Source organism: Oryx dammah, unplaced genomic scaffold (assembly GCF_014754425.2).
Source record: "Oryx dammah isolate SB20612 unplaced genomic scaffold, SCBI_Odam_1.1 HiC_scaffold_8, whole genome shotgun sequence".
Lineage (NCBI taxonomy): Eukaryota > Metazoa > Chordata > Mammalia > Artiodactyla > Bovidae > Oryx > Oryx dammah.
This window is the reverse complement of record NW_024070192.1, coordinates 7,519,481-7,587,379: the sequence shown is the minus strand read 5'-3', so window position 1 is coordinate 7,587,379 and position 67,899 is coordinate 7,519,481. Positions and strand designations below refer to the sequence as shown.

The window sequence follows — 67,899 nt, the reverse complement described above, 5'->3', positions numbered from 1 at the left end:
TCTGCAGTGCCTCTTGCTTCAAGAGGGAAGATAGTGATGGTGGGGGGTGGGGTGGAGAGTGGGGGCCGGGGGAAGGGGGCTGTGCTGGGGTGCACGAGAGGACTGTGGGGACCTCTGACTCCAGCTTGAGCTAGTGGACAGTGCAATGGGTGTAAGGAGGAAGGAGCAATCTGGAGTGACATGGTAGGACATTCAGGAACCCGGAGACAGAAAAAAAAAAAAGGGAACAGGAGGGACTTGCTGGTGGTCCAGAGGGTAAGACTCCACGCTCCCAATGCAGGGGGTCGGGGTTCTATCCCTGGTCAGGGAACTAGATCCCACATCCATCCTGGCGACTAAGAATTCGCATGCCGCAAGCAACAAAGATCCCAGCAACTAAGACCCAGCGCCGCCAAAATAACTAAGTAAATAAACAGAGAGGGACAGGTACATGGGGGAGCCAGCCTTGTCCTCCTTGAGACTCTGCAACCAGCGTATCAGGCCCACAACGTCTCCTGCCTCCAGCTGGCAGGACTCTGGGTAGATTCCCCACTTGCAGGGAGGACGCCCCGGTCCCAGGTGCTAGAAACCCCGGTCAGACATCACCTGGTTGCCTGGTCAACGTTTCCTTACACCTGTGGACCAGAGTCTGGATGGACACAAATATGGGCAAGACCTGGTCTTAGAGAGGTTTCCTGACTCACTGAGTTGGGCAGCAGAGTGGTCTTGCCAGGGTAACTCTCCAGGTTCACTCCCAGGATCAGGCAGAGTGGTCTTCTCAGGGCTGGGAGGCCACTGGGAGAGGCCACTTGGTGTCCTCAAGACTGGTGGGTTGTGGTGTCACTGCTGCCTGAGTGGGGAATGCAGTGTGAAAGGGAAGGGAAGGGGGAGTCAGGCTGGGGGTACAGAGAGTTTGAGGCACTCAGTTGAGGGATGGCTGAGAGGCTTCTGGGTAGCAAAGGATGGTTCTAGGAGACTCAGCTTTGGAAAGGCACCCCAGTGTGTGAGCACACCCTAGGCAAGCCCTCCTGCCCCTCTCCCCACTCCCCAAGCAACAACCACTCATTCAATTTCTACCACGGCAAGTCAGTTTGATATAGATGGTATCAAACACTTTGTACTCTGTGTTTGGCTTCTTTCCCTCAACATATCAATTGTGAAATTTAACTACCTTGTCACATGCAGCGGCAGTTTGTTCCTTTTCACGGCTGAGTAGTATTCTACCAGACAACTATAGCAGTTTGTTTATCCATTCTCTACTTGATAGATATTTGGGCTGCTTCCAGTTTGGGGCTATTGTGACTAAAGCTGCTATGAACATTCTTGTAGAAAGCTTTATTTTTTTTTTTGTCTGAACCATGCAGCATGAGGCATCTTAGTTCCCCAACCAGGGATCGACCCCAAGCTCCCTGCAGTGGAAGCCTAGAGGCTTAGCCACTGGACCACTAGGTGAGTCCTAGGGTGTTTTTTGTTTTTTTAAATCCTTTACAGGACTTCCCTGTGATCCTGAAATTAAGAATCCAGCCTGCCAATGCAGGCGGCATGGGTTCAATCCCTGACCTGGGAGGACTCCACATGCCACAGGGCAACTGAGCCTGTGTGCCACAACTATCGAGAGCCACACGCCCAGAGCCTGTGCTCCGCAGCAAGAGAAGCCACCGCAACGAGAAACCCACACACTACCACTTAGCGGGTAGCCCCTGCTTGCCGAAACTAGAGAAAACCCACGTGTAGCAACAAAGACCCAGTGTAGCCAAAACAAAATAAATAAAATTTAAAAAAAAAATCTTTTTCATGTGAATGGGGCTTGGGAAGAGAAGACAAACCCTTCACTGGACTATACTGAGTTGATTCTAGAAGAGTTAGCGTGGGTTTTCAGCCAGACACAGAGAGGACAGGAGAGGACAGGACAGACAGGCAGAAGGAGAGGAGGTGGGCACGGGCGTGCAGGGGGACACCCGGCTGGCTGGCTCAGTGCAGGGGAGGATAAGGGGCCGGTGGGACTCTTGACTCTTCTGGCCATGTCACTCGTCGGTTGAGAAACCTGCAATGATTTCCCTCGCCTACAGAAGGCTCTAAACACCATCAAGTTCTTCCCCTGCTCGCCACTCACTTCCCACCTACCCCTCCTCTGTGATCAGTCACACAGATGTATTACCCAGAATTGCTATTTTCACCCCTGCCCTCCGTCCTGAGCAAACACCTTCCCTCTCTCCCCCTTCACCTGGGTAACTCTTTTCTGAGTCCTCACCTGTGGCCCCCGAGCTGGAAGAAGTCTACCATGCTGGTAGGACTCACCCCAACCCTTTCCACACTTCTGCTTGAGAAGGCAGTTCGTTACACACATTGAGGTTCCCATACGGGTACCCCAACCGAAGACAGCAGGGCCGGGTCATCAAGGAAGGGCAGGGAAGGTTGGGGTAGTATCCCTGGACACTCGCTCTGCCTGCAGCCAGCCAGAGTTCTGGAAAGCCCACCCCCTAAGGCCTACTCATGACCCTGAGGCATTTCATTTTGTGAATCTAGAACCCAGTTTGGGAGAAGACCTCCATCACAACCTCTCTTCCTGCTTCATCCCAGCAGTCTGTTGCATGACTCAAGCTCAGAGGACAGGGGCTAGGGGTTCTGTCCTCTTCCTGCCTGATGCTCATGCCCTTCCCCTGTTGCCAGCACAGACTGCCCACCTAGGGGCTCCTGACTGCTGCCTGGAGTTCACATTTGTGGGGGAAGGTTGTGAGCTGAGCTCCAGGAACCCACATCAGCTGGCTGGGCCCCTGGCAGACCCCAGAATCTGCAAGCCTAGGCTCGGGGTGGGGGGCACTGCCAATGCTGGTCTGTTTGCCCCCTTTGCAGGAGGGAGGGGGCACCTGGAATGGTTCTCAGTAATAGAGGCATAGATGTTTAGTCTGCAGGAAACGTTGAGAAACTTCCAGTGTCACTTGCTGAAGAGGAAACTGAGGCACAGAGAGAAGACAGGGCTCTGAGGATGTCAGTGCAGATGAGGTTGGCTTCTCCTGGGCACTTCTGGCTGGGGGACCCACCTGGACCTTTGCCACCTCTACACTCACTGCCATCCTCCAGTGCCCTTGATTTCACCATACTGGCATTGCGGGCCTCTCCTGCTGGATGGGGGAGCTCCAGGAAGGCAGAGGCAGTGCCTGGTTCTCCATGGCACCTGCCAGGAGCTGGGAGTGGCGCATGGTGTGTGCTCAACAGAGCATGGTGGAACGGATGGAGGGGGTGGGAGTGCATGCCCCATTTCTCAGTGACTTAGAGCCAGAAGCCAGTGCTCTGAGCGGGGCAGACTGTGGAGAGCCAGGGGAAAGACGGCTGGGTCTGCCCTCCCTACCCTCAGGGACCCCAGGCCTTGCCTCTCAGCTCACCCCTCCTCCTTGGCGTTATTTAAAAAGCCGCCATTGAAGACGTTATTGTGTGTGCTGCCCCACGGGTGGTATACAAGGAGAACCGCAGACGCTGATCACTGGTCTCCGTGCTCATTCACTCATTCAATGAATACCTGAGGGGTGGGAGGACCTTCCATGGAAGCGCCGGGCACACACACAGCAGAAGACCAAACCCACAGAGCAAGTGGGTTCCCAGAGTGCACTGGGGAAACTTCCTGGTGGACCAGTGGTTAGGACTCCACACGGCAGTGGGGGCATGGGTTTGATCCCTGGTTGGGGAATTAGGATCCCACATCCTGAGCAATACGTTCAAAAAAAGAAAAGAGAAGACAAAGACACGAATGAGCTCATTTACGTGTGGAATTTAGAAAAACCACCAAATTCATAGAAAAAGAGATCATATTTGTAATTACCAGAAGCACGGGTGGGCTGAGGGGGAATCGGAGAAAGGTGGTTAAAATGGTACAAACTTCCAGTTATCAGATAAACAAGAACTAGAGATGTAATTTACAACATGAGGACTCCAGTTAACACTGCTTTGTGATAGAAAAGTTGTTAACCCAGTAGATCCTGAGTTCTCATCACAAGGAGAACTATTTTTTTCTTTACTTTGGATTCTATTTGAGATGATGGATGACAACTAAACCTATTGTGGTAATCATTTCACGATACAGTTGACCCTTGAACAGCAGGGATTAGAGGCATTGACCCTAGGGCAGTGGAAAATTCCCATATAACTTTACAGCTGGCCCTTTCAATCCACTGTTCTATCGTGTACTGTCCTAGTGTATATTCACTGAAAAAAATCCAGGTGGACTCTCATAGTTCAAACCCATGCTTGCTGTTCAAGGATCAGCTGTATATATAATTCAGCCACCATGCTGTACACCTTATGCACTGATGTATGTCAGTCACTAAGTAAAACATGAGACAGTAAAACTGGAGACAATAAATTAATTTTTAAAAGCCAGCAGAAGGGCACCCTGCCTAGGCTGTGAGCCCTTTAAGGAAGGCTCCCTTCTCTTTCCCTCTCCTTGCCTACAGGAACCCTGGGCTTAATGAACAAACGATTTAACCTGTTCCGGCCCCCCACACACAAAGATCCACCTGCCTGGCAGGAGGGCCTGTGTGTGGGTGATTCCAGGCCCCTGCCCGCAGGCAGGAGGCCGTGGGTCCATCCATCCGGCTGGGGTCTCCGCTCCCCCAAGCCCAAGGCCTGCCGGGATGGGGACGCTCGAAAGCGCAGAGAAAGCGCTGAGTCACGTTCAGGGAGCACTGCCCCCAGAGAGCCGCGCCTTTGGGGCGCGGAGCTGCAGGAGCGCGCGGGCGCGCCAGAGGCTGCAGGGTGCGGGGGCGCGGAGGCGGGGCTGCGGGGGCGCGCGGGGCGCCCGGCTTCCCCCTTTGCTAACCGCCCGGCCGCTGGCGTCCTCGGTTGCTAGGAGTTTCCGGGCCGAAGTGTGGTGGGTGCCAGCGCCTGACGTCACCGCTGCCCGCCGGTTCGCGGAGTAGGGGGAGGGAGCACCCGCAGAAAGGCCCTGAATGCCCCCCAGCCCCCGGTTTGTGCCCGTCTTCCTGCACGTTCTCTCCTCCGTGCCCTCTCGAGTTTTCCTCGTTTATTTGCTGCCCGCGTTCCTCTCCTTTTCAGCGCCCCATTTGCCGCCACCCCCCCCCCACGTCCTTTTCTGTTTCTACCCATCCATCCTCCTGTCTTCCGTCTTTCTCCTTTTCTTGCACCCGCTTGACATTCTCGGAGGTTCCAGGGGGCGCGGTGGAAAGGTACCAGTGGGTATCGGGCGCCCCCTCGTGTCCCACTTGGCCCAGCCTGGCCTCGGGCCTGGGGGAGGGCGGAACACTCGCCCCACCACCTTGATTCAAACCAGTTTACTCAGAGGACATTCAACTTACAGTTGTGAACATAATGTTAAAGCTCACCTGAAAAAAATAAACCACTCATCTTTTCATTCTTTTCCTATCTACTCTTTACTAGATATGGCTGCTATAAATATAATAATGGATTCACATTTCACAATGGATTTTCTTCAAGTCAGATTGACAGCTTTGCATAACAGCACGCAGAACTCCCGAGCTACCTGGCCTGGGGAGGCAGAGCACAGCAGTCTCCTGGCCAGCTGTGTTGACTCAGTGCAGCTGTGACCTCTCTGAGCCTGACCTTCTTCCTCTGCAGAAGGGAGATGAACAGCTGTGCCTGACTTGTAAGTTTATTGTGAAGATTAGACAAGCTAATGCAAGGTGGTGCCTGTGACAGATCCGGGCAAACAGAAGGCTCTCAAATCATGGTAGCTGGCTACCAAACCGCACTTTGTTGTTCAGTCGCTAAGTCGTGTCCGACTCCATGTGACCCCATGGACCAGGCTCCCCCGACTTTCACTATCACCCAGAATTTGCTCAGATTCATGTCCATTCAGTCAGTGATGCTATTTAACCATCTCATCCTCCGCTGTCCCCTTCTTTCGCCTTCAGTCTTTCCCAGTATCAGATCTTTTCCAATGAGTCAGCTCTTCGCATCAGGCAGCCAAAGTTTTGGAGCTTCAGCATCAGTTCTGCCAATGAATAATCAAGATTGATTTCCTTTAAGATTGACTGGTTTGATTTCCTTGCTGTCCAAGGGACTCTCAAGGATCTTCTCCAGCAACACAGTTTGGAAGCATCAATTCTTCCGTGCTCAGCCTTCTTTACGGTCCAACTCTTATATTTTTACATGACTACTGGAAAAATCACATGTTTGACTATATGGACATTTGTCTGCAAAGTGTGTCTGCTTTTTAATACATTGTCTAGGCTTTCCTCACAAGGAGCAAGCAAATTGCCCTTAGAGAAGGATATTTGAGAAAATACAAAACACACATGTATATAGTTTACAAAATTGCAATGAGAATATAGAAAGCTCAAAGTATTTGTTCACAGCCATAAAGGATTTCTTCTTGAGATGATGTTATTCATATTTTCTGGAGTGTCTACTGTGGACTGGGTGCTAGTCAGAGAGGTTACGTGTTGAATGAGGCTCTTAGGGCTGATCCATCTGAGCCCAAAGTCCTTTCCACCAAAGCTCTCTAGTCCACTTTTTCTTTTCTCTGGCTGCTAACAACTTAAACTTTTCCTTTCACTTAGTTCTCAGGACTGCACAAGGATCACCTCAATGCAGTCATCCTAGGTGTCCTTACACAAGGATTCTGCCTTTTTATCTCCCTCATCTGCAATAAGGGTGCGCCTCCCAGATATTTCCTTCATCAGTACTTTCACGGCCATCACCCAGATCTGAAACTGTCCTCTCGCCCCAAAAGAAAGCTGTCCAATCCCTCTCCAGGGGCTCAGTCCCACTTCTTCCTCCTTTTTGTGTAACTGGCTGGCCCCTGGGAGAGCCTTGGGAACCCTATAACTTGATGCCCCCCAAACCTTCTCACCCACCAGCATATGCTTCACTGGTTTGATCTTCCTGTACCTGGATGCCTCAACAAAGCTGTGCAGCCACTTACCACCCCAGGGTGAGACCAGAGGCAGGGTGAGCCTCTGCAATGGAGGAGGGAGTAACACTAGGTTTTGCCAGAGCTCTGTCTGTGGTGAATCTAGAACATTCATCCCTGCAGGAACCCTGACCCAGGGCCACCTCCCCACCCTTGGCTGGCCCCTAATTAGAGGAGACTCCGGGCAAAGGAGCTGAGACATTTTGGCCCCTTGCAGGAGGGTCCCTACCAGCCCTCCAGGCCTTTCTGATGTCCTCAGCAGCCCTATGAGAAACGCTCCCCTTGTGTCTGAGCACCCGCAGATAGGCCTCAGCGTTTCCATCACTGAGAACACCACCTGGGTTCTAACCCCTTGGACAGGTCTGGACTTTTTCAGCCTTCCCCTTGCACTGTTTCCAGACCTGGGAAAATACACCGCTGAAGCCACTCTCCACCCGCGGCCCGGCCCTCACCCCCAGCAAATAAAACCATGTCTCTCTTTCCAAAACAGACACCTTTAGTGTGGCGCTTGGAGCTTCTCTCCGGTCCCATCCCAATCCCCGGGATGAGTGCTCCCAGAACCCCTCCTACCTCAGGAATTTGGCCGAGCCCCTCACAAGTCTGGATTGTAGTTATGGATGCCGCTGGGGCCACGGGTGACCATTCTTTGCCCGGGCCAGGGCTTGCACACAGGGCGTATTCCGTGAGAGCTTTTAGGGCCGAAGGGGGACACGACTACATAGGTCCCTCGGTCATTAAATGAGCACACATTAGGCGCCTGCTGTGTGACAAGCTCTGTGCTGTGCTTTGCGGGGGAACACCTCATCTGTGCCTGGATCCAGACAAACGAATTTGTTATTAATCTTTGTGAAAAGAGTCAGCCAACGAAGACGGCAAGTGAGCTGTAACTGTTGTGCCAGCTGCGGGACAAAACACCGCTAGAGAACCTTCTCTGATGAGTGTGGCAACACGCATCAAGGTGAAACCCGGGTGCACCTCCCCGCCGCACCCAAGATGGCCACCTGCCGGGTTCCCCTGTCCCTGAGTTCCACGCAGGCGCACTTCCGCCTGCCACTCCCAATATGGCGGCAAACGGGCCCCGGGGAAGGGGCCACGGGCGGAAGTGGGTGTGACAGGGACGGGAGCCGAGAGGGCCCTCTGAAGCGAGACGCTGAGCTGTGGGAGCCGCTCGCAGGGAGGGTCGAAGTCATGATCCCCCCGCAGGAGGCGTCCGCCCGGCGGCGGGAGATCGAGGACAAGCTGAAGCAGGTGGGGCTGGGGAGGCGGGGGAGGAGGTGAGGGAAGGGGCCGAGATCCGGGCCGGGCGTCCACTCAGGGAGGTAGCAGGAGTGGGAGGGGGCCGGGTACCAGGCAATAGGGTCCGGGCGAGGCTGTGGAGCCGGGATGCGGTGGTCTCTGGCTTCTGGTGATGTCCTCCCCTCCCCCCCCGCAGGAGGAGGAGACGCTGTCCTTCATCCGAGACAGCCTGGAGAAGAGCGACCAGCTCACCAAGAACATGGTGAGTAACCCCTCGCTGGGAGGGCCTCCAGACGCTGCGACCCAGGGGGTTGGTACCTAAAGCCTGAGGCTTCTGGCCTGGGTGGTGATGGGTGGTAACGTCTGGGTTTCTCTAGCAACAGTGTTACACTTCTTACACTCTCTTCCCCTTGCCCGCCACTTCGCTGAGGATGCGGCAGTCCCCCCGACATTCCTGCTTTCTGCCTAAGTTCTCCATTCTTCTTTCTCTCCTTCCGCAAACATTTAATGAGACTGACTTAAGTGGGCTGGGTACTGGCCATGGGTCACCCTTAGTTTAAGTGCGGGTATCATGGGTGGGGTTTACCACTTCTGAGATTACTGAGGGCAGGAGACTCAGCCGTCACTCCGGAGAGCTGGAGGGGTAAAATGAGTCAGAGATCAGATAGATGCGGGATCTAGCCCTTGCCCCTCCACTTATTTGTGTGTGGCTCCTGACAGGTAATGCTGAGCCTCAGTTACCTCCTCTGCTAAAATAGACGATGCCAATCTCCATTGTAGCTGTGAAGGTCATGGAAGCTAATGCATGGAAGTGCCTCTTGCACAGTATGTGGTATAAATAGGTACTCAATAAACATGAACTTCCTTTCTTATTCCTAAAAGAGCCTGGAAAACCCAAACTGAGTAGTAGATAGAAAGGTGGGTATGTATTCAGTAACACAGTCCTCAGGTGCTAGTCCTTACTTAATGAGATTTAGCCTTAGAGAGAGGGGGTTTGAAGGTACTAGGAATGCATTTGAGGCTACTCTATATGAAACTAGTTCCTGTTCAGTCTAGGAAAGCATCAGAGAGAACATAAGTTGAGATCTGGCTTTAAAGGGTGGAAGGGAAGCCATCCTGACGTGATTTTCTGAGGAGTTAACGTAATGGTTGCCTCACCTTCAAATCAAACTTCAGCCAATTTATTTGGGCCACCTCCGATCTGCCAGGCATGTGGTAGATCCTGGGGATACAGTGGGGAATAAGTAAACCCTGTCCCTCTCCTCTTGGAGCCTACTGTCTAGAAAACCAGAGAAAAGGCAGCAAATGCGAAGACCTGGCGAGGGGCAGAAGCAGTGCTGGGACAACCCTGAGGCCTGAGAGCACGGGGCTTCCCCCCGTAGGTGTCTATCCTGTCATCCTTTGAGAGTCGCCTTATGAAGCTGGAGAACTCCATCATCCCCGTGCACAAGCAGACGGAGAACCTGCAGCGGCTGCAGGAGAATGTCGAGAAGACCCTGTCCTGTCTGGACCATGTCATCAGCTACTACCATGTGGCCAGTGACACTGAGAAGATCATCAGAGAGGGGTGAGCTCGGGCCAGAGGGTCACATTCCTAACGCCTCTTGGACCAGTAGGCTTTGGAAGCGGGGTAGAATATATATGAGCCTAGAGTCCCCTGTGTTAATTCTAGTCCTTCCTCTTCATCTTCCATCTGTCCGGGCTAATATGGCTCTTCTCCCTTCCAGGCCCACAGGTAGGCTAGAGGAGTATCTGGGAAGCATGGCCAAGATTCAGAAGGCTGTGGAGTATTTCCAGGACAATAGCCCAGACAGCCCAGAGCTCAACAAAGTGGTAAGGGGCCAGCAGAGTGATGTGAGAGGTTGGGAGACACCAGTCCCTGTCCGGGTCTCATGAGACACTGAACCAGCTAAAAGATAATATAGTCGAATGAAGAGAAGTATATAGTACCATGCATATACTACAGACATTGAAACCTCTGTTTCAGGAATTACAGGTCTACATTTTGATTGCATTTTAATAATTTAGCTAAATTATAAGTTGTTGTTTAGTTGCTGAGTTGTGTCTGACTCCTTTGTAACCCCATGGACTGTAGTCTGCCAGGCTCCTCTGTCCATGGGATTCCCCAAGCAAGAATACTAAAGTGGGTTGCTATTTCCTTCTCCAGGGGATCTTCTCAACCCAGAGATCTCCTGCATAGGCAGGCAGGTTCTTTACCACTGAGCCACCAGAGAACACATATTACAAGTTACCTATGAAATATAAATTTAACATTTGATTTTTATAAATGCATGGGTATTTTTTTATTTTAGTGAAAAATACATAATATGAAAATTACCATTTCTAACCATCTTTAAGGGAACAGTTCAGTGACATTCACATTTTATAACCATTGCCACCTGGCTACACAGAAGACTGCAGGATCAGTACATTGTCCCACTAGTAACCCAGAGGGGACGCACCAGTATAACCACAATACTGCAACCCATCAGTGGGCAGCCTAGACTCAGAGATTGGAATGGCAGGGGTTGGAGAACTTTGTTCTTGAGGATCTCTACCAAGTTCAGGTCACAGAGTAAAGAGCTCTGTGCTAGAACTTGGGCGTGGGGGTGGGCTAGAGAAGAAGACAAAAAAAAAAAATACAACTCCAGGTTTACCCTAGAGGACTTACTTTTCAAGCAAGCAGAAACACTCCAACTCTTCTCTCTATTTTTAAAGCATCTTTATTGAGATATAATTCACATACCAATAAAATTTTACCCATCTGAAGTATAAAACTTAGTAGTTTAGTAATCAGTAATTTAGTAGTTTTAATAATCACTGAGTCATGCAACATCCCTGGAATAAATTTCATGACATATTCATCCCCTGTAAAAAGAGACACACTGGCAGTCTCTCTTCTTCCCTCGCCTGCCCCATTCACCCCGCCACTAGTACTCACTCATCTGTCTTCTTTGTACATTTACCTATTCTGGACTTCTGTGAGTGGAATCACACAGTATGTAACCTTCTGAACCTAGCTTCTAATTGCCTGTTTACAAGGTTCCCCTGTGTGGTCACGCGTGTCAGTGCTTCATTCCATTATAGGGCTGAATTATATTGCATTCTATGGATCTGCCACAGTTTGTTTGTCCCTCCATCACTTGATCACTCCACTTTTTGGTGGTTATGAGCAGTGTTGCTATGAACACTTGTGTACATACTTTTGTGTGGGCGTATATTTTTGATTCTCTTGTCTGCTCTGAATACCTATCACTTATCAGATACGTGATTTGCAAATATTTCCCTTCATTCTATGGATTGTCTTTTCACTTTTTTTGTGGGGGGCGGGGGGGGGGGGGGGGGCAGGGGATTACTCACAGCATGGCATGCGGGATCTCAATTCCCTGGCCAGGGATTGAGCCCTTGCCGCCGTCAGTGGAAGTATGGAGTCTTAAGCCTTGGACAGTCTGGGAAGTCCCCCTCTTTTTGCTTTTTTGATGGCATCATTTTCAGCACATAAATTTTTGACATCCAATTTATGTTTTTTTTCTTTTGCTTTTCTAACAAGGGTTTCTAACAAACCCTTTTCTAACAAGAACACAAATTAATGGTGGAATGAAAAAATGATCAGCTGATACCTGTAAGCACCTACTTCTTGTAAAACTCTGGGTTTCACCTGCAAGCATACATTTTAAGAGAACACAAGGGAAAGAAAGAATAAAGGAAGGCTTCTGAGCATTTCTTCTCTGGGAAAAAGGAAGTGAAGGCAGAGGAGGGCTGAGACCCAGAAGCAGAAAGGGAAAGGAAGGGTATGGGGAGGCGAGGGCCAGCTGAGTGCTGAAGCAGCTGCGGACCCTCACACACCCCCCACCCCCTCCACCCTCCCTCTGTCCCGTAGAAGCTGCTGTTTGAGCGGGGAAAGGAGTCGCTGGAGTCCGAGTTCCGAAGCCTGATGACCCGGCACAGCAAGGTGGTGTCCCCAGTGCTCATCCTGGATCTGATCGGTGGTGAGGACGATCTGGAGCTCCAGGAGGAGGTGCCCCTGGAGCACCTGCCCGAGAGCGTGCTACACGACGTGGTCCGCATCTCCCGCTGGCTGGTGGAATACGGCCGCAACCAAGGTGAGGCGGCCCGGGCGCTGGCAGCAGGCCGGCGGGCCTCCCCTTCGTTTCTTTAATCCACTTGCATGTCTTTGATAAGGAGTTTAGTAGGAGACACCGTGAGCCATAAATCCCGAGCGTGTGTGTCAAATTGTGAATCTAGCAAATCCACGCATTTCTTTATATACCTTCCTTTCCTGTTTCTTTCCTTTTTTTCCCCCAATTAATTATGAAAATTTCAAATGGCACAGAAAGGTTTAGGTGAAAAACAGAAGTTCACTTCCCCGCTTCCCTGATGCCTACAGCGTAGCCCAAAGATGAGTACTGTTAAGGTTATTTACAGCCTTCCAAAAAAATCTTTATGTGTGAGAGAGAGAGAGAGTGTGTGAATATGTGCATTATCTCCCCCTCATTCCCAGGTGGAAGGACAATTGTCCTCTCTGACAATTGTTTTCTGATTTTTGCTTTTAACTTAGTGACATGCCTTGAGAGCATTCCATATCAGTATGTGTATATCTGCTTCATTCTTTTTGACAGCTGCATAATATTCTGTGGTGTGTTGGTCCCATCATTTCTTTGGCCTGTCCCAGGATTAAAAAAAAAAAAAACTCCTGAGTTAAGCAAAAAATTTTTAAAAACTAATGAATATTCAATTTTAAGCTACTTAGCCCTCCACATTCTTCTTCCCTTTGGTAGTGCGTACACGCACCAAGCTGCCAGTGGGCCTTATCACTGTGCCCCTCCTTCTCGAGGAGTGTGTGGTGCTGGGTCTCAGGGCTGCCTGTACCAACCACACAGGCTTGTCTGTGGCTCATGAACTGCACTCTGGGAGCTGAGGGGTTGGTAGGAGCGATCCAGGGGCTCCCTTGGGATAAGGGAGGCCAGGGGATGCCTCCAGACCCCTCTGCCTCCTTCAGCCAGAACCTCTGTGCTTTGGTCCATTTTGCATGCTAGTGACACATTGGTTTGGAGCTGCTGAAATGTACCGTGGCATCTGTATCTTTTTTCCTTACTCATTTGAACTTTTTTATTTTCTAATTTTCCAGTATTGATAAAGTGCTGGAGTGAACATGCTTGTACTGCTTGCTCTTCTTATTTAGGAAGTTCTTTGGGATATTTTCTCAAAGATGCAGTTATCAGATAGAGCTGTCTGAACAGATCTGTAACCTTCTTGCTATCTTATGTTCCTCTCCGGGCAGATGGGGCCGGTGGACTGACCCGTCGACAATCCTCCAGCTGTTTGTTCTTCCTTAACTTCATTTATCTTAGCTATTTGACCGGGATATCACGATCCTCTAATTTTAAAAAATTTTCACTTCATTCACAGCTAAAGAATGGTCTATTTTTTTCATTTACTGACATTTATTGTCTCTTTGCCGCCTATGCATTGCTCACATCCTTTGCATGCTCAGTCGCTGAAGTCATGTAGGACTCTCTGCAACCCCCTGGACTTTACCTCACCAGGCTCCTCTATCCATGGGATTATCTAGGCAAGAATACTGGAGTAGGTTGCCATTTCCTTCTCCAGGGAGAAGGACTTCCTGACTCAGGGATCGAACCCAGGTCTCCCGCATTGCAGGCAGATTCTTTACTGACCAAGCCACCAGGGAAGCCCAAGAATACTAGAGTGGGTAGCCTGTCCCTTCTCCAGGGGATCTTCCTGACCCAGAAATCACAGCCTTTGACCTCTTACCAAGTTGAAGCTGGGAAACTTAACCAGGAATTCCCCAGCGGTCCAATGGTTAGGACTCTGCTTTCAGTTCCAGGGGCCTGCGTTCAATCCCTGGTCTGGGAACTAAGATCCCACAAGCCTCGGGGTGTGGCCAAAAATAAACAAAATAAAAAATAAAAAAACCTTACTTTCAAAGGGAGCTCTCTGGTGGTCCAGTGGTCAGGATTCTGCTTCCACTGTAGGGAGCACGGATTCGATCCTTGGCGGGGAACCAAGAACCACATGCTGTGTGGCACAGCAAAAAAAACAACAACAAAAAGCTCACAACTAAAAGTTGGTTCTGTTGGGGGGTAGTTTCTCTCATAAGACTTTGCTTAATTTGGGACGAGGCCGTGCTGGGGGCTGCTAGGCAGAGGTTCGCAGGTAGCAATAGCAGGTACCCACTGCTTCCCTGAGGAGCTGTGTCTGGAGGGGAGAGGGAGGCTTCCAGGCCAGGGGCAGGGACCTCAGCTGTCGCCCTTCTCCCCTCAGATTTCATGAACGTCTACTACCAGATCCGCTCCAGCCAGCTGGATCGCTCCATCAAAGGCCTGAAGGAGCATTTCCGGAAGAGCAGCTCTTCCTCCGGGGTCCCCTACTCCCCTGCCATCCCCAACAAGAGGAAAGACACACCCACCAAGAAGCCGGTCAAGCGGCCAGGTGAGCACCCTCCCACCAGCCCACCTTGGAACCATCCCGAGGGCCACCTGGGACCTGGGTTGCCCAGGCCCACCCCAGGGTGAGCAGCATCGGCCCCTTTAGAGCTTTTCCTCACAGTACCGCTGACCATAGTTACATGGGACAGAAAGCAGGTGTCTGCCCACCCAGCAAGGCCTGGTCCAGTGAGCTCCTTTCTTGCGAGTCTGGGGGCTGTATAAGGGTCCTTGGAGCAGAGGGTCACAGGCCTGGAGAGGTGGGCTGACGGGTGCAGGGGCAGCCACTTGCTGGGTGTCCTTGGCCTGTCTCCGTCGTCTTGTGTAAAGGCCAGGCCTGATGCTGCCACCAAAACTGTGGAATGGGACAGGGGCAGGCACAGCGGCCTTCACCTTCCAGGAAGCCCAGGCTGCTTGACCTGATGCGTAGTTAAGAAGTGGAGAGGGGAGAGTTTGCTCTTTCACAGTCCATCCATCCAGAAAGAAAAAAAAAAATCCCAGGCCATCCTTGCCGAAGGACACAGTTGGACTTTTGGGTTCCACTTGAAGCTCGTGTCCGGCCGTGGGGAGTCGGGGGAGGGTCGTTGAGGTGGGAGAGGCCTGGGCTGCGGGTGTCCTGGGTGAACAGCTCACTGTCTGGCCTTCTTCCCGTCATCGTGTGCCCTGTGGTCTGTGCTCCCGGTCAACAGTGTCCCCGTGTGTCATCTTCCGCTTGGCAAGCCTGGCTGTGTCTAGCCGCTGAGAGGTGTTGCCCTCGAGAGGCTGGGGTCTTCTGGGGTGAGGGACCACTGCAGACCCCAGGGAGAGAGATAGCGTGTGAGGCCAGGGGCTGTTCCCGCCTCAGCCCACCCGGTCCAGCTGCTGTTGCCTCACGTGCCCAGAGGCACCGGTGGGACCGTCCTTCGTGACAGCGCTTTCCTTCCCTGCCCCTCAGGGAGCAGGGTTGCCTGTTCACAGTTGCCCTGAAAACCCGCTCCTCCTCAGGCTTTGGTTCAGGGTTTGGAGACACGGCAGAGCAGAGGCTGCCCGCAGGCAGGGCACCAGTGGGCAGGGCGGGAGGGAAGCCGGGGGCCCTTCCCCCCTCAGTGTGGATGTCCTGGCCGCCCCCCCAGGAGAACTGGCCGCAAACGGGGACTCTAGTAAGGCTGCCTGCGTGGCCACAGCCGCCCACTACACGGGCCTTTCCGTCTCTGCACCTCGGCTCAGCGAGGCTGTGGGGCTTCTTGGGCCTCAGCAGGCCTGCGCTCTCCTCCCCTCTCCTCTCCACCAGGAGCACTGCTGGCCCTGCAGGGGAGCCGGGGTCTGATCTCGGTGCTCCCGCTAGACCTAAAGCGGCCTTGACTTTGAGCCTGCCGAAAGGAGGGCTGTACCTGTGAGGGGCCCTTTGGTTTCTGTGGGGTTTCAAGAGTTGTCAGAAGCTGGGGGTTGGGGGGAGGCTCAGAACTGATGTCGGAAACTAGGGAGACAGGACCCCAGGACGTGATTCCCAGCTCTTGAGGAGCGAAGCTGGGTGGCGCGGTGGGTAATGAGACACTGACCCTGGCATCATCCAAGGTAGTTGGGCACCTGATGGGCTTGGTGGCTGCCAGATCAATGTCCCCAGCCCACATCCACATGGACGTGCTGGCGAGGCTCCTGAAGGCCGTGCGGGCCCATCTGCTCCTGCTCGCCTGTGCGGCAGGAAACTGATTCCCTCATTAGCAGGGCTGCTCGCTGAAGAACACGGTGAGACAGATGCTGAACCAGAGCCCCGAACTCAGCTGATAGTAGCTAATTGTGGTTGGTGTGCACAGAGAGAAATGTCCTGCCTCCCCCAGGCTTTTGGGGACCTGCCAGGACCCAAGCAGCCTCCCTGTGTTCAGAGATGCCGGGGGGCACCCAGGAGTCCCCAGGGGAGAGGGACCTGAGTTACCCTCACGGTGCCTGCCCTGCCCCCAGCTTTGTTAACGAGGCAGCTGCACACGTCCGTTTTGAGTGCTGTTTTATTTCCCCCACGTGTTCTGCCCTGAGCTCTCTCGCTCCCGTAGAGGTAGCTGACCCGAGAGGCTGTGGGCACCGTGGCGTTGTTGTCATTGTTCTCACGTGTGATACTAACTGTTGGTTTTTTCCCCCCATGCCAAGAGCATGCCCCCTTTCCTGTGGCCCTCCCGCTCCAGCTCTCTGTGTGGTGGCCTCTGTTAACTTCTCTTCGGCTTTTGAGTCATTCCCAAGAGCTCTGATGGTTCGGGTCCCTGCCCTGGTGTGTGGGCCACTCTGCCTCTGGATCTCCAAGCCTCCCACTGCTGTCCCTGGAAGCCCAGGCCCATTTCGCCACCTCCTGGGTCTCCTGCTTTTGGTGGGCTGCTGCTTGGCCTCTTCTGGCACTGAGCGTGCCCGGAGAGCTTGGCCTGCCCTTGGGAGAGGACCCGAGGGCCTCGAGGTGTCCCCTGGATCTCCCTTTCTGGGCTCTAGAGCTCCGTGACTTGCTCCTCTGTCCCAGGGCCTATAAACTAAGTGCCACTCAGTACTATTGTTTTCTTTTTTAATTTTTGGCTTCTCCTGGTGGATCTTTGCCCATCTCATCTCCTTCACCCGCTGCACTTCCTCAAATGAACTCAGACCCAGAACATGAGGGTCACTGGCAGAACCAGGAGTCCCCTGAAGGAATGAAATGGCTCTGTTCCTCTGTCTGGGCGTGCTCACTGCTGGGGGTGGGCACGGGCCTGGGGGAGAGGGGCTGGTGGAGGGCTGCTGCTGTTTTCTCTCACTCATTTCCTAGGTCTTCTTGTCTCCTCTCTGTGTGGCTCTGGTGACAGGGACGATCCGTAAGGCTCAGAACCTTCTGAAACAATATTCCCAGCATGGTCTAGATGGGAAAAAGGGGGGCTCTAACCTCATTCCTCTGGAAGGTAATCACCCCGTGTTCCTCTCCAGTTCCCTCCTCCTCCACTGTGTGTCCATTCCCGTGGCAGGGCAGAGCCTCCACACCCCAGACGGCCTCTGGCACAAGCCTGAGAGGGGCAGGGGGCGGGGGGGAACTGAGGTCCCTGGGGCCACTGAGCCCCGCTGGCTGGCTCAAGGGCAGCCTTTGTGATCTTGGCCTAGTCCTGTCTGACTGACGGCGGTTCTGCCCCCCGGGAGGCTTCCTGCCCCCTCCCCATCCTGTCTCTGTCCTTCTTGTCTCCCGTTTGAACGTGGAGAAAGTTCTCTGTCACGGGCAGCCCTTTCACGCTCAGACCAGCAGTGGCAGGACCAAGCTGGCTGCCCACCGCCACCCCCCACCTTCAGAAAGGGGAGCGTGTGCCATGGGAGATGGGCAGCCTATGTCCCCCCTGTCTCCCATCAGAGGAGGGACAGCCCTGCCCCAGTGGACCAGATCCGCCTTCAAAAGAATGTCCCTGGGGGACAAAAGGAGCCTGTCCCCATTCATTGGGCAGTGACATTTCTCTAACTGGATCTCTCCCCAATACGGTGAGACTCAGCCCCTGGGGCTGAACATCAGACCTTCTGCAACTGCCGGAAACTCTTCAGAAACCCTTTGTGGTCCTCACAGCTTTCTCAGCCTCCGGGTTTGGGGAAACTGGCTCCCAAGGGTGGTCCAGGCACTGCAAGTCAGGCTTGAAACGGCTGTTCCTGAGGTGGTCTGAGGCAGAGGAGGGGCTCAGAGCCCTCTCCAGTGCCCCCCCCACACCCCATCTCATATCCACCCGGAGACTGAGGGCTTCTTCTCAGCGCCCCCCGACCCAAGAGGCAGCCACCCCGCCCCTGGATAAACGCTGCTTGTGTTTGCGGCCAACGTCTCGCTAGGTCACGAGCATGATTTCCGAGTTAAGCACCTGTCCGAGGCCCTGAACGACAAGGCCGGGCCGCTGGCCGGTGAGTACCGCAGCCCAGCCCGCAGGCCGCCACCGCCGCACTCCCGGCCACCCCCCGGAGGGCCTGCTCCCGCCGCCCAGCCGGCCTCCGCTCCGAGGACGAGCCAGGCCTACTCGCCTCTCTTTCTCCCCGGCCTCCTTCTCTCTCTCTCTCGGGCACTAGGTCTCCCTGCCTCTCTCCAGACAGGCATGCAGGCTGGGCTCTCGGGGCCTGGGCCGAGGGCAGAAGCTGCAGGCGGCCCCTTGGAGGGTAGGGAGCGCCCGCACCTGACTCCAGCAGCAGCTCCAAGGCTCTGACCCCCTCGGAGCCCGTCCCTTGGCACGTAGCATCCGGTTGCCTGCAGACACCACTGCCCCAGCCTCCAGTACCGTGGAGGGACCCCCTGCTCCTCCCGGGGCAGGTGACAACCAAGCAGTCTTCCCTCTCTGGGGCTCATGTGGCCTGCTCTCCAACTTTGATCCCATGTCAGCTAGCCTCATAAACCAGAGCCCACCACCTTTTTATACATTCCAGAAGGCCTGGCCAGGCCGGTGTCTGCCTTCAGAGGCCCAGCATCTTCTGAGATGGCACCAACCTCCTTGGGGTAGACATTGCCTCTTGCCCATCCCTGGGTGTCATCTTCCCAGTACAGTTCAGAATCCCCCGTCTGGGGTCAGACGTGTCTTCTCCGGGAAGTAGACTGAGGGGTCTTCTTGTCCTTGAATCCTCCCCCACACCTCCCACACCTCACGCTCTGGGACAGTAATACTGCCTGCCCACAGCAGAGCTGAAAATGAAGCTCAGACCAAGGCTGGACTCAGCCCCATTTTTCCCCCGTAAACCCTGGCAGCTCTGCTGGAGTCCTCTCAGCTTTCTGCCAGGAGTCTTCCTCCCATCTGCTGCCAATCTGGCTGCAGCCCAGGAGCTGGAGAGATTCACGGCCCCCACCCCAGCAGGGAGAGGGGCTACCCCAGACCAGCAGCTCAGGGGCCCTGCTGTCCCCCCAGGGAGAGATGACATGCTGGACGTGGAAACCGATGCGTACATTCACTGCGCCAGTGCCTTTGTCAAGCTGGCCCAGAGCGAGTACCAGCTGCTGACGGACGTCATCCCTGAGCACCATCAGAAAAAGACCTTCGACTCTTTGATACAGGTCTGGCCCCGCCCCGCCCCGACCAGACGCCCCAAGTGAGAGCTGTCCCTGCAGAAGCTTGAGTCTGGGCCAGGTTCCTAGCCCTTAACTCCAGCCACTGCCTCCACACCGATCCTGGGGCCTCTGAACTGGGTGGTGTGTCCCGATCGGAGGCACACACACCCCCCACACCCTTCCAGGTGCCCTCACCGGCCATGGGAGCCGGCTGGCTGCCCCTCCCCTGAGACCTCCCCCTGCCCCGCTCTCTCAGGACGCCCTGGACGGGCTCATGCTCGAAGGTGAGAACATTGTGGTGGCCGCCCGCAAGGCTATCATCCGCCATGACTTCTCAGCCGTGCTCACTGTCTTCCCCATCTTGCGGCACCTCAAGCAGACCAAGCCTGAGTTTGACCAGGTGCTCCAGGTACGTGGGGGCAGAGTGGGCCCTTGGGGATGCCACCTAGCAGGGCCTCCCAGGAGAACCGCATTCTCTGCCCAGAGTAGGGGGCAGCGGCAGCTTCCTCAGGGCCCTGGGCAGGTGGAGGTGCTCTCGGGGGAGTGAGGAGAAGAGACAGTCCCCGGGGCGGGGGGCTGGGAAGGAGCAGGGCTCTGGAGCCCTGTGCAGCCATGTGGCTACATCCTCAGGGCACAGCCGCCAGCACCAAGAACAAGCTGCCCAGCCTCATCACTTCCATGGAGACCGTGGGAGCCAAAGCGCTGGAGGACTTCGCCGACAACATCAAGGTGCCCTTCCTCTGTCCACGCCACTCAGGCCGGCAGGCAGGGCTGCAGGCAGGGCCACCGGCGACCGGCCTCAGGAACTCCTGAGAGCAGGCCTCCAAGTGGGGCGGGCCTGCCCTGCAGGGAAGCTAGCCAGCCGTGCTGCTGGTCTCCTGTCAGTACCCACGGGCCTCCCTTTCTTCCCCAGAGGCCCCTACTTGAGGCATCAAGCTCCTTTAGGTCCCTCTTGCTCATTTTTTGTTTGTGCCCGATGGGGTGTCCTGACACTTGTCTGCCAGGAGGTGGCGCTGTGGGCCCACAGACGGGTGCGGGGTGGGCTGGGGCCTCCTTAGGAGCTGTTTCAGGGACTCAGGCTGTCTGTCCCACAGAACGACCCGGACAAGGAATACAACATGCCCAAGGATGGCACCGTGCACGAGCTCACGAGCAACGTAGGTGCTGCTGGGGACTCCTGGGGCGGGCGGGGGGCGCAGGTGGCAGGATGGGCTGGAGGCGCTGAGCGCCCTCTGCAAGATGGGGCCTTTCCCTGGAAGCCAGACCCACAGGGTGAAGCGGCAAGTTTGCTCCCACTCGTTTCACCCGTTTCGCCTCAGACACGACTGAGTGACTTCACTTTTCACTTTCTTCACTTTTCACTTTTCATGCATTGGAGAAGGAAGTGGCAACCCACTCCAGTGTTCTTGCCTGGAGAATCCCAGGGATGGGGGAGCCTGGTGGGCTGCCGTCTATGGGGTTGCACAGAGTCGGACACGACTGAAGTGACTTAGAAGCAGCACCTGTCCGGAACAGTCAGAGGGGCTGCACCGTGGGGGCTGATCCAGCCTTTGGGTCCTTCCCTTAACCTTCTTCTTGGCCCCGTTTTCTCCCCACGCAGGCCATCCTCTTCCTACAGCAGCTCCTGGACTTCCAGGAGACAGCAGGCGCCATGCTGGCCTCCCAAGGTACTTGACACCTCCCAGCGGGGACCCCCACCCCATTCCTCCCTCCAGGCTAGAGACATAGGGTTAGCCCCCCCAGGGGGCACCCTCCTCTCTGAGTGAGGAGATTCCCCCCACCCTGGGGGGGTGGAAAGGAATTGTGGCCTGTGACGGGACACCCCTCAAGCCTCTTGGACCATCAGACCCCGGCATCAGGAGAGCGGGGTCTGACCACCTGCCCCGGCCTCCGTCCCCCCGGCTCCCTCCACCATCCTCACCCTGGAGCACGGACCCCACTTGTCTGAAAGTGTCTTTCGTGCCCCGCTCCCGCCTCCTTCTGCATTTCCCCACCTCCTCTTGTGTTGCCTGTCCTCCTACTTGGTCTCACACTGCTGACCCATTGAGCGGGCTCGGCTGGCATCTCAGGGCCAGCCTGGTGTCTTCCCATGACTGGGGTTGGGAAGTCAGCACATGGGGAGGCGTGCGCTGAGACCCAGCCCTGGGCCTCCTCTGTACCCCGCATCCTGGGGGCAGCCTCTGGCCTGTCGTTCTCCTGATGTCCACTTTCCAGTGTGTCCCTGGCCTGCGGGGGTCCAGCCTGGGCTTTCCTGCTGTCTGTGTCCCGGTGTCGAGGGGCGTGGGCTGCTTGGCTCGGGTGTGGCGGCCGTCTCTAACGTGTTTTGCACTTTGCATCTTTCTCCCTCCTTTGTCTCCCCCCTTCCCCTCTGTGCGCACTGCCTCTCACTGCGTAGTTCTTGGGGACACATACAATATTCCTTTAGACCCCCGAGGTAAGCAGCAGGGCTCGGCAGCCCCATCCTCCCCCTCTGAAGCCCCGTGGGTGAGGTTCCCTGGGGACAGAGGCCCCTGGACAGGCTCAGGGTCCCAGTCGGAGCAGGGTCAGAGGGGCACGGGTTCCTTCAGGGTGCTCCTGAACCCCTCAGCTCCCTGACCACCAGTTTCTGTCTCTGGGCTTCTGCAGACAGCATCCTGCTGTGCCCAGCACCCTGACTACACCCTTCGGGCAGGTCCAGCACCTCCCTGTCCCCTTCCTCCCCTGTCCACTCCCCACCCCCCTGGCCTTCTGCTCTGTGTGGGCAGGACACCTCTGGTCTGGTAGAGGAGGTTATGGGTGGTGGGGGAGAAGGTGGAGAGGCCATCAGGGGCCTATTCTAAAACTCTGCTGCTAACAAATGGGATACGTGGGCCTTGTAGGTACCACCCAGCTTGGGTCGGGGGAATGGGCTGTCCCCACGTCCATCCTGCCCATCTTCCTGCCGGTCCTTGGGGGCCAGCTCATTAACCCCACCACCTAAGACCATGGAGGGGCCTCCCTGGATTCCAGAAGAATCCCAGGAAGCGCTCCCCTCAGCTGGAAGGGAGCCCCGTAGCTCAGGACACACCCAGCTCTGTCTGAGGAAGGCCCCTCCCAGGGTTTCCCCAGCTGTTCCCCGGGCCAAGGGGAGGCCAGAGAGGGTCTCGGCTGCTGCCACCGCCGCGGTAACAGGACTTCTCCTCTCGCAGAGACCAGTTCCTCCGCCACCAGCTACAGCTCCGAGTTCAGCCGGCGTCTGCTGAGCACGTACATCTGTGAGTGGCCCCCGCCGGCCAGCAGCCCCGGCGCCCAGCCTCCCTGCCTCTTCCCTTCCTTCCCCTTTTTGTGTGCTCCTGCCAGCCCTGGGCCCGCTCCTGAGGGCCCCCCACCCTGCCCTGACCTTTAGAATTACAACCTGACCTCTAGTTGGGGGGTTGTGGGGGCTGGGCCAAGGGCTCCCGAGTCTGGCGGGGTCTTGGGTCCGGGAGGGACAAGGAGCAACAAGTCGGTTTGCGGATCAGACTGCCGTGGTTGGTAGGTGACCACGTCCTTCCCTGTGCAGGTAAAGTCCTAGGCAACCTGCAGTTGAACCTGCTGAGCAAATCCAAGGTATATGAGGACCCAGCTCTGAGCGCCATCTTCCTGCACAACAACTACAACTACATCCTCAAGGCCCTGGAGAAGTAAGTGGCCGCGGGGGCTGCTCTGGGGCTTACCTGCCTCTGCCTGGCCTCCTGGGGATGGCCGTGCCCCCTGGTATCCTGGTGGAGAGGGCACCCCTTCACCCTTGGTGGGCCCAGGACCCAGGGAGGTGGGAGGCAGGTCCCACTGGGGTTGCTGCGGAGGCCAGCAGCCTGTTGGACCTCCTCTCTCTCCTCTCCCCCGCTGCTCCCACCCCAGGTCCGAGCTGATCCAGCTGGTGGCCGTGACCCAGAAGACTGCCGAGCGCTCCTACCGGGAGCACATCGAACAGCAGATCCAGACCTACCAGCGCAGGTGGGGAGCCCCCGACCTCGACCTGCGTACCCTCCACTCACGCTTCCTTCCCAGAGCCTGGGGATGCTAGGCCCGGTCAGAGTGGGGTCAGTGGTGGGGAACTGCTGCCCAGTGGACCCCAAGCCTCTGCTTTTTAATCACACTTGTTGGGGGTGGGAGGCCCCCTCCCACTCCCTACTCCTTGGCAGGGAAGGAGCACTTTGCCAGTCTGTTCAAGGGTAGTCTGCCAAGGGTGACAGCTAAGAATGGTTGACTGTCAGAGATGTGGGTAACTTTTTGGCCGAGCAAAGAGCAAGGTCGCAAGGGCCCTTGAACTTGACTGAGCCTCGCCCTCCAGACCTGTCTCTGGTCCTCTCCTCCTGTTTCTTAGTTTGTGAGTCTCTCTCCCTTCGGGTGTTTCTTCCCCGTGGCTGTATCTCCCTCTTCCTTCTTGTTTATCTGCTCCTTTCTCATCTGCTTCTCCATCTAAATTGGCCGTGATGGCGACATGAACTGCAGTTGGCAGTGCTTAATCAATCTATTGAGTGCTCTGTTTCCTGTCCTTAATTTTAAAAGCAAGCAGCTTGAACATTTTTATTCCCAAGGGGGAAAAAAAAATCTCAGTTGTGTTTTGCTCAGTTTTGACCCAAACCGATCCCTGCCCTCACCACCTACCCCAGTAGATGAAGAGATTAAAAAAAAAACAAAACCCCAGGAAAGGGAGCAGAGGCCTGAGACTGTCCCTTTTCTGCCCTGTGCTTCCCTCCCTGCCTGGCAGTTGGTTAAAGGTGACTGACTACATTGCCGAGAAGAATCTACCTGTGGTCCAGCCTGGAGTCAAGGTGAGCTGAAGGCCTGGGCTGGGGAGGGGAGGGATGGCTAGTGGATACGGTGCTCTATGTTGTGTCTCTGGGAAAAAAAAAAAAAAAAACAACCAGGATGAGAAAGCAAGGATGCCTGTGGCCCCGAGGGCAGAAGGGAAGGAGCCAGGGGCAGGACGCCTCTGCTCTGAGCTCCACTTTGTCTGCTATCTCCCCCGGCCCCCCAGCTTCGGGACAAGGAGCGGCAGATGATCAAGGAACGTTTTAAGGTAAATCAGGATCTTCTCCCCTCCGTCGATTGCTGCTGCTCCCATAGCAACACAGACCCGAACATTTGTCTCTGGGTCATTGCTATTTCCCCCTGTTTGGTGGCCAGGGCTTCAACGATGGCCTTGAAGAGTTGTGCAAGATCCAGAAGGCCTGGGCTATTCCCGACACAGAGCAGAGGGACAAGATCCGCCAAGCTCAGAAAAGCATCGTTAAGGAGACCTATGGGGCCTTTCTAAACAGGTGAGCCCTCCATCTCTGCCTTCCCAGCCCCATGCTCCCCCTCTGCCCCAACTCAAAGACCTCTGGGCTCTTTGAGAAAACGTGGAGGGAGGGAGTGGGTTCAGGTGGCAGACCCAGCGCCTATGGCTTTGGTGTGGGGCCAGACCAAAACATGACTCGAAGCACCCCATCAGGAGGGCCTCAGGCTGAGGCAGGGCTAGGGGCGGGTTCGGCCTGCACCCCCTGACCTCAGCGCCTGGGCAGGTATGGCAGCGTGCCCTTCACCAAGAACCCAGAGAAGTACATCAAGTACCGCGTGGAGCAGGTGGGGGACATGATCGATCGCCTCTTTGACACCTCGGCCTGAGCTGCCGCTGCCCCTGCCTGGCTCTGCCAGAGCAGCTGTGTTACTGGACAGATAAACAGGTGTGGTCTTGCCTCTGGGCCGGGTCAGTGTGGCATCCTTTGCTACAGGGGCGTTGCTCTGCCACCCAGCCAGGAGCCCTGCCCCCGAGTCCTCGAGTCCTGGTCCGCCCTTCTTCTCACAGCCCCCCTTCCCTACCCAAGCAGCGCTCTCCCAGAACCTTGGGGTTTGTCACCCTGACCACTGCCTGCAGCAGCCACAGGATGGCTTCAAGACGAGAAGGACAGAGAAGGGAGACAGAGCCCACAGCTGCCTCGCGGGACGGGAGGAGGAGGGCTGAGTAGCCCTGCCTCTAGGCCAGCTTGGGACTGGGGTGGAGAATGCCCTTCAGCCCAGGCCTGAGGTTCGGGCTCAGAGGAGCAGGCCACACTGCAGCCCCAGGCCCTGCAGAAAAGCAAGGGGGTTGGACTGCTCTCAGACTCAGTGCAGAGAATGCCTGCCCCATGCCCACAGTCCTGCTGCCTGGGGGGTTCTGTCCCCAAGGTGCGCCCGGTAGCTGGAGTAGAAGTGCCCTCCCTGCCCTCTGAGCACTCGGCCGGAGCTCACAGGAGGGATCCTGACCTTCCCGGGCCTGTCTCAGGGGCTCCAGTGCTCCTGGCCCGGGGCTAAGTGGCAGCGGTTGCCGAAGGAGCAGTTGGGCAGTGTGTGGGGACAGGGGGACCAGCAGACAGTGGTGAGACAGTCTGGAGCAGAGCGGGGCTCAGGGACGTGAGATGGGGCCCCACCTACTCCAACAAAAGTGAACAGCTGAGTGTGACAGAGACAGACCCCAGAGGCGCCCTTGCCCTGGGGTGATGTGTTTATTCCACACTCCTTGCTTACGTGCTGACAAGAAGGAGAGCTTGGGGTGGCCAGGGGTCCTCCAGGCTGAGGGAAGAGAGTCCACCTCCCTCCCCCTCCAGAGGCCCCGTCACAGCCCTCGCCCCCCAGGTCTGCAGCCCTGGGCCTTGCCCGTTACGGCCTGGGCTGCCCGCCGTGGGGTGCGGCCGCTCCAGGGGCGGGTTCCGACTTGCATGTCGCCCACATCCAGAGCACAATGAAGATGATCTGGCTACACGCCACCCCTACCACATACACCTGGAAGAAGATGTGGTCGGCAGCCTCCGCCCAGCTCCTCCTGGACCCCTGCCCTGCTCCAGGGGCTTCTGTGTGGGCAGGAAGAGTGAAAGAAGACAGACTGCACTCTCTGCGTGTGCACAAGGGTGAGCCCCAGAGAGTACTAGTCTGCCCCACTTCATCACATTCACAGCCAAGGAACATTCATGTCTGGCCCCTTCTAGATCATCGTGACTTGAAGAAATGCCCCCTGAGAGAGGCTGTGCAAGGCACAGGGTTATCCTGTGCTAAGTCACTTCAGTCGTGTCCGACTCTTTGTGACCCCGTGGACTGTAGCCTGCCAGGCTCCTCTGTTCACGGGATTCTCCGGGCAAGAATACTGGAGTGGGTTGCCATACTCTCCTCCAGGGGATCTTCCCGACCCAGGGATTGAACCCATGTCTCATGTCTCCTGCATTGGCAGGTGGGCTCTATATCCCTAGTGCCACCTGGGAAGCCTAGAGAGTCTGAAGTCACTGGGCCTCAGGGAGGCTGATTCTGCTCCCTGCTCCAGACCTGCTGCTTGTGAGCGCAGCCATGGTGGAGTCCGGACAGCAGAGCCGGCCGAGATGGGTGCAGGAACCTCTAAAGAGCCCAGTGACCTGCAGCCCCAGTCTGCCAGCTCTGCCCCTAGGCCTCCTCCTCCACCGCCCCAGGAAGGGGCCCCAGCCCCTGCCCACCTTCAGGGTTAGGCCCTGGCTTCCCGCGGTTGTGCTGCTCCCCATTCAGCGCTGGACGGGGGCCATCCTCTGCCCTGAGGTTGCCCCGGGCCAGGAGCCCGGTCAACAGCACAGTCTCGGTGGTGCTGACAAAGAGCAGCAGCAGCAGGATGGTGAAGTAGTAAACTGGAGAGGGGGTGGAGAAGAGTGGTCAGGAGCCAGGCCTGGCCTCGCGGGCCCCGGGACCTGAGCAGAGGCACCCTGGCTCCGGTGACAGCAGGCAGAGGCGGAGTGAGGCAGGCCCAGCACAGGGCCTTACCTAGCAGGGGGTTGCAGGAGGAGGAGCTGGGCAGGGCCTGTATCAGGGAGGAGTGGAAGACGAGGTAGCTCAGAAGCAGGGTCACCTTGTAGGCGATGCGCTCAGTGTGGAGGGGCAGCAGCCCCCCGCACAGGTCAGCCAACAGCAGCGCCTCCCCAGGGACCAGGAGCGTTAAGATGGCCTTTAGCGCTGTGTTCTGCAGGCGCAACTGGAAGGAAGACAGGGCATTCCAGGGAATGGGCATAGAAGGGTGAGGTCATGGCCTCTGACTGTGCATCCCCAACGCCCCCCTCAGCCCTCAGTAGCCACCTCCCAACTCACCGTCACCTGGAAGCAGGGTACCAGGTGCTGGGATGGGATTTGGGTTTTCAGATCCTGAACCACGAACTCCCTCTTGACACTCACAATCTCGTTCACCGCGTGGACCTGGAACTCCAGCTCCCTCACTGAAGGGGGAGGGGTGAGAACACTGAACTCAGAAAGAAATACCCTGTGCCTGCATCTTTCTTGGCAGCAGGGGCAGGGACGGACTGGAGCCCAGGGATGATGGAGCCCTCTGATGGTTGCTGGGGGCAGACTTGGAAGCTGGTCTGCCCAAGGGCTTTCCAAACTGATTTTGCAATACCCCAAGTTTTCTCCACTTAGAGGAAGGGCCATCTCAGATTCATAAAATGAATTTTCATTGTAAAAATAAATGCACTTTGCACCACTTCACAGAGGGGCAGGGGACATGGTCACAGACTCACTCACTGGTATACCATCTCACACCTGAAATACTAGGATTCGTGGGGCGGCAGCTGTGGTATTTCCCAGAGGGGAGGGATGGAAGGGAAGGTGGGACTACTCTGCCAAGTTGAACATCACCTGCTGGGTTTGTGGGATAATCAGTGGGTGGCTACACCTTCAGGATGTTTTCAGGAGTGAGGCTGCAGCAGCCTGCGCCTCTCGGCTGGACACAAGTGGGCAGTTCGGCCCTGGCTGTTGGCCCAGAACTGTTGCTCTGGGGGTGAGAGAAGAAGACCGGAGGGGCCCACAGCCTACAGCAGGGGAGGCCCAGGAGATGTGGCCGCTATTTGAGTAGGACATATGGAGTGAAAGAAGCGTGCCCAGCTCCCCTAAGCCATGGGGTGGACGGGTGTGAACACAGGCCCAGTCCCCCAGGTCAGGTGTTTGCTGGGGGCCGGAGGCTTCCCCTCCCCTCTCCCCATCTCCTGTCCTGTCAGCACCAGTGTTGCTGAAAGCGAAGAAGGTGACGTGGCAGTCGCTCTGGTCCCTAGGGAAGTGGAAGAGCTCAAAGTCGCAGTTGGTCTCCGTGGTGAGGGCCAGGTAGAACTCGATGTGGCCATTCCCGTCTACGCGGGCCTGCGGGCTCTTGTCCTGCCAGTTCACCCAGAGGCTGCAGAGGGACAGGCACGCCTCAGAAGGGGGCGGAGGGGGGACCCCAGCACGTTTCCAGCTGCTGTGCACTGCCCTCGGGGTTCTGGAAGCTGGGGCACCATAGTGCACAGGAGTCGTGTCAGTGGTCTGGCGGGGCCACCAGGAGGGGGATATTCAGTAAGAGGACCTCCCAGCTCTATATGAGTAGTAAAGAAGGCTGCGCTTGGCCTGTGCCAGGGAAAACAACCCCCGCCTCACTTACGCCTCCCGAACAGTGAGTCTCGGCATCCAGAGCACGTCCCAGGGCAGCATGATTGGGTTCTGCTGGTGCCCAGTTGAGTTCAAGGCCAGGCGTGTGTTCAGCCAGGACTGGGGACACAAGGGTGCTACTAAGGCTCCCGCTCTCCGTGTACATGTGCCCCTGGGCTTAGCAGGTTGACAAAGGCCAGTACTTCTGTGCTGGACTCAAGGGGTCTTTCCCCTCCTCAGCCTCCACCCACCATGGATGCTCACCAGCCGAAGCAGCAACGTGGAGGACACCGTGTACCGAAGGATGTCCTGCGGCGGGGGGAACAGGGTGTCACCTCAGGGGTGGGCGCTGTGGCAGGAAGGCAGGAGACCCCTGCGTTCACGAGGCTGAGCCCTGTTCCATCTCCAGCTCAGCACTTGGGCCCCCGGGCCCTCAGGACACTTACCACATTAAACACATTGGACACAAACACCTGCACATCCACCACCAGGGGCTTGCTTCCGTTGTTTGGAATCTGGATGGGATCCGGAACCTCCTGGGGTGAGTTGAGGTTGGAGAAGGATGGCCAGTCTGAAGGGTGGAGGTCGAGGTCACCCTGTGCCTTGGGACCCAAATCCCAAAGCTCAAGGCCTTATGCTCTCTACCTACCAAATGCTGGTGCGCTAAAGCCCTGCTGCTGAGCCAAAGGCTGAGTGGTTCCAAGCCTGAGGAAGGCGAGATGGAGCAGAAGCCGCAGGACCATCCTGAGAGGCTATGCGGAGGGGCTGGATGGAGCAGCAGCGCCTAGGCTACAACCTCTATTTCAGTCACTTCTCTGGGGGACTGGGCAGTCGGTTGGAGGCAGCTGTTCTGTGCAACAACCCTGGAGCCTCAGACTTGGCACACCTGCACCCCAGGTTCCACAAACACCGAAAGACAAAGCTCAGGACCCAGCCCCGCCCAACTTGCATCTGCCCAGGCTTCCAGGCCCCCGCTCCATTTCCACCACCTGGAACCAGTTTTCACATTCAAGACTCACCAAGCAGACGAGGTAAACATGGGACCCCTGCCTAAACACACACACACCTTTCCCTGACAAGGTCTTTCCAATCTGGGCAGGTGCAACCTGTGTTTCCACAGCAGGCACCTGCTTGGCTAAGCTCCCAAACCCTTACCACAGTGCTCTGTGCCCAGCCATGTGAAGGTGGCACACCCTTGAGGGTTTCCCTGCCTCTCCTCAAACAACTAATTTCATGTCAAAGGCCTTGGCTCAAGGACTCCAGAAGTGGGGCAAACCTGGAACAGCTAGAGGCTCGCTTCTGACCAAAGCCCCTGGGGTCTTTCTGTTCCTCGCAGGATTCTCAGGCTGCCCCAGGCCAGCAGTGCCTTAGAAACACCTCTGTGCACCCTGAAGCAGGACCGATGGCTGTGGGGGTGACTTTCCTAACCTAAGGATAAACCTGCCTTGGAGACCAGATCCCAGACAGCTGCAGGGAGGGAAGGAAACAAGGGCTGAAGGTGGTTAGGCACTGGTCTGGTTGGTGTGACTCCATAGAGCCTCAGGGAGCTGGCAACAGGCGAGGACTGGCCACACGCCTGTACACAAACGCTGCTGGGAACACACACAGTGTCCGGGTCTGCCAAGTGTCATCAGCTGACTTATCCAGTGTGCTCTGACAGCTTGTGTGCCGCTCACTGGCAGCTGCTGTTTCCTCGATCTACATGCACCTGGGGTATCCAGATGGCCACGTTGAAAGAGCCTTAGGTCGTCACAGCTCCTCAGTATCCATTCGGGATTTCTAGGCGGATTTTAACTCTGCTGCCTTCGGTGCAGGCCCCTCTCTTGTACTCATCCATCCAGAGCTCCCCTGGGAAGTCCCAGAGGCTTCTCACCACGGAGCCTGGGGCCCCTGAGACAGGCAGAGACAGCGCGCCACAGCACATGGAATAGTTGCGCGTTTTATTAACAAATGAAATTCCCTCCACGATCCCGCAACCGCTGACTCCAATCTTTCAACACCCAAGCATACCCCCTAAGTGCCCTCCGGTCAAATTAACTGTCAGGATGCCTTTGGGGGGCCTTTGGGTCCCTCCATGACTGGCTGCGGAGAGGCGCGGGCACAGGGGCAGAGTGCCCGGCGGCCTCGCTCACGTGCGTCAGGTCAGTGGACTCGCGCTCCAGCACGCTGCCGCCATGGGGGCCCCGGGGCGCGACGCACACGCGGCCCGAGGCTCTGCGCGGGGCGCGGCGCAGCAGGCCGGCGCAGATTTCTCGGAAACCCTTGCGGAAGTGCTTGGAGATGAGAGCGTAGACGATGGGGTTGACGCAGGAGTTGGCATAGGAGACCAGGTGCGAGAGGATGCGTAGCGCGTAAGTGGCGCGCGTAAGAGGGAAGCGGCCGAACCACACGCAGAGGATCAGCGCGTGGTGAGGCATCCAGCAGAGGCAGAAGAGCGCGGCCACGATGATGATCATGCGTGTCACCTTACGCTTGGCGCGCCGGGCGCCCCAGCCGGCGGCCGCCGGGTCGACGGCGCGCCAGAGGTAGCGCAGGGTGCGCGCGTAGGTCAGGCCGAGCACCAGGACCGGCAGCAGATAGCTGACAACGAAGGTGCAGAGGTCCATGGCGCGGCGGCGCGGCGCGCTCCACGCCGGGTGGCATACGGTCAGGTTGGCTAACCGGGACTGGCGATAGTAACTCAGGTACGGCCCGGAGAAGAGCAGCGAGAGCCCCCAGACGAGACCGATGGCCGCCATCGCGTTGCGAGGCGTGCGCAGCTCGCGGGAGTGCAGTGGATAGCGGATGGCCAGATACCTGCGGGTCAGGCCAGAAAGCGAGACGTCGGATGAGCCAGCAGGATTCGCGGGAGCCGAGCCGGACCCCTCCACCTCGAGTCCCACACTCACCGTCTGAGAAGTTCTCTAGCGCAGCGTAACGCCGCACAAGCCCAGAGGGCGACACCGAGCATCCCATCCCGGACACCCTCAGCTGCGCCCACCCGTGGGGCGGGACTCAGGAGCAGGAAAGGCTACTCATTTGTTCTTTCTGAGACTTTGACCACTGTCAGACTCCACCCGGGCTGGCACCCCCAAGATTAAACCGGCTTCGGGGCTCTGGCAGGCTGTGATTACTCACCAGTGATGTTGCCCCCAGAGGTAGGACTCAGGCGCGTTGAGGCTCTAACAGACAGCCTGGAGACACCTCAGGCAAGGTACAGAGGGGATTTCTTAGAGCACCCGACGCTAGCCTATCGGAACTGGGTCCCACTAGCCTATTGGAACTGACACACTCAGTGCTCAGTGGAACTGGGGGCGGGGGGCTTGGTGCATGGGGAATGTGGCTTGCCTCGTTGACCTCGCCTGTCCAGGGAAGGAACGTGAGGATGGAGGGGGCCAGGGAGGTAGCAGAGTCAGACCAGGATTCCCGCCCCAGTAATCATCCTGATGTCCTTCCAAGCTTCAGCATTCAGGGGACCGTTGGACCCACTCCTCTCCTGCCCTTGACTCCAGGCCTGTTGGTAGGGCGCAGAGGTGGGGTGGGGTAGGGTGGGACCAACCTAGGGTCCCTGGGGCGTGCTTGCTTGGAGTTTGGCGTGGGCCCTCACAAAGGACCCAGATTCTGCAGTCGGAGCCAGAGTAAACTGTGCCGAGCAAACTGTGGTTTGGAGGTCAGCGAGGTGGAGGTGCCTGGGCTTGACGAGAGGAGACAGAGCACTGGCTTCAGGCATGAGATTACAGGAGAGGCAACTCTGAGCGAATTGTTTATAAACCCAGTTTAGTCTGTAAACTGGGCATAGCAATCCTTCCTGTCCCAGCCTCCCAAGGGGCCTTGACCCTCAAATGAAAACTCAGCATGGGAAAACGCTTCGCACCTGGAAAGGCTTTATCAGACACCGAAGGGCTGAAGAGCTGAGGCCCTGAGTCCCTGAGGAGGCACCTAACAGAGGGACACCAAGGTCCCCCATTCTTCTTCCTCGTTTTCCTCCGACACTCCTGCTTGTCTTTCACTCCCTCCTGGTGCCCCCTCCTTCCTAGCCTTCTCTCTCTCCTCTCCGCACATCTCTCCTTGACCCTCAAGTCCAGCCCCCTTCCTCAGCTCCAGCCTGCGTGCGTGACCCCCTGGGACGCCAGCTCACCGGTCCAGGGAGACGGCGGCCAGCGTGAAGCTGCTGGCGTGCATGGTGAGGAAGATGAGGAAGTGCACCGCCTTGCAAAGCAGCGATCCGAACACCCAGTCGTCCAGGGTGTAGATGGTGGCTTGGAAGGGCACGCAGCACACGATGAAACACAGGTCGGCCACGCCCAGGTTGAGGATGAACAAATTAGTCGTGCTCACCGCCTGGCCACCGCGAAGCAGCACGGCCAGCACCAGTGCGTTGCCTACGGTGCCCACGAGGAAGATGAGCGCAAAGAGCGTGGGCACGATGACCGCCTCAGGCTGCCAGCTGCCCCCGCCTCCCGCCTCGCCCGTGTCCTCGGTGTCCAGGCCACCCGAGCCATTCATGGTGTCTCTGCCCCGGGGCTGCCTGGGCTCCGGCAGCCGTCTGGGTCCTGGCGAGCGCGCAGCTCTGGGGGCTCCAGCCGCTGCAGCGCCCGGCGCGACTCGGCGGAGCTGCGAGCGGAGTGATCTCCGCGGCTGGGGCAGGAGAAAGGGGTGCGCGGGGATCAAGGGGAGGAGCGAGCCGCCGAAGCGGGGGCTGATCCCGCTGGCGGGCGACCGCGCCGGGGGAAGGGCTGCCCAGGGGCCCCGGCGCGCCCTGGCCAAGGCACAAGCAGCCCACCCCGGGGTCGAGGGCCGAGCGCGTTCCGGCTCCCTGGCCCTCCGGCTTCGTCGGCGCGCTCCAGCCTCAGGCTTCGAGCTGTGCGGAGCTGTGCAACGAACCGACCTCCAGGGCAGCTGCCGGAGGGACCGAGCGCCGGGACCTGTGGGCGCGCCTCTGTGCTTCTCTGCAGGCTGGCGGGCGCGCCGGACCTTCCGGGGCAGGCTGGGAGGCGTCCTCCAGGGAGTTCCAGGTGCCCCCTAAAGTGTGGAGGTGGGGGTGACGAGGAGTGGGGGCGGATTGGGCGGGGGGCTGCAGTTTCCCCGGCGTGGGATGCCATTGCCGCATGCTCCACGCCTCTTCCCGCTTTTAATTCCCAGGAGCATCGCGCCTCACAGAAACCCCAGGGAACAGACGAGGGAAAGGTGGAAGGATTTCGTTCCCTTCTCTCCCGCACTGAGCGTTTCCCACTCCAGTTCAGTCTAGTAAAAGTTTACTGAGCATCTCCTGTGTGTCAGGCTCGGTTCCCAGCTCCCTGCTTCCGTTTCCTCAATATTACAATATGGGCTAATAACACCTTCTAGAGGGCTCTGATGAGAATGGGAGATGTGTGTGTGAGACCTGAGGCCAGTTGGTAGAATGTGAATGAATCAAACTCTTCTTCTCTTTTTCCTTACTCTATCCAGATATCCAACAAGGGGAAATAAAAAGGAAACACAAACAGCAGAACTGAGACTTCTCCAGTGGTCCTGTAGTTAAGACTCCACACCAGTGCAGGCGGCCAGGGTCACGGAACTCAGATCCCTCATGCCACATCCAAGAGGGGCACAGACAAATTAAACAAACAAGCTACAGCAGAGTTATTGATATGCATCAGCAGCATTTTCTGAGATAGCCAGGAGGATGTTTAGGTTGCAAAAACACTTAAATATTTATTTATGATGTTGACATGGTGGTGGTTTAGCCGCAAAGTCGTGTCTGACCCTTTGTGACCCCATGGACTGTAGCCTGCCAGGCTCCTCTGTCCATGGGATTCTCCAGGCAAGAATACTGGAGTGGGTTGCCATTTCCTTCTCCAGGGGATCTTCCTGACCCAGGAATTGAACCCAGGTCTCCTGCATTGCAGGCAGATGATTTACCAACGGAGCTATGAGGGAAGCCCCTCAGATAGATGTTGACATACTAAGCATCAAAAGTTTGTGAGCTGGAATCATGACTGTTTCTATATAACTTTAAAATTGGGTTTGAACATCACCACTTTCTGTAGCTTAACCTCTGCTTCACCTTTCCTTGCCCTGTTCCTTGTTGTTTAGTCACTAACTCGTGTCTCATCTTTTGTGACCCATGGACTGTAAGCCCACCAGGCTCCTCTGTCTGTTGGATTTTCCAGGCAAGACTACCGGAGTGGGTTGCCATTTCCTTCTCCAGTCCTGTTCCTGGGGTCCTAGTCAAAAACTTCCTTTTTCCACTTCCCCTCACCCAGAACCTCAGCCTTAGGAGCCCAGCTGCTTGCTCCTCTCGGTAAGAAAACCTTATTTACACCTCTGCCCTGCCTACTTATTCATGGATTAGGAAGATAATAACCGTTCATTTTCCTGAGATGCTTGCCATTCATTTATTCAATACACATTTATAGAGCACCTACTCATTTCTGGGCACTGTTCTGGGTCCTCGGGATTTAACAGTGAGATCTACGAAGATCAAGGCCTTTTGTGAGCTTCCTTTCTAGCAGGGGAGAGAGGCAATAAATGTAACTCAAGTTACTAATCAGTTGGTAAGTACTTGCAGGAAAAGTAAATTATACAGTGAGGGGACTAGGCGTATTGGAGTGGTGATGATGGTGCAATTGAAAATGAGGTGGTCAAGCAGACCTCATTAAGAAGGTAACATTTAAGCAAAGACTTGGATGAGGAGAGGGGGCTAGCCTAGCTGATCTCTAAGGAACTTGAATTCCAGATAGAACAGCCAGTGCAAAGGCGCTAAAGCAGGAGTGTCTGTGTCCCTAAGCAAGGAGGGGGTATGGCTTCAGTTGAATGAACAAGGAGATTGGTAGGAGAGAACATGAGAAGGATAGCGTACAGGATTTTTTCCATTGTGAGGAAGGCTTCTAGTCTGAGTAAAAAGAGAAGCCATGGCAGTTTTGACTAGAGGACTAACATTGATCTGCCTTTAAAAAAAAAAAAAAAAGGCTTTACTGAAATATAATTCACACAACATGGAGTTTACTCATATACAGTGTTTATTTGCTTTTTAGTATAGTCACTAAGTTGTGCAAATACCACAATCAATCTTAGGACATTTTTGCTCCTGCCAAAAGAAATCACCTCAACCCTAGCCCACCATTCTTTCTGTCACTATGTATACAGTCTCTTTTCCAGCCACCCATGGGATTTTCCAGGCCATTTTCTCTCCCAGGGGCTCTTCCCTACCCAGGGATTGAACCCAAGTCTCTTGGGTCTTGTGCTTTGCAGACAGATTCTTTACCACTTGAGCCTTTAGGGAAGCTCTAAAAGGTTCTTGCTGTCAGATAATTACAGGTTGGAGTTTCTGGAAGGGCATTTTCTTTTCTTGATAAGCGCTCCTACACTAGCCCTGAACTTTGCTCAAGCTCCTCTTCCCGACTTGAATCTATAGCTTTACCTGTTCCAGACATTTTATATGAATGAAATCACACAACATGTGACCTTTTGTGTATAACTTCTTTCACTTAGCCTAATGTTTTCAAGATTCATCTGTAATGTATCAGTACTTCATTCCTTTTTATGGCCAAATAATGTCCCATTGTGTAATAATTACATTTTCTTTATCCAATTCATTTGCTGATAGACATTTAGGAGACTTTTTTTTCCCCCCCTTCTTTTTTTCCCACTGGCCATGTAGGATCTCACTTCCCTAACCAGAGATGATTGAACCAGTGCCCCCTGCTGGTTCAGGGCAGGAAGTTCAGAGTCTTAACCACTGGACTGCCAGGGAAGTCCCAGACTGACTTTTTAAAAAAATTATTATTTATTTTTTTACTTTGCTGACAAAGGTCTGTCTAGTCAAAGCTATGGTTTTTCCAGTAGTCATGTATGGATATGAGAGTTGGACTATAAGGAAAGCTGAGTGCCAAAGAATTGATGCTTTTGAACTGTGGTGTTGGAGAAGACTCTTGAAAGTCCCTTGGACTGCAAGGAGATCCAACCAGTCCATCCTAAAGGAAATCAGTCCTGAATATTCATTGGAAGGACTGATGCTGAAGCTGAAGCTCCAATACTTTGGCCACCTGATGCGAAGAACTGGAAAAGACCCTGATGCTGGGAAAGACTGAAGGCAGGAGGAGAAGGGGACGACAGAGGATGAGACTGATGGATGGCATCGCTGACTCGATGGACATGAGTTTGAGCAAGCTCCGGGAGTTGGTGATGGACAGGGAGGCCTGGCGTGCTTCAGTCCATGGGGTCGCAGAGTCAGACACGACTGAGCGACTGAACTGATAATTTATTTTTTAATTTAAAAAAAACTTTGGCCATATTGTATGGCTTGTGGGATCTTTAGTTCTCCAACCAAGGATTGCACCCACGCTCTTGGCAGTGAAAGTGTAGAGTCCTAACTGCTGGACTACTAAGGAATTCCCTAGAAATTAGTCATGGTAAAATATAAAAAAGTTTTCCACCTTAAATATTTTGTGTGCAGTTCAGTAGTGTTAAGAATATTCACATTGGTGTGCAACTAATCTCCAGAACTTTTTGATCTTGCAAAACTGAGACTCTATACACATTAAACACTATCTCGCCATTTCCCTTTCCTCCAGCCCCTGGCAACCACCATTCTACTTTCTATGAATTTCACTACACTACATACCTCATATAAGTGGAATTCTACCATGTCTGTCTTTTGGTGACTGGCTTACTTAGCACAATTATTTTCAAACGTCAATCATGTTGTAGCAGTGTCAGAATTTCCTTCATTTTCAAGGTTGAATAATATTCCATTGTAGGGATTAGACCATATTTTGCTTATTCCTTGAGGGCCACTGAGTTTCTTCCATCTGTTGGCTATTGTTAATAATGCTGGTATAAACGTGGGTGTACAAATATCTCAAGGCCCTGCCTTGAGTTCTTTTGGGCATATACCCAGAAGTGGAATCGCTGGAGCAGATGGTAATTCTTTTAATTTTCTCAAGAGCTGCCACACTGTCTTCCACTGTGGATGCACCACTTCACGTTTGCACCAAAAGTGCAGTAGTTACAATTTCTCCATGTCCTCACCAATACATGTTTATTTTCTAGTACTGTTATTTAAAAAATAGTAGCCCTTCTAATGGATGTGAGGTGTTGGCTCATGGTGGTTTTGATTTGCATTTCCCTAAAAATTAGTGCCTATCACCTGGAGGCTTAGACGGTAAACAATCCGTCTGCAATACAGGAGACCTGGATTCCATCCCTGGGTCAGGAAGATCCCCTGGAGAAAGGAATGGCAACCCACTCCAGTATTCTGGCTGGAGAATTCCATGGACAGAGAAGCCTGGCAGGCTACAGTCTATGCGGTCGCCAAGAGTCGGACACGATTGCACCACTTTCACACATTGACAGATGAGCGAAGAAAGGTTTAGAGAGAGATTAAGCTACTTGCCCATATCTCCCAGCCATAACGACAGAGCCAGAATTAGAGCTCGAAGTGCCATATTGCAGAGCAAAGGTTCATAGTCTTCCACGCTTCAACCCTTCTCTCTGCTCGAACTACTCGAGCGCGCCCCGAAGTCCAAAGAAGGGCACAGATCCCCATGCATCTGAGAGTTCCTGCATTACGGCCGGCTCCAGAGGTCGGCGCAGACAGAGGCGGTCCCCTCCCAGGCGGGGTGTTTCCTTCCTTAGGGTGGGAATCCCATCTCCCAGGTTTCCAGGAAGGAAGACACTCCGGGATGCAAAGATCTTATCCAACGGGGTCTCCCGCGCAGGGATGCAGGAGGTGGGGCCGGGTCCTCCATCCAAGGAAGACTGCCTCCAGGAGACCTTAACAGCTACCGCGTCCTCGCCCCTCCAGGGTCCCCAGCCCTAATCCCGCCACCGCTGCAGACCGAGAATCGGCATCCACGCGCAGGCGCGCTACCACAAGTGGCCGTTGCCTGCGGGCAGGACCGTCGGCGGCGGAGTCCGCCGCTATCCCGTCAGCCAGTCCGAGCCGGCCGGGCTCTCTGCCAGCCGTGTCGTCTCGCCTCCTCTATCCCGTCTTGCTCTGCGGCGCATGGGCAAGATGGCTGCTGAGAAGCAGGTTCCCGGAGGCGGCGGCAGCGGCGGCAGTAGTGGCGGGGGCAGCGGCGGGAGCGGCGGTGGACGCAGTGCTGGAGGAGAGGAAAATAAGGAAAACGAGCGGCCTTCGGCTGGATCGAAGGCACACAAAGAATTCGGGGATAGCCTGAGTTTGGAGAGTATCCTACAGTAGTCGGGCCTAACTCGGCAATGACTACGTGTCGATCTGGCGAGCCGGCGGGCGGGAGAGGCGGTGGGGCCGCCTCATCCTGGGCAGGAGAGGCCGAGGGGTGCACTGCTCTCGCCCCTACTTTCTGGGCACTTAACAGTTCCAGGGTCTGCTCTTCGACTGGCTTTTCTTCGCATCTCCTCTGCCCTCTGCGCTGGGGAACGTTCTCTTCTTTCAATCGGCACCAGAAAATGGGGCAGTTTTCGGCAGTTTCCCCACTGTTGCCCAGTTTGAGGGGGCTGGTGGTGGGTCTGACACTGGCCACTCTGATGAACTTGGCACCTGGGGCTGCTGAAGTGGGGAGAAAAAAACTGCAGTCTCGACGTTTTGGCTTAATAGTTCTGTCTGACAGCCGTCGGAGAGTACATAGTAAAAAGTACAGTTTGATGCTCTGCAAGTGGAGGCGAAGGTTGACTGTTCTAAGGAAAGGCTTTTTGCCCGTTTTGAATATAAATCATCAAAGACTGTAACTTGTGTACATACTCTTAATATGCCTCGTAGGCATTTTGTCTTGTCGAGAGTCATTCAGATGAGCTGTGGGGGAATCGGTTTCTAGTTTTCATCAGAGTGTATCACGGTTGAGTGTTTATGATATTAGTTTGTGGCTTTTTGAAATGAAAATGTAGGCGAATTTCTGAAATAGTACATGTAGCTTGACTTTTTAACATACTGAAGTTTTTCAGCAGATTGCAGTTTTACTTTTTGAACTGGTGATAATCCTTCCAAATGGATGTTAGATTGCTCTGATTTTACTACAGATCTTGTACATGCTGGTCTCTTTTTATTTGTTGAAATAGCCCTTTCATTGTTCAGTGTTTTAAAATATCCCTATAAAGAAGCATTGAGGAAACTTTAAAAGAAAACTAAAATGGTAGGCATAGGTCATTGGACTTCCCAAAGTTTGGGACATAATCTTAAAATATTTTTAAAATTCTTCAAGAGGAGAATTTGGTCAATGCTTTTTCTTTTAAAAGAAAAACTGGTATTTTAATGCAAACTATGGCCTGGTTTGCTTGGCATGTGCTTGCCATAGGCACAGACAGCATCACAGCTGTTAAGGAAAGTCAGGTTTGGCAGTTGTAGAAGGTTACGCAAATAGACTAGTAGTACACGTCATTTATAACCTGAATCTGCTTAAATGAGTAAAAACACTAGGTCCAGGTGTAAATCACTGGGAACCACCCCAAATGTAGTCAGCATTTATCAATAGAATCCAGCAGCTTGATTTAAATGGTTGGGTCTCATTAATCTTCAATGACTAAGGGTGCCCTCCTTTTTTAGTTTGAAGTAGTAACTGAAAGTTCAGGCTATCAGGTTTTTTACATGCTTAGCCCTGTCCTCCTGAGAAGGCAATGGCAACCCACTCCAGTACTCTTCCCTGGAGAATCCCATGGACAGAGGAGCCTGGTAGGCTACAGTTCATGGGGTTGCTAAGAGTTGGACTCGACTGAGCGACTTCACTTTCACTTTTCACTTTCATGCATTGGAGAAGGAAATGGCAACCCACTCCAGTATCCTTGCCTAGAGAATCCCAGGGAGAGAGGAGCCTGTTGGGCTGCTGTCTATGGGGTCCCACAGAGTTGGACTCGACTTAGCAGCAGCAGCCCTGTCCTCTGACAAGGTAGCTATTGAAAATGGTCACTAGAGATTTCACTTGTTAATGTACTAAGCATTTTAGAAATGTTTAATGAGCTGTGATTTGATACAAATAGATTAATGGTACTAATATGGATGAATGTTTTGGATTATTTGGATTCTTGGCACTGTAAGCTTTTCCTTAATCTTGACTCTAGTTCTTCAGATTATAAAGGAGTCCCAGCAGCAGCATGGTTTACGGCATGGAGACTTCCAGAGGTACAGGTTAGTATCGCTTGCAAGGTGTATAGACATCTCTGGCTTTTTCAGACTTGCTTTGCCCTTATTACTACCCTTACTACTGTGCCTTACCCGAAAGTATACCTGGAAAGTCTCGTTCTTAACTTATATCAAATCCTCAAAAAGATCCCTAATTTTCAAATTTAAAAAGAGTGAATCTTTTTATCCATTTTGCCTTAAGATGTTGCAGAAACATGGAAGCTTCAGGCGAAAATAACAAATTATGGTGTGTGTTTTTTTTTTTTTTTTTTTTAATTTAACCATGTTACAGAATCTGGGTTATATCCCAGCTCTTGGCATTTGCTGTTCTGATTCCTGTCCTTGTAGTTTTGCTTTTTGCAGAACATGGCCTTTCATGTCCAGATTCTCTCACCTATTACTCAGTGGTATTCCATTGCAGGGGTGAACCGTCGTCTGCTTTTATCCCCCAGTTGAATGGCTGTTGGGACTCCAATTTTTTTTTTCCCTAGTTATTATTAATCTTTTTAATGTTGGATTTTCAATTAGATTTTTTGGTAGTAAAATATAACATAAAAATGACTTTGTGTACATTTTAGTCCATATTTCTGTCTTTTAGTACATAAATATATCTGTGTATGTGCGCCTACCAAATAGTATTTTTGTTCTTCTAGTTTTTTTCTGCGCGTTTTTTTTCCATAAGTTTGCTCACATTGTGTATACAACTTTGTATCCTGCTCTTTTGCTGGACATTATGTATTAAGTATTTTCCATATTTATAAAAATGTTCTATACATGTGATTTTTATTAGTTGTGTTACAACCTGATATATATCTATATCAGCTATATAGACATACCATAGTTTATTTACCTTTTCCCCTGAGTTGGTTATTTATATGGTAGCCAGTTTTGTAGGCTTAAAAATTTTGTTCCCATGGATCTCTGATCATTCCTCTTTGTGTTTCTGATTATTTCCTTAGTGTAAGAGTAGACTCTCAGTTCAGGAAGTATGAGCATTTTTAAGGATCTTGATAAATGCATTGCCAGAAAATTTTTAACAATTTGCATTTCTAGCCATAGTATGTGTGTTCCATTTGATTTTTATTTAAAAGGGTAAGTGATAATTAAAGCATAATTATGAATTGAGGAAAAAGACCTATAGTTCATAGATTCAATTAGACTTTTTTTTAAATAACCCATTCCTTGGTAGCTTTAACACTGAGATGTTGAAGTTACTGTTTAAATATCATTTTATATTGTAAATTTTATGCTGTTTTGAGTAAGAGTGGTAAAATTTTGCATGTATTTTTACACTAGCTTAGTCAAAATACTTTTATTGCACATCTATATGTTAGGCACTGTGCTAAGACATTGGGAGAAATTTGAAAATAAAATCATCTTTGTACTCAAGGAGTTTATATTAGAGATGTAAGAACATGATTATAATATTCTCAAACTATAGTAGAAGTAAGAATTAAAAACTGCATGAGTACAGAAGAGAGAGGCTTGGCATAAGAGGTGACGTTTATCGTGTTTCTCAGTGACATCCCCGTTCACCTCATTTTTCTTCAGATAGGCTTGTAGTTCCTTTCTCCATGTCTTCCTCGTCATCACAGTCTCCATCAGGATGCCCCTTCTTCCCTTTTACACCCATCAGAATCCTGCTCATTCTTTCAAAGCCCACCAAAAGCCCACTCCAGTGAAGGGGGTTAGCAAGAAGAGGAAGGTTACTCGTGTCACTTTGGATTTGCCATTTGTCTTCATGACTCTGTCCAGCGTGAGTGTGGTTCTTTGAGAGTGGGCACCATGCCCTCTGTCTCTTCACGTGTTCTGTAACTCCAGTCATCGCCTTGCGTGTTTCCGTTCAGTAAACATTTGCAAGAGGATGGTGGTATCTATAACAACCATAAGTAGAATATCCCAAACTTTTGACCTTGCCTTATTATAGAACTTACTGTTGAAAATACTCTCAGCTTAGCTGAATGGTTTTGGGTTGTGGTTTCTTACAGGGGCTACTGTTCACGTAGACAAAGACGTCTTCGGAAAACACTCAACTTTAAGATGGGGAACAGACACAAATTCACAGGGAAAAAAGTAACTGAAGATCTTCTGACTGATAACAGGTACTGACTGCTCAGTGCTGAGTACATCTTGTTAATACATTTATTGAGCAATTACAGTGTGACAGATGTTGTGCCACACACTTGAGTTATTTCATGTGGGTTTTGTAGCAGCTCTGTGGAATCGGCATCTTTTCTACTCCTCCTGCATTATGAGGAAACTGGGACTTCCCTGGCGGTCCAGTGGTTAAAACCCTGCACTCCCAATGCAGGGGCTACAGGTTCAGTCCCTGATCAGGAAATTAGGATCCCACATGCTGCATAGCATGGCCCAAAAAAACAAACAGAAAACAGGCTCAGAGAGACTCTGTAACTTGTTCAGAAATAACTGTGGTGGAATGGTAAATGTTGAAGTCAGTGATTAGACTAATAACCTGATTGGTTTATTAGGTAAGGTTTCTGGAATGCAGATTTCAGTGTCTCTTCAGTTCAGTTCAGTCCCTCAGTCATGTCCAACTCTTTGCAACTCCATGGACTACAGCATGCCACGCCTCCCTGTCCAGAACCAGCTCCTGGAGTTTACCCAACTCATGCCCATTGAGTCGGTGATGCCATCCAACCATCTCATCCTCTGTTGTCCCCTTCTCCTGCCTTCAGTCTTTCCCAGCATCAGGGTCTTTTCAGATGAGTCAGCTCTTCACATTAGGTGGCCAAAGTATTGGAATTTCAGCTTCAACATCAGTCCTTCCGATCTCCTTTAAGATAGATTGGTTGGATCTCCTTGTAGTCCAAGGGTCTCTCAAGAGTCTTCTCCAACACCACAGTTCAAAAGCATCAGTTCTTCTGCACTCAGCTTTCTTTATAGTCCAACTCTCAGTATACGTCCATGACTACTGGAAAAACCATAGCTTTGACTAGATGGACCTTTGTTGGCAAACAAACCTTTGTTGGCTGCTTTTTAATATGCTGTCTAGGTTGGTCATAATTTTTCTTCCAAGGAGAAAGCGTCTCTTAATTTCATGGCTGCGGTCACCATCTGCAGTGATTTTGGAGCCCAAAAATATAAAGTCTGGCACTGTTTCCACTGTTTCCCCATCTCTTTGCCATGAAGTGATGGGACCAGATGCCATGATCTTAATTTTCTGGATGTTGAGCTTTAAGCCAACTTTTTCACCCTCACTTTCATCAAGAGGCTCTTTAGTTCTTCTTCACTTTCTGCCATAAGGGTGGTGTCATTTGCATATCTGAGTTTATTGATAATTCTCCTGGCAATCTTGATTCCAGCTTGTGCTTCCTCCAGCCCAGCATTTCTCATGATGTACTCTGCATAGAAGTTAAATAAGCAGGGTGACAATATACAGCCTTGATGTACTCCTTTCTTTCCCGATTTGGAACCAGTCTATTGTTCCCTGTCCAGTTCTAACTGTTGCTTCCTGACCTGCATACAGAGTTTTCAACAGGCAGGTCAGGTGGTCTGGTATTCCCATCTCTTTCAGAATTTTCCACAGTTTATTGTGATCCACACAGTCAAAGGCTTTGGCAAAGTCAATCAGCAGAAATAGATGTTTTTCTGGAACTCTGTTGCTTTTTCAATGATCCAGTGGATGTTGGCAATTTGATCTCTGGTTCCTCTGCCTTTTCTAAAACCAGCTTGAACATCTGGAAGTTCACGGTTCACGTATTGCTGAAGCCTGGCTTGGAGAATTTTGAGTGTTACTTTACTAGCATGTGAGATGAGTGCAATTGTGCAGTAGTTTGAGCATTCTTTGGCATTGTCTTTCTTTGGGATTGGAATGAAAACTGACCTTTTCCAGTCCTGTGGCCTTAAATCAGTATATCTCAAGTGAAATCTGGCCATATGTAAAGTACTACCTGAGAGTTCTGTATTTCATTGCTGAGTATGTACATGGTGGTTAACATGACAGGATTACTCTATCAAGCAGTGTGTGTTAATAGTCTGGGGGTCAGTTTCTCAGACTGACTGACTTGGCTGCACCAGGTACTAGTTGTGGCATGCAGGATCTGGGTCCCTGATAAGGGATGGAACCTGGGCCCTCTGCCTTGGGAGTGTGAAGTCTTAACCATTGTACCGCCAGGGATGTCCCTCTATATCTGTATTTAACCAAGAGCTCAAAAACAAGAGATGCCAGCTTCACCTTTTAAAGGCAAGATCGTTTACATATGTGTGACCTGGCCATAAAGAGGAATGAAATCTTGCCATTTGCCACAACATAGATGAACTTGGAGAGCATCATGTTAAGTGAAATTAGAGGAAGACAAATACCATGCATTTTCAAGTCTATGTGGAATCTAAAAAACAACTGAACAAATAAAACAGACTCATAGAGAACAAGTTGGTGGTTGACAGAGGAAAGGGAAATAGGAAGGAGTCAGTAAAAGAGGGGAAGGGGATTAAGAGGTAAAAACTTCCAGTCATGAAATAATTCCCAGTCATGATTCATGGGGATGTAATGCACAACATAGGGAATATAGTCAGTAATACCTCATACCCTGCACCTGAAACTAATGCAGAATTTTAAGTCAGTTATACTTAAGTAAGGGCTTTCCAGGTGGCACAGTGATAAAGAATCTGCCTGCAACGCTGGAAACGTAGGTTCGATCCCTATGTCAGGAAGATCCCCTGGAAAAGGGAATGGCTACCCACTCTAGTATTCTGGCCTGGAAAATCTCATGGACAGAGGAACCTGGAGGGCTACAGTCCATGGGGTCACAAAGAGTCAAACACGACTGAGCGACTAACAACAGCAAGTCTGGGTTTGCCAAGTTTGAGGTGGTAGCAGGTTTTTCCAATGAGATATGTCTAGTAGGTGATTAGAAACCTGCCAGAGATGCTGATTTGGGAACCATGGTTGATGCTGTGAGAAGAGCAGCTCTGGGGAGAAAAGCAGAGGAGGGCGCAGGGAAAAGTTGAGAGGCCGAGGATTGCTCCTCAGAGGATACCTGAGTCTGGCGCTCCGTGCCTTTGCTGTTCAGTCAGCCTGTTCTGTCTCTGATTTAGATATTTGCTTCTGGTTCTGATGGATGCTGAGAGAGCCTGGAGCTATGCCATGCAGCTCAAACAGGAAGCCAACACTGAGCCCCGAAAACGGTTCCACTTGTTGTCTCGCCTACGCAAAGCCGTGAAGCATGCCGAGGAGTTGGAACGCTTGTGTGAGAGCAATCGTGTGGATGCCAAGACCAAGTTGGAGGCTCAGGTTAGTGTCATAACATCAGCTTTGCTTTATTGTGGAGATTAGAGATGTGACTTTAAAAATAATAATAATACAGTTAAACAGAACAGAGTGTCTTCCATTGTATGTTGGTAATCAGGGGAGGAAAAAACCTAATCTTGCTTTTAAAAGGTGAAGTTGGCTCTTGTTTTTGTTTTTGAGCTCCTGGATTTTAAGAATTGGCTCTAACTTTTAAGAAAGCCCGTGCTTCTTTTGATATGTATGTGAAAAACTTTTATCTGGGAAGTTCACAAAGTAAAAATTTTGTTTTAATGGTATAGCCCAGAAGTGGGTTGTTAAGTAAAACAAAGAGTAAATTTTCTTTATTTTGAAGTTCTCTCCTGGGAAGTAGATGAATCATAACTTACCCATGGGTCACATTTTATTAGTGAGATACATTTTTTGATTTTTTTAGAATCAACCTGAATATCTATTCTTGATATCAGAGTTTGAAGCGAGTAGAGGTCGGGCTGTACCCTGGTTCCTGGGTATTGAAGCAGTGTCTCTTTTCCCGTCACCTCACAGGCTTACACGGCTTACCTCTCAGGAATGCTGCGGTTTGAACATCAAGAGTGGAAAGCTGCCATTGAGGCTTTTAATAAATGCAAGTAAGTCCTCTGGCCCAAAGGCTGTGGCCAGTTTTGATAACAGTCACATGGAAGCTGCAGATCAGCCAGTGATTGCTTCTGTGAAAGTTATTACGGTTTCTTTCTTTTTGCCTTCTCTTGAGAAATGTGGATTGTTCTCTTTTAGCCTCAGAACTTGCCAGTTCTGGTAGTTGATCTGTGTTCCTTGTGAGTGTATTTCCTTAAAGCGAGGCTGCTATGAACTGTGATGTTCCTTGCCTGGCAGGACTATCTACGAGAAGCTGGCCAGTGCCTTCACAGAAGAGCAGGCTGTGCTATACAACCAGCGGGTGGAAGAGATCTCGCCCAACATTCGCTACTGCGCCTACAACATTGGTGAGCGGGGCTGCGTGGGGCAGCGACAGGTGGCCTGCGGGACCTGGATGATGGCTTTAACTTTCCTCCCTTTCCCCCGCGTCCATCTTTGGTGTGGGTTTGCGTTGATGAAAAGAGTACAGTTGTCGGCGTCAGCTCTGCTCGACATCCAGAAGGCAGTTCCCTAGCTTCAGTTTTGGCCCCGCCGTATCTGTGCCCACCCAGAGCCTTGTGAAAGGACTTAGGATTCATTGAAATGCGCTGGTGGACAGGGAAGAGCTTGGAGTTAAATCTGAGAGTTCTTAAGGAAAAAACCAAGACACTTGAGGGTTTTCCGCTCAATCTCTCTCTCTTTTCTCAGGGGACCAGTCAGCTATCAATGAACTCATGCAGATGAGATTGAGGTCCGGGGGCACTGAGGGTCTCCTGGCTGAAAAATTGGAGGTAATCTAGTATGCACATGTTGTGAAAAGTCTTCGGTTTGAAAAAACGTCCAGTTAAAGAAGTAAAACACAATCCCCTCATCCAGGGATAATTGCTGTTAATATATGCATATTTACATCTATATTTTTAATGAAAAGTTTTTGCCACTTAATTTTTTTTTTTTTTTTTGCCGTGCCTTGTGGCTTGTGGGATTTTAGTTCCCTGGCCCAAGGATATGTAATATGTTAGTTACAGGAAGAGACAAACGATAGTTCCCAGTGAGCTTCACCTTGATCACTCACATCCACGGTTGAAACTTTAACATTTTATAACTATTTTCTAGGCATTGATCACTCAGACACGAGCCAAGCAGGCAGCCACCATGAGTGAAGTGGAATGGAGGGGCAGGACAGTTCCTGTGAAGATCGACAAAGTGAGGATCTTTTTACTGGGTTTGGCTGACAACGAGGCCGCCATCGTCCAGGTACGGAGCTGGGCCTGTTCTGTTCTCTCAGGTGTGTCTGCCCATTGTCCTTGTGTGTTTAAGATACGATATTTTGTTGCTGATTAGGATTTGGGTAACCATCTCAAGATGCATGCTCTTGAATAGAATTCTTTTGAAAGCTGAGTTTATCGGGGAGTTTTCCTGTATAGAGGCCAAAGAAATTGACAGTGACAGCCTTCAGTGAAAATGGGAGCGGCAGAGGGCTGCTTCAAGTCAGGGGTGACATTTGGCCCAGCAGGTGGTGCAGCAGCATGGCTGTTACGTCTCGTGTCTCGCTGACCTCTCATCCTCACCTTCCAGCCCTGAAGGGTCACCTCTTGTCCCTGGGTCCTTAAAAGACAGCCTGGCTAAACCCGATCAGCTTGTTGTATGTGTGGTGTTTATGCAGTATTCATGCAGAGCTGTACTGCCCGATGCTCCTGCTGACATAATTATAACCTGATTGTGGGTGTGAATAACCAAATGAGTTCCAGAAGAGAAGAGATTCTGGTGATCTTGGTTTGTATGGAGTAGACAGTGATGGAGGCATTTTTTAGAGCTCCTTCTCTGTATTAGGTGAAGAACATCTGAAAAAAAGACCACGCTACTCCCTGTGTCTCCAGCCTCAGCAGGGACCAGTGGCATTTCATGAGACTTCACAGCTGGCTGCTGTCCCCAGAGGGATATGTGTGTGAGGCGCTTTGCTAGTTGTGCTGATGAGTTGTTAAGCATCCAGGCCTTTCAGTGACTTATTCCAAAGTGGCTCCTTTGGTTGGGGGCAGCTTTCAACAACTGAAGGATTTCTTTGCACCTTTTGTCTGTATTGCATATGGCCCCTCACCTCCCCCTTTATTTGCTTACAGGACAGAAGATTAGAACAGTACCAAAAAGTTTGAGTTTTCATTCATCTAAAAGTCTAAACTTTTTCTGAAAGTGTTTCATTGGCACTTAACAGTATAGAGGTCTCTCTTCTTGACTAGGGCTGATAGCAACCATTTAGATTATGCAGCTGGGTTTTCTCTTTAAAGTGATACATACTGGAAGAAGAGAGCTGCCACAGATCTGTGCCAGGCATCAGTGACAATCAGACAGGAATTCTGGATAGAATAGGGAGATTTAGTAAGTAACTTTAAAAGCTATTCATGCTTACCACTTATACAATAGAAGTGTTTATAAGAGATCAGCCTACAGGCTGACTTCCCATATACCTTCACTGATACTGCATTGTACGAAAAGGAAAATATGTTTCAAGCCCTTCGTATTTGCAAGATATAACTTTTTTATTAGAATTAGACTGAGATCCAATTTCACGTGTTTTTTTTTACTAACACGTTGTAAGGATTTTTCATGTTCTGACAAATTATTTCACCAAATTTTTTATTACCTGGTAGTCACCTGGACAGATACCACAGAGACAAGCAGGGAGTGTAATGATCCTCCTTTATATCCTGGATATACTGCTTAATGCTCTCGTGTGTTTGTCTCTTCACCCTGTGAGGTGGGTGATACTCATTTTACAGATGGGAAAGCTGTCACCTGTCCATAACCATATGTCTGATAGAAGGGAGTGCCTGCATTTAAAACCATACCCTTTTGATTCCAAAGCTCGTGTTCTTTGAAATTTTCCACATAGCCTTAGATTCATCAGGAAGGTTAGTAACAGGATCGTTTTATGTGGTTTTGGTGAAAAGCTAAATGTAAGTTCACTTAACAGAAAAGTAGGGTCCTGGGCCTCTGACTGAAAAAGTTGAATTTTAATGGAAATCTTAATGGAAAAAAGTAGTCCTTCACAGGAGAATCCTCTCCACTTCAGAAGGTTACTGAGGTAGGGGTTTTCCACGTGGGAGGAGAAGATACAAGCATGTTTTATCTGAATTTATCTTTCTTTTGCTTTTTTTTACAAATAGAGAATAAGATCTAAATGGGGGAGGTATTTCTGCCTTATTCATAAAGTAATTCAGATTGGGCTAAATTAGACCAGGTGAAAAACATTTCACAATTGCACATGAAGCTGTTGCCTTTAAAATTGAAGATCACTTCAATCGCGGGTGACTAGTTGAGCTTTGTGCTCATATAAAAGGATTGATTACTCTCAAACTTGGGTTTTAATGTAGGTGAAGGTCTGACTTCTGTATCTCCAGGTTATAGTCCCCCTTACAAAGCAGTTCAAAGAAATTCTCTAGTGGTACAGTGCTTGGGAGTCTGCCTTGCAGTGCAGGGAATACCAGCTCAGTCCTTGGGGAACTGGGATCCCACATGCTGCAGAGCAGCGAAGCTCGTACACCACTAGAGATTGGGGTGCTGCAAAGAAAGATCTGGCATGCCCAAACTAAAAACTGATGCAGCCAAATAAGTAAATACTAAAAAAAAAAGTTCAAGATTGGCCAACATTTTGGTAATATTGGCAAGAAAAGGCAGTGACATGATTCCAGCCTTGACTAGATAAAGATTCTCATGGTCGGTCATCTCATCACAGCTGCTGTTAGTTGTGTGTTCCCACCTCACCTTCAGTGTGCGTATTTATGGTGTTAAATATATTCTATTTAAAAGCCCTTCTTTATACAGATAATGGCAGGTGGGTTTTTTTAGGGTTGGTGTCAGGGTTATACATCCCTTGTAAAACAAGTTTGGGGATGTTCCCTCCTCTGCTTTCTGAAAGAGTATGTAACTTTGTTTTCTCCTTAAATGGTCATTATAATTCTCTAGTGATACTATTGGGCCTGGAGTTTTCTTTGTGGGAAGATTTTTATAATTTGTTTTTGCCTGTTTTAAAAAATATATAATTCCTTTATGAGTTGGAGGGCTATTCAGATTTTCTGTTTCATCTTGTGTCAGTTTGGATTTTATATTTTTGAAGTATGTATGTATTAATGTATTAATAGTACTTACATTAATTAATGTAAGTATTAATTTCATGTAAATTGTTGGTTTTATTGACAGTTTATAATATCCTCTTATCATTTTAGTGTTCGTAGAATCTGTAGTGTTATCTTCTGTTAAGTGCCTGGTTAATGTGCTGGTTGTGGTGAATACAGTTAATTGTGGTCTTTAAGGATCTTATGGTGAATTAGGATCGCTTGAATATCCAAGACCTTTAAATAATTTGGTTGAGCAAACAAAATGTGTATTAATCCCAGGAATCCCATTAAGGTTTTAACCTTAAAAACAGTTACATGCTTGATAATGCTGCATCACACATACACCAGGTCAAGCCAGTAAGAAAATAATTTAAGTATGGTGTCAAAGGAAGTTTGGTTAAACCCTTAGGTTTCAGGCGTAGCTCTGTGGCTGATGAACTGTGTACTGAATTGAATGAACCCTGGGTTATTATGCATGGGAAAGGCCCTTTGGCTATTCGGGGCTAATCCCCAGAACTGCTTGCTCACTGGTGCGCTTGGCAGCTGATTTGCCAGCTCTGCTTATTATATCGAGCTGTTCTCTGCCCAGGAGACGGGGCTTCTCACTGCAGTGTGTCCTGACCCTGCTGCTGTTGGTGTTTCCCACCCTCTGGCAACTGGGTTGGAGGAATCTGGTAGCCCCCCGCTTCTTGGTTGCTTGTAGAGGTTTTTATGACCTTTAAATACTAAAACAACAGTTTACTGAAAGCAAGAAGAAAGAAATAATTCAAGGAGATAATACTAAACTGCAAAGACTGGAGCTGAGGCTTAATCAACTGCCAAAATCCAGCTGCAGCAGCCTTCTTTTCTTTAGCCAAGCTTTAGGTCTTCATGTCTTTAATATTGTCTTACTTTCTCTTTTGTTTTTATTTTGCTTTGTTAATTGATCACACCTGAATTGTCTTGGTGGTGATTTGAGGATGTCACGCAGCTGGGGTTGGGGGCAGGTTAAAAATGTCTATAGGTTTGATGATTCTTATAATCTATTTTTACGTGAGGTTTGTGTCCTTCTTTACTCGATTTCTGTTTGTTTTTTCCTAGACCTCACTGTGCCGAGGGAGGCGGGCTCCCATTCCCTTGGTTCTCCTGCGGGTGTGGTGGAGAATGTGGTTGGACTCACCTTGCTGTCTCTGTCACACCAAGTAGACAAGTGAAAACAGTCTGGGAGCTCTGTCTTTAAGAGCTGAGGGTCTCGCCTCAGGACACACACAGCTGGTTTTCCTCAGCCTTGAGACGTGCCTTGGGGCTGTGGAAAAGCACTTCTGAGAGTGTTTGAAGTTTTATAGAAATTGATCTCAAGCTTGTTTATTAGGACTGAGTAACGCGTTACTTCTGGGCTACGGGTTTCTCCCTGTCACGGGTCCACCGGGAAGGTCCAGGCCGGCCACAAATTCTTCTGCAGGGAGTTGGCCCGTGTGTGCAGAAGCGGTTCTTGTTGGTTGTGTGGCAGACCTGAGTCGCCTGCATGTGGGCTCTGAGGGACCCTCCCTCTGCATACACGTGGAGAGGTATTTCTTGTTCCACTTTCCCTTCAGGATTACCTTTGGCTCTGAGATAGGTTTACAGAATAAGAGTGTAAGTAGCAAAATGTGTTTCAGGCTTCCTCTGTGGACATTCTGCCCAGCCCAGGGAGAACCATGGGAGATTCTGCTCCAGAGATGAGTGGTCTCTGTCCCTGGGCAGTGTGGCTGCATAAGAGCAACACAGCCGACTGACGGCCTGTGATCCAGATTGGCCTTTCCCTTCATTGTGGTTTAAGACCTTTGTAAGATCCTGGGGGAATGAAGAATTTTCTGGAAGCAGAGGGGAGGGAGGTTTGCTGCTCTTCAGTACCTTGATGCAGAGTGTCTTTATTCAAAGGGAATGAAGGTAATACCTGGCAGTAAAGCGGTATAGCATTTTCGCATCATATTAATTTTTTTTTTACTTGAGCCTTTCCTTCCGTAGGAAAGGAGGCAGGTCTCACATAGCTGGTAAAACCAAATGGCTCTTTTCTTCTACTTAAGCACTCACTGCCCCAACTGCTGGACCCCACTGGTCTTAAAAGGGTGTTGGTGGCGTGTTTGCTGGATTGCACGATGCCAGGCTGGTGCTGGAGCTCACTTGCCTGCTCACGACGTGGCTCTGGTGTGTGTGTGTGGCTGGTCCAGGGCTGTTTCATATCTTAGTCCAGTTGTTAACTCTACAGCTGCCCCGGTCCACAGGATTTGTACTTTGAAAAACTTGGCTAGTTTGATTAAACGAGTAGAGAGAATCTTGCTGACTTGAGGTCCTTAACGGTGTTTGGTGTGAAGTGTTTCTCCAGAGCCGGGCTGTCTGGTATGGTAGCCACCTGAACACGTACGGCTGTTTACGTTGATTAGACTTGCGGGTGCTTAGCAGCCACCTGTAGCTAATGCCCACACTGGACCACACAGGGATGCCACCGTCACAGAAAGTGCTGGTGGACAGCCCTGCTCTAGCCTGCAGTGTGTTAATGGTGTCTGGGTTTGCCTTTATAAATTTATAGAATAGCCATGCCCCTGATTTGTTCCTCAGTTACTGAACAACAAGAACGTCAAGTAACTTATAAATAGAAAAGTATGTTTGATTTATATTGGGTAATTTACAAGGAAGTTTTTTTTTTTCTTCCTCACACTGGAAACTAGGAAAAACATGAGAGCTCTTAAGAGAAGAAAAGGTTTTTCTGAAGGCCCCTCCCAACCATATCTTAAAGGAATGGGCAGTACTGGGTTTTCTTTTGAGCTTTTCTGGAGGTCAGTTGAATGTCAAGAGATCAGATTGGATGTTAGTTTCTGTGGAAAGTCAAATATAATTATGGGAATGTTGATGTTCTAATGTCAGAGTGGGTCTGCCAGTAACACAAGTTCATCTCCTTTCTGCTTTTTGTCCATTCCCACCTGCTTAGTCAGATTCCTTAGGATGATAATGTGGTTTGGCAGGTATTCAGTTAATGAATCACTTTTTGCCTTATCCCGGTTGGCTGGCACAGGGGCAACGCCCTGTGCTTTGCAGAGACTTATTAAATGCTTGTCAGCTTCATCTGCCCTGAGATGTTCTCAGCATAGCTGTATGGAATAACTCCTATATGCAGGAAAACCTCATATGGCATTTAGGAGAGAAATATATCTTTGGTTATTAGTAATGTCACTCAGCCACTCACCTACTTGGGACTTAGAAGAAATCCAGTATCTACAACTCTGTTGGGTTACATTTGCAAGGGAAAGAAACTTGTGCTGTGCTTCAGAGTGAAGTGGCAGTGCTCCAAATCTGGTCCATAAGGCTCCCCTGAGATGCCAGGTGCTGGTCCTGAGCACAGGTAGAGGCATTGAAGGAAAAGAGTAGAAAGTTCTATGATAGAGGAAAGATGAAAGCCTCTGTTGGTTGACAGTTTAGATCAGTGGTATCTATGTTTTTTCAGTATGTTCACTTTACATCTATATATATATACACGCTTCTCATTTCCGTACAAATTAGTGAATAAAACCATAAGAAAAATTGTATATGATAAAGAATATTAACAGTTGAAATGATCTCTGATCCAGGCTGTTTTTTTGGTTGGATGTGTGTATTCGTGTCTAACAGGAGGAATCAAAGCACTATCATGCCCTCCTCCATCAGAATACCATGACTTACTCAAAAAGAAACTCTTTCCCCACCTTCTGCCTTTGTTTAGGCTGAGAGTGAAGAAACCAAGGAGCGTCTGTTTGAATCCATGCTCAGTGAGTGTCGGGACGCCATCCAGGCCGTGCGGGAAGAGCTCAAGTCAGATCAGGTAGGACTCTCAGCTGAGTCCCCGGCTCTTGCTCTGAGCTGAGGTCCTCTCTGCTCTGTGTGTCACATTCCCAGAGCAGGGACTCGTAGCCGCCGTTGTATTTAGATGTGGCGATTGGCTGACCGGCAAGAGAAGCCTCCTCTGGGCTCCACCAAATTGAGAAACTCTTTTCCCTCTGTCCTGCTTCTCCTAATGGCTTCATGTTTTATCTGTTGAGCCTCTGGTCTCAAATCCATATCTCCAGGTGGATTTCTCCAGCGCTCCCTTTTCCTAATAATATCACTGTGATTCATTCAGGCATCTAGGCTGAAAACCTCAGAACCATTTTTGTCTTTCTTCCCTGTTGCCAAAAAGCCTGTTTATTCTCCCTTTGTAATTTCCCTCTCCCTTTGTTCATTCCACCTGTCACTAATGAACTTTATTATGCCTGGACTCGTAGAGAAGTCACCTGATTTTTCTGTCCAGGCTAATCAAGAGATCCTTGACTTCCCCACATCTGTAAGGCCTTCTCCCGTGTAAGGTCACATCTTCACAGCTTCCTCCCTTTAGGAGCCATTCTTCAGTCAGCCAGGAAGGCAGGAGCTGACAGCACGAGGCATAGACCTTGGGTCTAAGCACAGGTCCTAAAACGGAGCCGTGGCCTGAGGACTGTCTGCTTTAATGTCTTGAGTCTGAACACTGGACACAGTGGCCAGGAGGCCTTCCCGGCCGTTACTCTGAATTCTTGTTCACGTCTGGTTTTTCTTTGTCAGTGGAAACTGAATGACCTTGTCGTTCCGGAAAAGCCCAGGAGTTCTCTGATATTTGAGGACCTCAACTTCGTAGTCTGTGCCTGTGTCCCAGGGCACTTTGAGGTCCACACCATTGAATGAGGTGGTCAGAGCCAAGGACGTAATCAGCCATTTAATCTCTACCTTCTTACATTCTGCAGAAACAGAGAGATTACACCCTAGACGTGGAGTCGGGGAAGGTGTCTAACCTACAGTACCTGCACAGGTAAGAGATGTGACATTTTTACTTTTTAACCTTGCATGATGTGTCATTGGAACAAAAGAGTATGTGCAGTGTTTATGTACATTATAATTTACTGATACATATTAAAATATGAGTGCATCTGTGCACATTTTTGCATATGAGGTTTGCATGTGTATATTGTTCTAATATCCGTATAATTTCCTGTTTTTGTACAACAGAAGAACTAGAATGTAACCGATAACTTTGGAGTTCCCTGTGGCCCCCTTGCTGATTCCTGCCCCTCTTCTAGAGCTCACCGCTCTCCTTGTAGGAGTGCCAGGCTCCTAGAGTGACCCTCCTCTGCGTTCTGAATGGCTTACGTTGTCCTGTCCACATTTAAGTTCAAGTTCAACCCAACTTTAATTCCATCTAGAGTTTATTTTTGAGTGCGGTAAGGATCCGCGTCACCTTTGTCCACGAGGGTGACGGATTGTTGCCGCATGTGGTTTATGGGCCGGGGTGTCCTTCCCCGCTGGCGCGCAGGCGGACGTCCCGCACTCCCTGCGCGCTGGCTTTCTGGACTCTGCTGCTCTGTCTGCACGGACGCCAGCGCCGTGATTTACTGTGACTTCATCACCGGTCTTGGTGTCTGGTCCAGCACGTCGTACCCCCCACCCCCACCCCACCAGCTTTCTCCTCAGGCACATCTTGATTGTTTTTATCCCTTTGCTCTTTCATACCCATTTTCAAATTGCCTTGTCAAGTTTAAGTTTTTTAAAAGATAGGTCATTTTGTTTCACAGAAAAGAGGAGGAAGGAAGAGTGACATTTTTCAAACTTCCTGGGAGAAATAAAATTCCACTTCTCCCCAGGTGCTCTTTCCATGTGACCTTGAAATTTTTAATGTCTTAGTCACTGCTTACAACTTTTTAGTGAACCTGGCAATATTTTCAGTCATTCCCAACCCCCGCCCTCCAGCCATTTTAATAAAAACAAAACAAAACAAAAACTCCTCTCTCTGCCTTAATCTCCATTCTTAGAGAATTTGGTACTAGGTTGCATTGACTGCCTTATGGTTCAGATGCTCAGAATATTAGCAGGAACAGTCCTTATCTCCCTTCTGTTTCAACAAGCCCATGAGAAACAAGGCTTTAGGAGGTTAGGGGATGTATTGGTAGTTAACAGCCACAAAGAAGCAAAGGCAGTTGTCAGCCTCCTAGCCTTGAAAGACCAAGAGAGCTTCAGCGGGGCTCAGGACACTTCCATATTGTGAAGCCCCCTTGCCCTGGGATCTGTCTTCCCACCTCCACATGTAGCTGGTATAGGGATAGTGAGCAGTTAGGACCAGAGGCCAGCTTTGGGATAGATTAAAGTCAGGAATCTAGTAGCTCTTGTATTTTAATAAAGCTCTGGTATCTTAATAAAAATGGATCTAGATTCCTGTTCCACTCGGTGAATAACAGTTATTTGTTTGGAGAGTCTGATTTTTCTGCAGAGCTCTAGGAAAGCCCATCTCATGACTTCTCAGATGCAGCCACTTTTGAGGATCCCTGGTGGCCCAATGGTTAGGACTCTGCACTTTCAGTGAAGGGGGCACAGGTTCAGTCCATGGTCAGGAACTAAGTTCCCACAAGCCTGACAGTGCCAGTTTTAATTCTTTAACAAATTCTTTTGGTATTTACCTGTATGTGTCTAAATGGCATGTGTACACTGCTACTTGTTGATCTGGGCTTTTAGCATTTATGACCACTTTCTTCTACAGCCTTCTCACCAGATCTACTCCTGCTCTTCACCCTGACCCCTCTGGCCTCCACATGACTCCTACACAAGCTCTCTCATTTCCGATGCTGTTTTATTTGTTTAGTCCTTATTTCAGGAACTAGCTTGCTATCCATCTCTCGTCTTAAGGACCAGCAGTGTCCTCTGAAATTGGTAACTCTCTAAAGAGACAGAAGATATAATTCAAGTTAAAATCAAATTTTGTCATAAGGTCTAATGCGGGTCCCCTGCGAGTTCGCCACCAAACAGCAGCCAGAGCTGAAGGTCCATGGAGGCTGAGGCCCAGGCCTCCCAGCCCTGCTGGGCAACACGCCCTCACCCTCGCAGCTCCCCAGGGCGGCCCAGCTTGTGGTCCAGTGCTCTTCCCAGCACATCCGCCTCCCTGAGCATCACCTGAGCTGACATGTGGTCCATTCCAGCTACCTGACTTACATCAAGCTGTCAACAGCGATCAAGCGGAACGAGAACATGGCTAAAGGGCTGCAGAAGGCCCTGCTGCAGCAGCAGCCGGACGATGACAGCAAGCGCGCCCCTCGGCCCCAGGACCTGATCCGGCTCTATGACATCATTCTGCAGGTGACCCCGGAGGGCTGGGAAAGCCTGTCCTGTGTGTGGGTTGGCTACAGAATGACATAGCAGAAGGGCTGTGATAGCCAGGAGCTGTTGATGACTCGGTGAAAGACAGAAGTTCCTGTTTTCATACCAGTTCAGCCGTCCGTGAACCTGACATCCAGACGTGTGGATGTGCTTTGTTCTTGTTTAGAGTCTTAGTTGTGTCTGACTCCTTAGTGACCCTGTGGATTATAGCTCACCAGGCTCCTCCGTCCATGGGGTTTCCCATGGACAGAATACTGGAGTGGGTTGCCATTTCCTTCTGCAGGGGATCTTCCCAGCCCCAGGGTCGAGCCCATGTCTCCGGCATCGGCAGGCAGGCGCTTTACCACTGAGCCCCAGGGAAGCCTGTGTGGCTATGCAGACACGGGTAAACCCCTGATATTCATCACTGAGCACTTGCTGTGCAGGCTGGTTGCCCACGTGCCTTGATGTGTCCTGGGACCTGAGGTCACGCTGCCTCGGCCCCCCGGGAGCTCATCGGTGAGGGAGTTTGAGACCCGTGCCCACAGTCAAGGTGTCTGTGTAGGCGCCACACAAGGGCCCCATCTGAAATGAGAGTTCAGAACCAGAGGGATCCCCTCCAGCTGAGAAGGTCTAGGGAGCCTCTGAAGAAGGTAGATCGTGACTGAGAAAAAGAGGCCACGTGGGCTCTCAGGGTCAGGAGGGCGGAGGTGACGCCAGGTGTGGCTGCGGCTGAGTCACTCGTCGCAGACGTCCCCATTATCTGAAGCCCAGGCTCGCTCTTTCTGCCCAAGTCTGTCCTTCCAAATCTTCTGTCAAACACTCAGTGTGGGTCCCCCTCTTCATGAGTTTTCCTGTTACATCTGTTGTGCAGAATTTGGTGGAATTGCTCCAGCTTCCTGGCTTAGAGGAGGATAGAGCCTTCCAGAAAGAGATAGGCCTCAAAACTCTGGTCTACAAGGCTTACAGGTAAGTTCCCCTGGGATGGGCAGGGCTCCCCTCAACCATTGGAAGGTTCTAGAAGCTTTGGGAGCATGTCCCTGGAAGGTTGGGTTTTGGTTTTTGAAAGACATGAGCAGAGATGAACGGTTATGACCTAGATGTGTGGGCGGTGTAGGTAGCGTTTGCAGCTGGACAACGTCCCTCCTTCCTGCCTGTCTTCATCTTCCTTCCTGTGCCTTTTGGGAATTACAGCTTTTTTGCAGAGTTAGCAGTAAGTAAAAGACAGTGGGTCAGCTTTGGACCTACACTGTCAAGTCAGCTCCAATTTCAAGGAGGAGTCTGCGGGTTAGCCTGGCAAACTGGAACAGTGAGAATGGTGAATTCTCCCACCCCAGGGAGTGAGCCTGACGTTAAAAGACTCGGCAATTTATTTAGCCTAAACAGCAAGGAAAGCCTTGATCTTGGGTGATTGTTGCTTAAGAATACTGTGGCTCTTTCCTTCCCCATCAGGTGTTTCTTCATTGCTCAGTCCTACGTGCTGGTAAAGAAGTGGAGTGAAGCCCTTGTCCTGTATGATAGGGTCCTGAAATACGCGGATGAAGTGAATTCCGACGCCGGAGCCTTCAAGAACAGCCTCAAGGTAAGCCAGTGGCCTCGCCTGTTTCTAAGCCCTGAGCAGTTGGCCGTGAGGCTGTGATGCCTTCTCAGGTGGGTCCTGCTTGGTCAGCCTTGGGATGTGGTACGCTCGAGTGCCTGGGAGCTGTGGGTGTAACTCGTGGCAGCGTTCCAGCCCGAAGAGGACTCAGGTACTAAGAGAGACAGCCTTCACCTGGTGTACAGCCCCAGAGCACTGTTCTCAGGCTTGGCTCCATGTGGGAACTGCTTCCAAGGTGGATATCTGGCTCTAATTGGTGTGGGATGAGAATTGGGGTTTTTATAATATTTATTTACTTTTTTGCACTGGGGCTTTTTTAAGCCCTTCAGTGATTCTACTCTGTAGCCAAGTGGAGAACCACTGGTGAAGCGTCTCCACACGAGGGTGTGGGGACCACCAGCAGCAGTAGCATTTGGTTTGCTAGAAATGCAGATTCTCAGGCCAGGGCACAGGTCTATGGAGTCTAAAAGTGTATTTTACTTTAGCTAGACTGCCAGGTGATAGGGTGTATGTCAAAGCTTATGTGCCAATCTGGTGTATTTTACTGATTTTTGAATGACAGCTAGATTTTTAAGCTTATGGACTGCTGTGAGGTTACAGAGATTCTTAAAGCAGTGGTTCAGGGGACCCATGTATATTTTACAAGTAGAAACTATTCAGAAAAGCGGGGTTAAGGTTACTGTTACCAACGTTACAGCCAGTGTGGGAGTGTCTACCTGGAACGGCCCTGGGCTCAGCCCTAGAGAAAACTTTGGTTTCTGCCTTCAGAGAGCTTGTGGTTTTGCTGCAGCCACAAGACTTGCTTAGGACCCACCTCCGAATACAAGAAGGAAGCGAAATAGGAGTAGGTGGGAGGGGTGACCAGTGTGGCAGCATGGTCGGGTAGGGTGTTGTCAGAATGTGGAGACAAACCAGTGTGGACTGTCTGTCTCCGGAGAGAAGTAAGAAGGGTTTCACGAAAGCCCGTCTGCCCTAACATGCCGGGGTTTAGGTTAGGGGGGAACTAAGAGGAAGCAGGCGTGAGGGGTGCAGCAGTATCCAGACCTGACCGATCATTCCAGATTCTGCCACGTGAGAAGCTGAGGCAAGAGAAGGGCTGTGGGTAGGGGCTGAGGTCCTCGAGCCAGGCGGCCAGGCTCTGGGTCCCGCCCTGTGGTCACCGGGGACGTGACTGGACACGTTCTTTGGCCTCTCTGTGCTTTGTCTTCTCACCTGTAAAATGCAGGTACAGACTGTCCCGGGATTATCATGAAGATGAAATTGACAGTTGTGTGGATTGCTTAGGGCATTGCCTGGCACATAATCCATTTGGTGTATGATAAGTGTGTTAATCTTATCTTTGTCATTATTATTATTTTCAGGCAGTATTACTTAAGACATAGCATAGATTTCTCCCCTTGAAACAGGCTAGTTTCTATGTTTTGCTTTTTTTAATAGGGAAAATGTTTAAATTACCTGAAATCCGTGAAAACACCAGTCGGGTTACTTAGCTCGGGTTAGTTTGGTGCACCTCTCTGGCCCGGCCCCGGCTCACGGGTCCACGTCTTCCTCACTGTCACAGGACCTGCCGGACGTGCAGGAGCTCATCACACAAGTGAGGTCGGAAAAGTGCTCCCTGCAGGCAGCCGCGATCCTGGGTGAGCCGCGTGCCTCTTCCCTGCGGCCTGTGTCCCCAGACTCCCCTTCTCTGCTGCTCCTCTTCTCTCCCACCCCCTACACCACTGGTGTAAGACTGAAAGGGGTTGTTTCGGTTCATCCGTGAGATTTTAGTTTTTCCTGCCATTTCCTCTGCCCCCGTGAGGCATCAGGTTATGTGGAAGACTCTAGAGGAACCCTGGCATGCGGTCCCCCTGCCTGTCCCAGGGAGCCATGCCGGCTGCACTGGGCTGAGCACGCTGGTTCTGGGTGTGTGGTCTGTTATCGGCACGACTTGTCTGCCTTGGGTTGGAGAGGGCTGACTCCCCACAGATGGGCTGCCTTTACCCCCATGCTTTAGGATCCAGGCAGGTGATAGGTATTATTCAAGCCTGTTGCGTTAAGTCCATGTTCTCACTGAATCCTGTGAAACTTTCAGATACAAACGATGCCCACCAGACAGAAACCTCTTCCCAAGTCAAGGACAATAAGGTAAGTGGGCTGTGGCTTTTGAAGAATAAACAGGATTTCGTGACACCCTAGGAGCATGTACTCATCTGTAGAGCAGAGGGCCCTTCATTTATCAGGAAACACCCTCCCTTCCCCGCTCCTTTTACTCCGGACCTGAAAGCTGCCTGTGTTATGTTAGGTTAAGTTACATTAAGTTAGGTGTCATGTAAATGGTCCCAAATAAAGTTAGGGACCTGCTGTGCACTCTGGTTGGGAGCTCTGGCTCTGACTCAGAAAGCGGACAGGCGTGTATCCCACTCTAGCCCACCACTCGCAGCCTCTCTAGAGTTCAGTGACTCTCAGCTATAAATAAAGTGAGGACATAATAGCCCCTCACCGGAGGTTTGTGGGGATCGAATGTTCCACTGATGGGCTGTGATTAACTCTGGGTTCCTGTTTTGGTTTGACTTCTAGCCCCTGGTTGAACGGTTTGAGACCTTCTGCCTGGACCCTTCCCTCGTCACCAAGCAAGCCAACCTGGTGCACTTCCCGCCGGGGTTCCAGCCCATCCCCTGCAAGCCTTTGTTCTTTGACCTGGCCCTCAACCACGTGGCTTTCCCGCCCCTCGAGGACAAGCTGGAGCAGAAGGCCAAGAGCGGCCTCACCGGGTACATCAAGGGCATCTTTGGATTCAGGAGCTAACCAGGCCCTTCCTCAGGGAGGGGAGAGTCTGACTCTCAGTCTGTGTTGTGAGAAAACCCCAGCAGGTTCCGTGACATTAAGTCCAGGTCCGCGTCGGCCCAGGGCAGAGTGTGCCGTCCTCGGCCCGCCTTCCTGTGTCTCTTGTGTGTGTACACTTCCGTTCCCACCCGGTGTGCTGGGAGGACGCCCTGTTGTCTTCTGGTAGACGTGTGCAGGGTCCTGTGTCGTCCTCCCCGGGGAGGGGCCCTGCCACCTGGTCTCATCTGAGCCGCGGTCAGGAATGTTTTCGTGGGGTCCACACCTGGCACAGACGGGGGCTCGCATGCTTTGTCGTGTTTCTTCAGTACCATGGATTTGAATGAACTCATCCTTGCTGTGAGCACCCAGGAGCCCTTGAAGAGTTGGTCTGAGACGAGGAGACGTTGGCAGCGTCACCCCAGGGTTACAGTCAGCCTTATTCCCCTCCACCTCCGAGCGAAAGTTGAGAAGTTTCAGAACAAGCAAAGAGCTCTATTTTTAGAAGAAATATGTTACCCTCAGAAATGATGAAAACAAATCTTCTATTAAAAGGCAAAGATGCTGGCTGCTCTGCCCGTTCTTTACACTCCCTCTTTCCCGTCTGGTCCCGACTCTCTCCTTGGAGCCTTGTTGCAAAATCCTGTCCCGTCACGTGCTTCCTGACTTCCTGGCAGTGCGGGTCTGTCTGATGCCTGATAAGAGTGAAGGGGCCCTGCAGGATTTCCCCACTTGTAATTTTTATATGCCATCATATTTTAGTCCATTTCCTTCCTTACTCTTGTTTTTTCTCAGTTACTTTTTTATCTCTATTACAGCATCAACAATAGAATTCCCAAAAGCAAGGTCGGACAGCAAGGAATAAAAGTGACTTAAACATGAGATGCATGAAGCTCTGTGGGCTCAGTGGGCCGCTGTGTTCCCAGTGGACCGCGGAGCGGCTCGCCGGAAGTGGTGGGAGGAAGAGCAGCTGTGTCTGTTAGACCTGAGCGTCAGCTCCGGAGGTGCTTGGGGAGACGCGCTCCTCTCCCTCTGGGGTTTGCTTTGGGTCAGTGAGCCTCAGGAAGTGGATTTTTTTCTTCTAATTAGAAGTTTCATCGTCTGTGCCATACAAGTTAGGGATATCCTTTCCTCTGTCCCTACCTCCTGAAGTTACAGTGCAGATGACCTTAGGTTGAGGTCCTGGATCTCAGTCCCGAAGATCCAGTCAGTGTTCCTGATGGGCGGTGGTCAGAGCACTGGGGACCTTGCTTCTCTCTCCACCCCATCCCCTTCCCCAGCGCCCTTGGCAGCCCCAGGCCTGGGGTCTCAGGTTCTGCACTTCCCTCGCCTCTTCTCAGCGCTGACCTGGGCTGCAGCCACAACTGGGGTGTTCTGCAGCCTTGGGAACCCAGTTCGAGGCCCCACTATGTGGGCAGCCCTCCAGCCAACTTGGGCCAGTGTCTGTGGCACTGGGGGGTGGGTTTGGGGGGGATCCTATGATAAGGATCGAAGGGCCTGTTCTCATCTGGGAAGGTGTCCATTGTCTTGCTCAGAGTAGGTCCCTCCAGGTTTTCTTTCTTTAGAGCGCTGGCAATGAGAGGGAGCCAGAATCCTGGATTGGTCATTCAGATTGAGCCTTTTCTAAGCTTTCTCATGAAAAAGAAACACACTAGGAACTCCTCTCCACCCTCTGAGATCATGACAAGACGTGTTTAGTATTAAAAGCACGTATTTACCTGAGAAGACAGACCTGCAGGGCAGAGGTCACGCTTAGCTCTCACGTCTCTTCACCTGGAATCCCCGGACACTGAACAGGCTGTGTCACTGTGGGGGGGGGGGGGGGGGGCGGAATCCCATCCTGTCTCAGGCCCGGGAGCGGCTGACACGTCTCATGGGACAGGTTCAGAGTCAGGCCCAGGGAGCAGCCGTCTTTGCTGGGTGAGTTCACAGGATGAATCCGCAGAGGCCACCCGCTTCTGCCTTCCCGGGGGGAGGTTGCAGGTGTGAGGGAGGGAAGTGGACACGCTGCCTTGGGCAGGTCTGTCCTCCTTCTGCTCGTCCCTCCTGCAGGACAGGCGGTGGTACAGTCAGCAGGGTGTGGTCTTGGAAGAGTTGTCTGTCTCCCCAGATCCAAGAGGATGAGGGGAAGCTCAGCTGAGCCTGCACTTGAGAACATGCCTGAGGGCCGCTGTGTTCCTGCTTTTTATTTTCTTACCTGTCAGGTGGTGACAGTCTCAATCTGCAGAAGCATTAGAGGTCAAAGCTCTGCCAGGTCAAAGCTCTGCGTGCACCCGAGAGGAATAAATGCTGAACCTTGGATAGGAAAGACACGATTTGGCCAAGTTTGTTATCCTTAGCTGTGTTGGCTTTGTTGGGGGAGAAAGGCAGTTTGGGGTGGCCAGGCCCTGCGCTGCTCAGCCTCCTGGCTCTTTGCTTTTCGCATGCACTGTTTTGCTGTACTGGCCAGTTTTCCATTAAATGACAATTCTTGGATTCCCTGTTTGAAATGAAACACTGCCAGGCTTGGTTCCACTTTTCTCCTCTGGTGGCAACCTGAGCCTTTCATCATGGCCAAGAGGTGACAGCCTGGGATGGCAGCGCACCCATCCGCCCTCAGTGGCCCGGACCCTCGCTGGTCTTTCCTCCCGCAGCTGAGGCAGTGGCTCCCCCGACCCCCCCGGAGAGGATGCTGGCTCCGGGGCAGGACCTTGTCACTGTCGTCACTGTGGTGATGCTGATCTCCCCCACACTCAGCATCAACTATACACAAAAGCTAGTTGATCACAGGATTCTAAACAGCACATGGCTGTCTACAGCTTTGAGAAGCTTGGAACCTTCAGAGGTCTTAGGAAAATGTCCAAAGATAGCAAAAATATGTGTTAGTTCTAACTTTTTTTTTTAATGTTTTGGAAGACACTTGTTGCTACAGAGGAGATGGAAACCAGATTTAGCTATAAAATTTATTGATGTTCCAAAGCAAAGAGATAAATTGGAAACTGTCTCCATCCTGACACCACCAACTGGAAGAGTCCGGCCTGTTCTGTGAGATGCTGGGAACCCTCTGCACGGGCGCGAGGTCACAAGTGGCCGGCATGGCCTCTCGCTGCCCAGGGGCCTGCCCTCCCTGTAAGCACCATACAGGCCCTGCGAACATTCTCGAGCCGTACTGTTAGCTGGTACAAGTTAAAATTTAACCTCAGCTGATGAATACTGATGGAACGCTTCTGACCTTTTGAAGCCGCTAAGGGACTGTGGTCTGCGTTACGGTTTGGTTTTGTTCTTTTTTGTTTTCAGGGCAGGATCCTGGTGGCAGTTTGAGGCCCTGTGGCCCTGGGGCTGGGCTCTGCAGAGCTTCGAGGCGGGGTCTCTTTCCTCCCTCAGCCACGGCCACTGTCGTCATTTTCCTTGTGTTGGGAAGGGGAGCCTTGCTTCTCTGCGGTCCCCGTTTTCAGCAGCTGGTTTCGTTCACCTCCATTAGCTGTATCCTTCAACCATGTGTCCTCACGCTCGGTCTGCAGTTGAATGACCCCTTGGAAAAGAACCACGGCCTTTCAGTTAGGCTGGACTTTCCCCAGTGACCTTCTGGCAGGAGGAAACACAGTACAACAGGCAGGTAACTGGCCCCTGAAAGCTAGTGAGATTTGGAAGCTCTCACTCACTTTGGAATGGAAGAGGGATGGGGGTCGTCCCCTGGAAGCCGGGGGCATCTGGTTCTCTGACACGCAGAGGCGTTAGTACCTAGTAGGCAGGCCCTTGACAAATAAATTTCCTTCCCTTTGCTCCCCCATGGATGGAGCTGGCATTAGAACACCATGCTTGGGGACTTCCTTGGTGGTCCAGTGGCTAAGACTCCTCTCTCCCGGTGTAGGGGGCCCAGGTTCAATCCCTGGTTAGGGAACTAGATGCCACATGCCACAACTAAAGAAAGACCCAGCATGCCGCAGCAAAGATCAAAGATCTCTCATCCCGCAACTAAGACCCGGTACAGCCAAGTCAGTATTTATACACTAAAAACCAACACCACGCTTCTCCCTCCACTGCTGTCCGTAGGCTCCCGTCACACCTGAGCCCTGTCCTGGCCCTGACCTGGGCCTCGTGGGAGGAGCCCCTGCCTAGCTGGGACTCAGTCTAGAACAGTTTTCTCACTGTAGCCATACCGTCGAAGCCCAGGGTCCAGGCTCCTGTGCACGGAGTTGGTGGGGCCCGCACAGGTGAGAGGTGAGGGACCCTCACATTCACAGCCGCCTTCGCTCTCGGCAGGCCCCACCACCTTCTTCCTCTTCCCTCCCAGGGGCTGAGTCTTGTGAGGTCTCAGCGACATCATTAGGACAACAGGTGAGGCTAATGAGCTGGGCTGTGTGCTTTCCAATGTCCTGGCAATAAGGACTGGTTAGGAAGGCTTACCCCTCAGCTCTGAAGACTTAATAGTTCTTCCATTTTTTTGTTGTTTGTTTGTTTTATAAATCTTTCTTCCTGAGACTATTGAGATGCAGCTTGGTACATCTGAACCCCTGCTGCTTAGGTCAGTGTAACTCTCCCCAGTATAGTTCAGTATAACTCTTCCCAGCTGCTGGGCTGGGCTATTGGCCTATGGAGAGACAGAGAGAGAGAGAGAGACAGAGAGAGAGAGTGTGTGTGTGTGCGCGCCCGTGTGCATGCACTGTTGACCTTGTGAGTGTGTGTGTTTGTCACCCAGTCTGACTGTTTGTGTCTGACTCTTTGTGACCTCATGGACTCTAGCCTGCCAGGCTCCTCTGTCCATGGAATAATGCTCCATTCCAGAGAATACTGGAGTAGGTTGCCATTCCCTTCTCCAGGGGATTGTCCCGACCCCGGGATCAAACCCGGGTCTCCTGCACTGAAGGCAGATTCTAAGCCATCAAGGAACTTGTGAGGGACACGGCTAAGCCACCTCCATTAAACCTGAACTTCACGATAGGGCTGCATATCCCCAGACTTGGCTGTTAAGGCTCCTCATTGTCTTCAGGGTGACAGAGAGGCCCAGAGCCCCTGGGCAGCTTGGGGAGACCTGGAGGCCCCGCAGTGAGTGTGGGCAGGCTGTAGACTTCCAGAAGGCGGGCTGCTATGGCTGGGAAGTATGGGCTGTACCAGCACGGGTCCCACGGGGGAACTGGGGCTACTGTGACCCGAGGCTGGGAAAGGGAAAGCTCCCTGGGAGGGGCAGACAGAGCATCCTTGGCCTTGCCCTCCCAGCCAGCTCGGGACCTGAGGACTCCTGAGGTCCTTCGTGTTCTCTGTCTCGCCACCTAGTATGGGGAACCCTCTTCTCGACATGGGCGGGTCTGGGTTTGTTGGAGTTGCTTCCTTTAGACTCTCCCTATAAAAGGCCCAGAAGGAATAGCCGGCTTCTTTTCTGCCCTCCCTGCTCTAGTTGGGCAAGCCATGGTCACCTGCTTCTCTCCAGGCCAGTCTTCGGCATTCTTTTTTATCAGACTTGCTGGGCAGACTTGC

The 67,899-nt window shown here is 51.7% G+C and overlaps 4 protein-coding genes across 11 annotated transcripts; 2 read left to right on the top strand and 2 right to left on the bottom strand.

The window, feature by feature from the left end:
* The first annotated feature begins 7,923 nt into the window (after window positions 1-7,923).
* Window positions 7,924-25,215, top strand: EXOC7 (exocyst complex component 7). Of its 8 annotated transcripts, XM_040244551.1 has the most exons (21): window positions 7,977-8,113; window positions 8,298-8,363; window positions 9,484-9,668; window positions 9,829-9,934; window positions 11,982-12,204; window positions 14,387-14,554; window positions 17,343-17,435; window positions 18,334-18,402; window positions 19,389-19,534; window positions 19,785-19,937; window positions 20,159-20,257; window positions 20,623-20,685; window positions 21,129-21,195; window positions 21,924-21,962; window positions 22,696-22,761; window positions 23,049-23,169; window positions 23,387-23,482; window positions 24,240-24,303; window positions 24,510-24,551; window positions 24,659-24,792; window positions 25,036-25,215. In XM_040244551.1, the coding sequence occupies exons 1-21, from the start codon at window positions 8,054-8,056 to the stop codon at window positions 25,136-25,138; spliced, it is 2,163 nt and encodes a 720-aa protein (XP_040100485.1). In that variant the 5' UTR covers window positions 7,977-8,053; the 3' UTR covers window positions 25,139-25,215. The 8 variants fall into 8 exon arrangements, with proteins under 8 accessions (XP_040100488.1, XP_040100485.1, XP_040100489.1 ...); XM_040244554.1 differs by lacking the exon at window positions 18,334-18,402 and having other exon boundaries at window positions 7,924-8,113; XM_040244555.1 differs by lacking the exon at window positions 17,343-17,435.
* A 734-nt stretch (window positions 25,216-25,949) lies between these two features.
* On the bottom strand, window positions 25,950-30,065 carry ZACN (zinc activated ion channel). Its single transcript, XM_040244600.1, has 9 exons — window positions 29,544-30,065; window positions 29,341-29,465; window positions 29,159-29,203; window positions 28,908-29,014; window positions 28,495-28,664; window positions 27,590-27,714; window positions 27,269-27,476; window positions 26,971-27,135; window positions 25,950-26,340 (listed from the first exon to the last, which is right to left on the bottom strand). Exons 1-9 carry the CDS (start codon window positions 29,635-29,637, stop codon window positions 26,150-26,152), a joined length of 1,230 nt encoding a protein of 409 aa, XP_040100534.1. The 5' UTR covers window positions 29,638-30,065; the 3' UTR covers window positions 25,950-26,149.
* An 862-nt stretch (window positions 30,066-30,927) lies between these two features.
* Window positions 30,928-33,379, bottom strand: GALR2 (galanin receptor 2). Its single transcript, XM_040244319.1, has 2 exons — window positions 33,012-33,379; window positions 30,928-31,690 (listed from the first exon to the last, which is right to left on the bottom strand). The coding sequence occupies exons 1-2, from the start codon at window positions 33,377-33,379 to the stop codon at window positions 30,928-30,930; spliced, it is 1,131 nt and encodes a 376-aa protein (XP_040100253.1).
* A 5,416-nt stretch (window positions 33,380-38,795) lies between these two features.
* Window positions 38,796-63,014, top strand: SRP68 (signal recognition particle 68). The gene is made up of 16 exons (XM_040244575.1): window positions 38,796-39,045; window positions 40,889-40,955; window positions 42,938-43,051; window positions 46,008-46,203; window positions 46,744-46,826; window positions 47,071-47,180; window positions 47,521-47,603; window positions 47,926-48,066; window positions 54,640-54,738; window positions 55,670-55,734; window positions 57,890-58,046; window positions 58,921-59,015; window positions 59,499-59,628; window positions 61,205-61,280; window positions 61,718-61,770; window positions 62,203-63,014. Exons 1-16 carry the CDS (start codon window positions 38,862-38,864, stop codon window positions 62,428-62,430), a joined length of 1,881 nt encoding a protein of 626 aa, XP_040100509.1. The 5' UTR covers window positions 38,796-38,861; the 3' UTR covers window positions 62,431-63,014.
* The last annotated feature ends 4,885 nt before the right edge of the window (window positions 63,015-67,899 follow it).

Coding starts and splice junctions, on each gene's coding strand:
- EXOC7 (XM_040244551.1), top strand. CDS start 8,054: ATGATCCCCCCGCAGGAGGCGTCCGCCCGGCGGCGGGAGATCGAGGAC. Junction 23,170..23,386: donor ATCCTCAAGGCCCTGGAGAA/GTAAGTGGCCGC, acceptor CTCCCACCCCAG/GTCCGAGCTGATCCAGCTGG. Junction 23,483..24,239: donor ATCCAGACCTACCAGCGCAG/GTGGGGAGCCCC, acceptor CCTGCCTGGCAG/TTGGTTAAAGGTGACTGACT.
- ZACN (XM_040244600.1), bottom strand. CDS start 29,637: ATGGTCCTGCGGCTTCTGCTCCATCTCGCCTTCCTCAGGCTTGGAACC. Junction 28,665..28,907: donor AGACTCACTGTTCGGGAGGC/GTAAGTGAGGCG, acceptor GTCCCTCTGCAG/CCTCTGGGTGAACTGGCAGG. Junction 27,715..28,494: donor CTTCGCTTTCAGCAACACTG/GTGCTGACAGGA, acceptor CTCCCCCTTCAG/TGAGGGAGCTGGAGTTCCAG.
- GALR2 (XM_040244319.1), bottom strand. CDS start 33,379: ATGAATGGCTCGGGTGGCCTGGACACCGAGGACACGGGCGAGGCGGGA. Junction 31,691..33,011: donor GCCGCCGTCTCCCTGGACCG/GTGAGCTGGCGT, acceptor CCTGACCCGCAG/GTATCTGGCCATCCGCTATC.
- SRP68 (XM_040244575.1), top strand. CDS start 38,862: ATGGGCAAGATGGCTGCTGAGAAGCAGGTTCCCGGAGGCGGCGGCAGC. Junction 46,827..47,070: donor GAGGCTTTTAATAAATGCAA/GTAAGTCCTCTG, acceptor CTTGCCTGGCAG/GACTATCTACGAGAAGCTGG. Junction 47,181..47,520: donor CTACTGCGCCTACAACATTG/GTGAGCGGGGCT, acceptor CTCTTTTCTCAG/GGGACCAGTCAGCTATCAAT.